The sequence below is a fragment of the Colias croceus genome, chromosome 27 (assembly GCF_905220415.1).
Source record: "Colias croceus chromosome 27, ilColCroc2.1".
In the NCBI taxonomy this organism is placed as follows: Eukaryota; Metazoa; Arthropoda; class Insecta; order Lepidoptera; family Pieridae; genus Colias; species Colias croceus.
The window spans coordinates 2031976-2104064 of NC_059563.1; the positions used below are offsets into that span (position 1 = coordinate 2031976).

Sequence of the window (72089 nt, forward strand, 5' to 3'; positions counted from 1 at the left end):
ATTACGTAAAATGGGGTATTTTACCATTGAGATAACTTACTACGTAACTTACGACGTATGGAGGAGACACCACGCAATCTGTGCGCCATTTTTTTACTCTAACTAAGTTTTAAAAATTATTATCTAGTTAGGTACTTACCGATGAAAGTTATGCCTTTGCACTTTTCCGTATTATTTGTATTATTTGTGCAATATCGTAACACACACGAAGGCATATTTGATGCGTTTCACTTTAAAACAAATAAAAAATGAGCGTGCAGTTACGCCACATGGCGTATGTTGAGTGGAACATAAGTGATGTAGGCGGTGTCGCCTCCATATGTATATCTCAATGTATTTTACCCTTTTAAAATAATGTTTAAAAGTCACTGCCACAGTACGTTTTTTATATTTATTACAAAGGTTAGTTTGAATGGACGCTTTTTAATTTTTTTTTATTGTAATAGTGTGACTGCGAAGGAATTTTGTAAAAATATATATAATTATATGCTTTTAAGTACAAATGAAAGGTTTTCTCATATTCAATGTGTAAGGAAATAAAATAATTGCCTTTTATAAAATGATAAAATTAAAACTTCGATTTCTCTTTTTTTGTAACTACGTAGGTATATGCTTTTAATTCGGACGAAATGATAATATTTTTTAATTTATTTATATCATTCTCTTTTAATTAAAAATAATAGAATGTTTTAAAAGTATTATGTACGTACTAAATACATATATATTACACGGTTTGTGTATTTTTATGTAAATTTATAATAATAATTTATCTTAGTAAATTTTGATTTCACAAAGAATATCTCATGAATGTATGTGATTTGTGTAATAATTATTACTATAGGCGGTAATGTTTAATAATTATTTTTTAACAATCTAGTCCTTTTGTTTACTTTTGTAATGTAAGCGCGTCGAGAATAACATTATTATTGTATTTTTTGTCCTTATTTCGTTTAAGTTAGGTAAGTTTAGTGAATGAGATTTTTAGTCTAATTTTTTTTATTTACGGCCATTTTGTGCTCGCACGGAAAACAAGATGGCGCTAGAGAAGCTTGATTTTTTTGTAATTTTTACTCGTTTATTGAAAACATTATTGTATCCAAAGATCTGTCGTGTAATGATTATGATTATATTGTATGAATAATTAGTGAAATTAGTTTTATATGATTAAAATTGTATTGACAAGAACTGAATTTATGTCCTATGTATTGTGTAGTCTGCATGAAATGAAAGCAAATATGATATTCACACAAATATATACATTCCCGTTTAAAAGCATAATATTAAATCGAAAATTAAATAAAAAACGCGAATAAACCGTTAGTTGAAGTGAAGCAAATCTTTTTACACACGTTAAAATTTTTTTTCAGCACAAAAATTTAAAAATTACGGTTGTAATTTATAAAAGTTAAAACTTGTTGAAGCAACAATAATTGTTAAAAGTTTCATATTCGTAAATAAGGTTGTTCGTAGATCGGCGACGGTTTTTGGACATTTTTTAAATCGGTATTTTTAAAGTTTGCACTAAGATGATATAAAATGTTTATAATATGTATGGACAATATTGTATGTTTTTATTTATTCGTACGAAATGTGTAAACGCGTCGTTACTTTTACATTATAAATTTTGATGAATTTCTAACGAATTTCATGATTTCATTAAAAAAATTATCTGTCATATGTGACATGTGTCAATTTTTTTGGCTTTTTCTATATTATTGAATGAATTTTGTAAAAGTAACGAGGCGGTTTTGAAGGTATTCTATGCTATCAAGTTAGCGTGCTTAACTAATATATAAAGAGATATTAATCACGATCAAGTTTGTGCTTTAACCCATAGAATAGAAATCGTTTGCGGAATAGCGAATCTCCATGTATACTGTATACTGCTCGATAATTTGTATGTAACTAAATTATTGACTATTTAAATTGCAATTATGTGAAATTATCTCAATACTTAATGTAAATACATGAATAAAATATTTGAAAGAATTTGGTGTTTTATTTATCCGCCGTTGTAAATTTATGTGGCATAGATTGAATTGAAACGCCCTCTTGTGGCTACTTTAAGAAATATCTGGGGGCACGGTAGTGCCCCCGCCGTTCGTTACTACAAGAATTACTATTGTATAACACAAAAGTAATGAACAGTGAATTAATTAATTTTTCACCTTACGCCGATGTGAATGTAGCGAAATGGCCAAGCCACATATTTTGACTAAGGTGTAGAGTTTGTGAAGTTAGGCCTTGTAGAGTTAGGGCGTGTAGTGTTAGAAGCTTCGCTCTACATGAGATCTGATAACTTTTTCACAGTGCGAGTCATATGGGCTCGTCTTGGCAACATTTTACATGAAAATGTTTTTGGTGGAATATTTTTATTCAATAGTGTACTCACTATTGGCCGATTATTCAATCCGTGAATAATAAAAATTCTTCGTCGATTAACATAATATCACACAAACATTTCAAATATGTATCGTATAAGCCCGACTTTTGATATTTTACGAGTGAGATTTTATTGTTTGCTCGTGGACATACTTCATTGGACGGATAAGTTTTAAACCAATATTGAAAAATTGTCCCTACATCATATTTAGTAAACTCATTAATTATATGTTTGTGTAAATTGTCTGAAACATGTGATTTTTGAGTAAACCACTGTCACTGCACTGATTCTAACAAAATATTAGATAGTATTTAAAGTATTTTACCAAAAACCTTTACAAGTAGCATTTTGTTTCTGGCCCTATGTAATTGGGCGTCACATAAAGCGAAAAACTCAAAGCACTCTGTACACATAGGTTTACTACTGCTAATAATTTTAATCGTTTTTCGATTGGAAACTACGTTTATCGAGATTCAGAGATGAGATACAATTAAGATACAAGTGCATCGACATACTTAATATAACAAGCTGGGTTTCATAAGTAATCTTCTGAAATCTAAATAATAAACATGAATCGGCAAATGTGCTGGTATCGTAACGGCTGAATCGATTCCGTTAATTCTTTTTTTATAATATTCCTTGAAGTTCGAGGATGGTTTTAAAGAGAGAATACGTAAACATGTACCACGGCCTCAAGTACCTAAGTTAACGGTGTAAGCAACTAGCTCACGATCATTGTCTTTTATAAAAAAATCTAATATCTAATAAAAATAAATAAAATATAATTGACTACCATTTTAAATGACACATAATGTTTGAAAATGGTTGAACTATCAAATAAGCTATCAGGAACAGGCGAAAGTTTGTATGGATGTATGGATGTTTGTTACTCTTTCACGTAAAAACTACTGAACCGATTACAATGAAATTTAGCACACATATAGAGGGTAACTTGGATTAACACATTTTATTTATCCCGGAAATCCCACGGGAACGGGAACTATGCGGCTTTTCCTTTGCAAACGCGGGCGAAGCCGCGGGCGGAAATCTAGTCTTAAATAAATGAGTTCACTTTACAGTATCTTTAGTTTTGTACTTTACATTATGTTTCTTTTAAAAACTGATCGTTTTTCCATTATTTCCAAACCTTTATTTTAAACTAGCTTCCGCCCGCGACTCCGTCCGCGCGGATGTCGGTCTTTGCGTGGATGGTTTATTTCTCCATTTTGAGTAACTCGGACAATGACATCTTATAAATATCTATTGGACCCAAATACGGCTAGGTCTATAATAATACGCAACGTGTGTTCGCGGTACCTATAATTACAGAACAACGTCTATGGATAACTGAAAAATTGAGATTAATTTTTTTTCTACGTATTTTTCCAGGATAAAAAGTATCCTATTTTACGCCCAGGATAATAAGGTATAATTATACCAAGTTTCATCGAAATCGAACCGGTAGTTTTCACGTGATGTCTTCACATACAGACAGACAGACAGACAAAAATTTTTTTAATCACATATTTGGGTTTGGTATCGATCCAGTAACACCCCCTGCTAGTTATTTTTTCAATATTTTCAATGTACAGAATTGACCCTTCTACAGATTTATTATATGTATAGATTTTCAATTCTATTCCATACCTAGTTCTAAATCTTTATCATCAATAAGGAAATTCTTGTTTACTCTGTTTTGTTCAGTAATCGAGTTGATATTGCAGATACGATTACGATAGACGCAGCCCGAAGGTACAATTGTTGTATTTTATTATTGTTAAGATTAATGTCAAAAACAGGAACAGAAACGGTGACTTTTACAGTGACTGCGATATAGGTTGCACTAGCGTATTTTTGAGCAAAGTTAAAGTTATCAGTCTCAAGTCAAATAACATCTCATATTGTATATGATGCTTCTGACAGTTATTGAACGTTAAAAGGGCTGATAGACGTACGAACTTTAAAGTCGCGGTTTTAAAGTTCGCGTACTTACTCGGCTCGCGGCGGTGACAGACTTGTACTTGTACTTAGGCGGTGATAGCTTTAATCGGTGACACACAAGCGGTATAATGTTAAAATTGAATCTTCTTAAGAGCTAGCGCGCAAGAGCAGCTTTTGTCTCCGCAACTATTTTGTCTCTGCCATCTCTATGGACAGTAAGAAAGTGCAGCGCACGTAGCGACGCAACTTTCTATAGAGTTGATGGGAGAGACAAAATAGTTGCGGAGACAAAAGTTGCTTTTGCGCGCTAGCTCTTAGGTGCGTCAAGAGTTTAATTTCAAGGTTGCGTCATGGCAATACCGTCACGAGTAAGGCAACGATTTTGGTATCTTTGAACCTTGTAAAAGTTTCACTTCTGACACGTGTGCTCGACAAACACGCACTTTTCAGTATTCTGTACTAATTCAGGAAGAATAATAAAACAGCACAATACATTTTAATGTTTATTGAAGTAACAATATTTTGTAACATAATGCAATGAAAAATAATACGATTAAAGCATGCGGTACGCGTCCCTAACTTTAATTGTGCTATTAAGACACTTCGTGGTTTAAAGTCCAGCTTTACAAATATAAATCTTCACTGCTTGTAAATGCTTTGAATACTAAATACACAATACAATAATTTAATACAATTTAAATGCTTTTGAATTTACCAACATTGTTTTCACTTTATATCAACTAAATATTTCTCCGGTCGGCGTACTGCGTTATATTAGATTTACTTAAGTTTAAGAATGGTGTTTTTGAGTTTATCCGCGTTGGCGCCAGAGAACTCTTCGAGTTTCTTTGAGTTCTTCACGAAGACGAAGGTAGGCATTGAGTTGATGTTGTACTCTGTTGCGATGTCCTCGCATTCGTCGACGTCAACCTGAAAAGATAATATTAATAATTAATAAAGGTCATTTTAATAATAATGTGATGGTTGTTTTATTTTTGGTTATCTGGGAGTGATCGCTTATAGCGTCTTTTAATTAAACCTTGATCCTGTTTCTTATGTAAATCTATAATTTTATGTACTCCATGAGAATCAACTAAGTTAATTTGTTGAGTCAAGAGATATCTGTACATGGGTTTAAAAGTGTAAGATATTTCAGAAATAAATTATTTATTCATCGAATATCGTATTATACAACCATTTCAAAAATGTGTCACTTGTCCGTTTTTTGGCATTTTACAGGTAACATATGATATTGTGTAATGTTTTATTGGACGGATAAGATTTAACTATGGGTTGAAAAATCAGCCTTAATAAATATTCTGGGTAACCTGTCAGTAACCTTCTATAGTCTATACTATTTAAAATCATGGTTATAATGAATCTATATTAAGCAATAAGCACCTGCAAACTTTTCTACGAAGCTTGGTTCTAGTTCATTAATCGATTGTTTACAAACAATCGATTTAGTAGTTTGCGGGAATAGGTCAAGTGACGGTCAAAAGTTTTATTAGAATGCTATAGCATCAATCAATAATTTTCAAGACCTACATTCACATGGAAAATCTAGTATTTCTATAGCTTTAAAGTGTTATTCTGACTATTCTATAACCTATATTAGGTTCTTAGGTTAAAGTTTCATCCAAAATCATCCAGTAGTTTTTAGGCGAATGAGTAACAAACATAACTCCAGCCATACTTAAAATCTATTTCGTTTATAATATGTATTAGTAGTTCCCAAGTTCTTTTAAAGAAATTTCAACAAATATTTATAGCTAACATAGGTAAGCTAAAATTGATAGAACAGGTTATCTTTGAGATATGAAACATTACAATTAAACTATTTTTGGCAGTGATATTATATTATGAGCAAATATAATAAACTGTCGTCACTCACAGTCACTCACTTATGTATTTATAACTCAAACAGGTAAATAAAAATATTCTTGAAGATAGAAATACATACTATAATTTTTATTGAAATGTGGTACTTTTTATCTATACTAATATTATAAAGCTGAAGTTTATTTGTTTGAACGCGCTAATCTGAGGAACTACTGGTCCGATTTGAAAAATTCTTTCGGGGTCATATAGCCCATTTATATTGTAAGGCATAGGCTATATTATAAGGCCAACAGGAGCGGAGCAATGCGGTTAAATCCGCGGGGCACAGCTAGTCCTACATAATATTTTTTTAAAACCTACTAAAGGCTACTAATACATACAAATCAATATAAGAAACACCATTCCTACCAACATTCTAATACCATTAACACAATATGTTAAGCTAAAACCAATCTTATTCTAACGTAATAAGGTGCAAATTTCTTTATTATTTTCTACAGATCGATAAATGAAATGGGTCGCACAGCTATTAGTGTAATTATTTCACCCACAGATATAAGCGTTCCTATGAATCGCTGCAACGATCAAATCAAAGGAATAATTATGATAATTGTCGAAAAAGTAAAAAAAATGTTAATTTGCACGCGAACGCTCTATTTAGAAGTTATTTTTTGTACCTACTTTTTAATATACGTGGTCTATCCAATAATATTAGAAACGTAAACGTTGAAGAATGGATCGTATCGTATTACATAAATCGATGGAATCGAATGTTTGTAACTATCATGCATAAAGATCTAATGTTGTGTTGGTAACCTATCTACACCTTTTTACTTATAATATCACTAGCTTTCCGCCCAAGGCTTCGCCTGCGTAGTCATAGAGAACCCACATAGTTTCCGTTCCCGTGGGATTGCCGGGATTAAAAACCTATCCTATGTCCTCAGGTCTACAACTATCACAGTACCAAATTTCATTCAAATCAATTCACTGGGTTAGGTACGAAGAAGGGACAGACTGAGTTACTTCCGCATTTATAATTTTAGTTAGTATAGGTTTACAAAAAAATACATACCTTCAACACGACGATGGAATCTGCCATCTCATTGGCCAGCTCGTCCAGTTTGGGCCCGATGACCTTGCAGGGCCCGCACCACGTGGCCATGAAGTCGATCACGACCAGCTTGTCGCCGGCCTCGCCCAGCCTGGTCTTCAGGTCGTCGGAGTCTTTGATGTGGATCGACATTTCGACTGGAGAAGAGCAAAGTGGTCTTTTACTATGTGGTTAAAAGATGGGAGCAAGTGTTGGGTTATGGCCTATGGGTATTATGTTAACATTGTTTCTTGTTCTTAAATTCACGTAAGCATTCTTTCACTACAGCATGGCATAAAAAGGAATGAAAACATTTCACCCATCCATACGATAATTGAGAGATGCTTAAATATTAACTGAAATAGGTAACGTAACGGCACCAGTCTTGTACAGATTAAGGAAAAAATTGAAGTTTTTTGCAATTTTCTCATAGGTTTTTTAACTTTATTGGATATTGTTTAGTTATACTTTTAGTTCAATGTTAGTTTAACGTAACCAATGTTAGAAAAAAGATTATAATGCATATGTCGTGGTCATATCGTAGATTTGATCATTTCATGATATGAGTGGCCATTTCACGAAATGGTTGCATATCGTGAAATGGCCAACATAGTTTGATCAGATCGTTAAATCGTCAACGTTTCACGATTTGGTCATCCACATTTGGCCAGATCGTATAAAATATAAAGAGTCCATAAAATATTAAAACATTTCAGAATAACTATATTCTAAAAACTTGTTTAATGTCATTTAAGTTAGTGCCGCGGCAGCGGCCGGCGAATGCCAGAAGCGAATCGTTTTTGCAATAGAAAACAATTAGGTTAGGTTAGGTTAGACTTTGATAAACAACGCACGAGCCGAGCGAGCAAAGCGAGCGTGCCGCAACAGCGGCTGGCGAGTGCCAGAAGCGGATCGCTTTTTAAAAAACAAACAATTATAATAATATAGTTAGTAGTAGTTTCTTAAATTATTTTATTTAAGTCGCATTTTTTCTTAAATACATATAAGATATCCACATTTTCCATAGTACTCGTACCTCTTCGTCGTAAATTCTTTGCTATGACTTTCTTCATAATATTGTTATTAAACGAATTATGAAGTTTTTAACTGCGAATAATTTAATTTTCGCCAGCGGCCGCCATCTTATCACATAAACACAGAGCTTGCAGCGCCTCTACCAACGATTAATGTAACTATTTTACGATATGATCAAATAATTTTGGTCATTTCATGAAAAAACCGTGCGTTAATTGGCCATATCGTGAAACGATTTCTTATCATTGATCTGCCCAAACCACATCATGATGTGGCCAAACTAAATTGGCCATTTCACGATATGCGACCATTTCGTGAAATGGCCACTCATATCATGAAATGATCAAATCTACGATATGACCACGACACATACATAATGAAGTTATTTATAAATTAAAAAAACACTTTTTGCACCAGTGTTGGACAGTTAAAATCTAATGATGGACACCCAGTTTTGGACAACATCCAGTTATAAACACCCATTTATGGACTGTACCTAATGTTGTTTCTCCAGTTATTTACACTTGGAGAAGACTTATATTTACCAATAGAATCTTGAAAATGATGATTGGAATACAATGAATCTGGGATGTATTTATAAAAAATTATATTTATTAATTATTTTGCATACTTAGAATATTTTAATTTCCATTTTCTAGGCAAAAATTGGATAAATGAATCGTTAAATACGAGTTGTGAACCGTTAAGAAAAAACAATAGTGGTTATTTTCGTCAGGGCTGAGAAATATAACTAAATAAACCGGCCAAGTGCGAGTCGGGCTCGCGCACAAAGGGTTCCGTAGCAGCAAATATAATAAATTACAGTTAAATCAACCTATCTCAAAAACTATAAGAGATACTTTGATCAAACCAAAAATCGTTGAAAGAGTTAATTAGCATGCATCACCTCTATTTTTTTTAGAATTTTATACCCCGTAGTTATAAAAATAGAGGGGGGGGGACATACTTTTTACGACTTTGAGAGCTGATATCTCAAAAACCGTTCACTTTAAGAAAAATGTTTTTTAGAAAACTTTATATCATTTTAAAAGACCTTTCCATTGATACCCCACACGGGTATGTACATCGAAAAAAAAATTTCATCCCTCAGTTACATGTATGGGGGGCCCCACCCCCAATTCTTTTTTTTACTATTTAGTGTCATATTTTTGTAGCGGTTCATACAACACATATTCCCATCAAATTTCATCACTGTAGTACTTATAGTTTCCGAGTAAATCGGCTGTGACAGACGGACAGACGGACAGACGGACAGACGGACATGACGAAACTATAAGGGTTCCGTTTTTGCCATTTTGGCTACGGAACCCTAAAAAAGTACTGCCACACATAATGCCACCATTTTGGGACCTCTCCTTCTTCGTCGTATTACTCTAGACAGAGCGAACGTGGTCAACATGAGGTTTTGGGGGTAGATGTTACCCGCTTCACGATGTTCCGCCATATCTCTCTGTTTCCTGGCATTCTGCTACACTCGTGAAGTGAATCGCCTATCTGAATCTGCCAGCAGCCTTAATCTGATCGGTCCATCGATATGGATAAATGGATTCCAAATTGTAGCACGAGGCAAAAACCTTCTTATAAACTGTTGTCAAGATGGTGTGGATGAAATTTAAGCGTGTGTGCTGTATGGTGGTGGAATTTAGCAGCAGACAGCGATCCAAACAGTTCATCAGAGAACTCTCTATGATAGATGCGTTATAACACGTATAGGTATGCGACTTCTCTACGCAGAGATAGAGAATGAAGCCGAGAACGAGTCGCACAGCACATAATGACCCATTGTTCTAAAATATATTTGTGGAGGACGGAAGGTGGAATTCCTCCATCGAAAAAGGGAGGATTCTCCGTTAAGACCCCTATGAATGATGTTAGAAAGTTGCATATATGCTCTGTAGCGAAAACATTTCGCTTGCGGGATTCAGAGCGAGGTGTCGCTACATATTATTCTTCATGTTTAGATCTAGATATTATGTTGTTGCCCCCATTGAGCAGACCCGAGGACTTTTAACTGATAGTTTATTGTGCAAAATTATTCTTGGCGCTTCACATACTTCAGCGGTTTTTGTTACTTTATCCCCATTATTAAGGGAATTGATTGCAATATTGCATTACAAATTAGCCGGGGAGTGTAATTTTAACAAAAAATATCAATGTCCATTATTGGAACCAAAGCAAATCCAGTCATGGACAATTGTTGTACAATAATGGAACCCTATGTTTGAAATGGTCGTCATAGGTATATTATTAATCAGAGAGAAAAGAAAATACAGAAAAGCGCATGTAATTAATATCTTTAAAAAAAAGTTTATTTTCGACATATGTCCATAAATGGATATATCCATAGAATTAAATCCAGTTATGGACACTGAAGAATTTTATTAAAACAACATAACCTATCTTGATACTATATCATGTAATATTTCGTACACTTAACTACTATAAATAAAAGTAATATCAAATTTTGCCAAGATTTATACAAAAATTCTTATAAACAAAATTGTGTCCCCACTTCCTTAAGGATTTCCTTAGTAAAAACGGATTTCTTAGAAACGAGTCGTAGCAACTAAACATAAAGTTATGCCATCTTCAAACATTTTGGCCGAATAAGATGAAGTTTCGTATTTTGATAGCTTATGAACCAAACTTTTATTCTAAGTATTGCCAAATTACATAACGTTAATTTTGGTCTTATTATTTAAATTTAATATTTATTTTGTCCATTACTGGATGCTTGTCCACCACTGGTGCCGTTACCTTGGGTAATTCGCAGAATAATCGAATTATCTAAATAAATTACTAGTTTTTTGATAGCAAATTACTTGAAATGACCTTGTTTTTGCATACATTTTGATTCTTCTCTGTTAGTATTGTCACGTCTATTTACTACCTTCACCTGTTTTTTTAATATGCAACAACAATGCAACAACCTTCAGATATCAAGTGACATACAAAACAACTCAGTTGCTTTGTATTTGTATAATATAAAAATACAATTTATAAGATAAATGACGCACCTAACAATAAACATTTCATATTTTATATTATGTTGCATCACGCCCACACAAAATATCATTATCATTCGCGAGTTGATGATTTTTAACAAACTGGAAAGGTTTTCAAACTGGAAAACGATTTTAAGCTTCTATCGCGGGCCTTGAGCGCGGGGACCGAATCGAGAAATTCCGTAACGAAAAAACCTCACGCTCCCCACTCCGACGGGCTCGGAGGTGTGGCTTGAAGGCGTGCTATGCATACAGCATAATATAGCTTTACCGCGGCAGTCCCCGAGTGCCACACGTTTTTAAGCTATTGCATAGCTTCTATCGCGGGCCTTGAGCGCGGGGACCGAATCGAGAAATTCCGTAACGAAAAACCTCAGGCTCCCCACTCCGACGGGCGGAGGTGTGGCTTGAAGGTGTGGAGGAAGGAAGGTGGAAGTCCTCCATCGAAAAAGAGAGAATTCACGACTAGTCTACTCGACTGGCCGGCCGTTAAGGCCCCAATGGATGATGTCGGAAAGTTGTATATATATAGCTCTGTAACGAAAAAATTTCGCTTGCGCGATTAATAGCGAGGTGTCGCTACAAAGGCATAACATGCAATAGCTTTACCGCGGCAGTCCCCGAGTGCCACACGTCGTTTTTTTATTCTGTGACAAAATAACCTTGGTACCTTCCAATACCTTTTATATGTCATGAAAGAAGATATCTACATGCTAATTTACTTGTCTAATCTATACGATGCAAGTATGTTTATACCGTAAACAAGACTACATTTTACTACTTCACGAACACGCTACGCAGGTACAATCAAGTATTTAACCTATAACTTAGATCCCAACCTAACCTTCGTTTAGGACAGAACCTTGGACACACTATAGCACCTATACTCTAACAAGTAGACCATAAAGGCCTTAGATTCAAGATCAGAACAAGCATGCAGTATTATTCAGTCACTTGTATCTAGTTACGATAGACCTTTGAGTGACCTTGCAAACCGGAATTTTGGGTACAAACTCATGAATTAAATTGACCGTAAAAATCACACTGTTCAGTGTCTATGACTTGAATGTGGGGGAACCATGACATTGATAGTCTGAAGTAATATAAGAAGTAGGCTTTTAAGGAAATGTATTTAACGCCCAGTTACATATAAATTAACGAACATGTTTCAGGTTGTATGCGACATTTCTATATGTCGCGTCTTAATAAAGATGTTCTATTCTGTCCAAAAGTTTTGTATCAAACTGCTAACAAATAGGTACTTTTCCAACTTACATTTTTAAAACAAAATAACTACCTACCTCGTGCAAAATTCCTGACCGCATTTGACCGAAATTTATGATGCAAATAGATAGTGGCCTGATATTGCATAGGCTACATTTTGCGGTTACGAAGCCAGTTATTATCACCATTACTGATTGCAAATAAATTTTGCCATACAGGAAGTAATTTTTCAACTTGAAGTAAAAAACACAGGTAAATTAAAATTATATTTTTCCGAATAGCGTTATTTTAAACAATCTTCGGTTAGGTATTTACTCATAGTACTCCATATCAAAATTATGTTGTAATTCATAATTATTGATCTGATGACTCATTCGACTATGAATTATTATTATGAGAAAAAAATGACGATGTTTTATATTTCACAAAATTTATGAAATTTTCCAAAACAACACCAATTTGTCACTGAAAGGATATTAAAATAAGTAAAATAGGACCTGTACTTTTATAATTGGTGTCAAAGTGCACTTTTGTCCATTGGGGATTTCCCTCTAATTGACTGAAAATGTATATATTTTCCTTCCTGCACATATTGCTTTTATACGAAATAACCGATACGTTAAACTGAAGTTTAAACCTAGTTTTATTTAGAGCCGAATTATTTCTCACCTTTAATTTACACTGTTAGCAATTACCCGCCAAACTAATTATCTTATCGCGTCATTGTCATTCATTGAACACGTTCTTAGAATTTACATATTATTTATATCTAAATACATACTTCGTAATATTATTTTTCGGATTCAAAAAAATCCCTTAGTTATATATGTAAGTACTCACCTAGATAACAATAGGATAATCTCTAAAAATAAATAATCAGTCTTAGACAATTAAACTTCACACAACACAGAACCTCCAATCACTACAACGGCAGGAGCGCGACTGCACAGTGCACGACGCTTCGGAAACCGGCTTATAGTACGGCAAGTCTACGGCAGGATAAATGTTCACGTGACGTCATCTTTTTTAATAAACATGAACATTGAACTATTGATGAATGTATATGTAATGATTCGAGTGATTTATATCGTAGTATCGACGTGACTCAGCTGAAAACCCATGAAGGAATGTGTGAAGAAACAGGACAAGACTATATAACACTTAATTAGATAAAGGTAGTGCGTCATTTTGTATGATATACCATTTTTTATTTTTATGATGTAATATTTGTATTGTAAATATTTCTTATTGGAAACACACGATCAATTTTTTTTTGTAGGGCAGATAGTAATTTTGAATTTTGTGGATTATTTATGAGCAAATTTTTATCCGTAGTAAGGATAGAGGTAGAAATAATAATTTTTAATAATAATTTTTAATTCGTGAAAAATTATATATTTATGCAAAAAAATGTCAAAAGCTTTTAAACTTTTCGATCTTTCATGTTTACATTGCTCTTGCTTTAAACGATGACGTAAAGATATATACTAGTGATGCAACGAATACTACTTTTACGAATACGAATACGAATACGAATATCAAACCTACTATTCGGCGAATATGAATACGAATACGAATATCTCGCCTTGGTAATAAAAGACTTAACTATTTATTTAATGAATGTTTACTCTTCTAATAATTTAAATTTACAATAGGCAAATTTTTATTTAAAAATCATAAAATTCGTAGATTTTCTGGTTTTAGGCGATTTTTTTTTCAGTCTGGATGTTTCCAGCCGTTAAAAAAAGTCTTTTCGAAGCGACTGTCATGGCTTCAGTGAAAAATATTTTTGGGCGAGTTTTTTCAGCCTTGGAAAATGGACATCATCTCGCCAAAAGGCCAGTGGATCAGCAGTCTCTGCACACGTCATATTTTTACGCGCGATTTTTAAATCTGTAGTAAATAGTTGCGTACAAAAATATTCGTTTTTAAATATTAGTATATTCGCCGAATACGAATATTCGGTAAATGTCTACTATTCGGCGAATACGAATATTCGTATTCGTATTCGTTGCATCACTAATATATACATAATATTCATTAGGGTACACACAAGTAGAAAAAAATTATGTTGACGAAGAAAATAACTTTTTTTATTGATATTTGAAATATCACCATTACAATTTCATAGTTAAAAAAATTAAAACGCGCAAGTAATTTTTAAGATAATGATTGGTGTCAATTTATTATCACCATATGTATTTACAATATGATATGATAAATTATTTCCCATACAAAAAAAAGTCGCACAATTAATTTGTTAACATTTTTTATCAATTTTTGATAACAACATTTTCCGTGTTAAATCTTATATTTTATATGAGTTTGATAAATTTGATAATTTTTAATAGGCATAGTTTAAATGGGTTAGTCAAATGGAATTTTGATTGTCCCAAAGATTATTTCAAATATATAATTTAAGTGTTTTCCAGGCACAATAACTCCTAGTAATAGCAGAACTAGAAATCTTACATACTACTAGCGGTCCGCCCCGGCTTTGCCCGTGGTACATATGAAAAATAGATGTTGGCCGATTCTCAGACTTACCCGATATGCACAGAAAATTTCATGAGAATCGGTCAAGCCGTTTCGGAGGAGTATGCAGACTAACATTGTGACACGAGAATTTTATATATAAGATATTGCTAACATACCATAAGCTAAATACATATTATATTATCTCTATATTTAAACTAATAATGAACAATATCAACATGACACTGCATAAATACTTGTTTTGTTCCAAATGATTGCATAATTTTCCTAACATCTGTAAAGAGATCAGTACTAATAATGAATCATTTTTACATTGAGAAAAAATATGTTATTTTTAACTATTTGGCAATCGGTTAGGCACAAGTGTATTTAATAGTAGCTAATATAGTTTTAAGCATTCAAATGCTTTATAAATATAATTTTTTTTTAAAATAGTAAGAATTCGATTCCCAAGCTAGATGCAAGACCGCGTCTTTCGCCAAACGAATACAAAACTTGGCGAAAGACGCCGTTCAAATGCCGCCCAATGATTGTTTTTTTCTATTATTTAAAAATTAGTATTTTGTTTTATGCATTCATATCAAGGTCTTATTGATACATTTTCAGTGTTTTTGGTAACTTTTGAATATGACATATTATATTTATTACTAGCGACCTGGGTAACTATTGCAAATGTTATTCTGTCAAGACACCTTAATCAGTTATTGATGCAATATACATCACAAACTATTTGAAAAAGATTCATACATTGGTCAAGGTTGCTTTGGACGATTTCCACTACAAACTCTGTGACTCAAGAATTTGTTACATAATATACCTACCTAGATAACAATAACAAAACATATAAATGTAGTTTAATCACTAAATTAGTACAAAACATAGTCACCGCTGTATGTAAAAATAAATAAATAAAAAATTTATTGATAACAAACTAAAAAAAAATATATACTATGTATGTCGCTATGTACCTATGCTTGGTTCTTTAAAACTAATCAATTGATTTGCATGTGTTTTTTAATATACCAGCGGTCCGCCCCGGCTTCGCCTGTTATACATATTTATGTTTTATCTACATAAGAACCATCCTCGTACTTCAAGGAATATAATAATAAAAAAAATTATCGAAATCGGTCCACCAGTTCATGCGTGATGCCGTGACCAAGGAAAACGCCGGCGAAGACGAGGTCCCTTGTTCCGCGTTCCCGCGCCCACCCGGGTGAGCGCCCGTCCGATTAGGGCCCTTCTGGCCTCCTCCACTCAAGCGACAGCTCAAGCCGAAGTTCGTGGTCCCCGTCAAGGGGGGACGCCCTTGTGCATGTCGCTACCAGGGTGAACCTTCAGTTCACCCCCGCGTCCGCGTTAAAATGTAGAAGCCCTTCTGGCTAACATTGAGAAACACCACAAAAAAAAAAAAAAAAAAAAAAAAAAAAAAAAAAAAAAAAAAAGACCAAGGAAAAAGGGTTTCATTTTTATATATATAGTGATTTTATAGTCATTTTTATAGATTAGAGTAATTTACGAGGAAGGTTTGAAGTATATAATATATTATAATTTGTTAAGTTTTGGACAAAGAGAGCCATGGGCTACTAGTCATATATGATTTTATATTGTATTCAGCAGTATTTCCTATAATATAACACCTGGGTAGTTATTCCTATAGATAGGTAGCTTAGGTTTGAATAAGTTAATCTACAATAAGCCCAGTAACTCAAATAGATTAGTGACTTGTCTCGTAATAACTCAGCCCCCGGAATCACAGACACAATAGAAAATCTATTGTGTCGTGGTCAGATCGGGCCGCTCGGGGCTCAATGGGTTAAAGGATGAATAGAAGTAGAAAAATAAATTCATAAAATAACTAATTACCCAGATTCATAAAGAGGAATGACTTTTTTCTTATATTGCTCAGAATAAACAAAAATTATGGGTTTTTAGCTAGATTTTTAAAGTTCGCATTATTTTCGTATCAAGTTAAGGATAACAATGAAAGAGAACAAAATAGAGAATAACAAGCTAAAGCATAGGTACCTACCTACCTATTAGGTATCATAGTCTAATCATGACTCATAGACCAACTACCTACTTATAGATACTTTAGGAATCCAATTAAAATAGTACTAGTTTTCCTACTAAATCTATAACCAGTACTCAATCACAGGTATATTTTAAATATATCTCTAAACTAATTTAATCTTTCACATCGTTTTTATCAAATTCATATTATGATAAACGACTTCTTCCAATAAATTGTTAGACGCAGAAACAAGGTCATTTTTTATCAAGATTAAGGGAATTACTTACTGAATATTTCACACTATTTTGATTTGCCTAGTGTTAGAAAAAGTATAAATAAGCTAAAAATATACATAAAATTCAAAATTACTCACCAAAAGTAGAAGTTTAAGCAGAAATTCGTGAAAACCGGTTCAACACGCGGCGACAAAACCAAACGCAAGACAGAAAATGTCAAAAGAAAAGCTTGCGAGTTTGACGTCACTAATCACTTACGTTATGGCAGATGTCATTATAATAATATAATCTGTGCTGGATACAATTTTAATCAAGAATTTAAAAAACTTTTATTTCTAACCACAGAACAGTTTTGCACTATACACTATAAAATAGGTATATAATAAAGTAAATTACCTGAACTCAAATAAAGTATCTTATATATATTAATATTTTAATAACATTAATTAATTATTGCTAGTTGCTACAAATTTCCCGTATTCAATATTTCTAATACAGGGTGGCCCATTTACAGTGGTCCAAAAATTTTTTTCAGCTTGAGAGCATCATGAGTAGTCATTTAAAACAAACTTTAGTTACGTGAAAACTTATGGTTTAGAAATTATGATTTTTTTTTAAATAATCCGAAGTTTCAATGTTTTTCACACAAAACTACTATGTTATGAAAACTACTGGACCGAATTGAATGAAATTTGGTATAGGTATAGCGCAATAACCTACCTATCACGCTTTAGGCTCATCTTGTGTAAATAATTACACTGCATTTTTTTATTTTAACTTTTTCTGTAGTTTTTTGAATTTCTCGGCAAAATGTCGATTTTTCGAAAAAATCCTGTGAAAAAAAAATGTACCACCAAGGTTTTGCTGGTACTGCTAAAAACTTCCTTAACATAAGGTTATTCTTTACACAAAAAATCATTATCGGATTATATTTTAAAAAAAAAATACATAATTTCTAAACCATAAGTTTTCGCTTAACTAAAGTTTGTTTTAAATGATTACTCATGATGCTCTCAAGCTGAAAAAAATTTTTGGACCACTGTAAACGGGCCACCCTGTATATATTATAAAGGCGAAAGTTTGTATGGATGTATGGATGTTTGTTACTCTTTCACGTAAAAACTACTGAACCGATTACAATGAAATTTAGGACACAATCATATAGAGGGTAACTTGGATTAACCACGGATTAACACATAGGATAGTTTTTATCCCGGAAATCCCACGGGAACGGGAACTATGCGGGTTTTCCTCTGCAAACGCGGCCGAAGCCGCGGGCGGAAATCTAGTTATTTATAAACTGTCTATTTTAATTCATTGATCTTGATTTAATCCAATATATTCTGATGATGATTATTATTGATTTTAGAATATTTTCTGTCTCAATAACTTTCTTATAGCTATATAGACAAAATCTTGCATAAATTAAAATATATAGCTATATAAATAACTAGCTTACTGCCTGCGGCTTCACCCGCATTGTCTAAATTATATACTAAAACCTTCCTCTTGAATCACTCTATCTATTAAAAAAACAATATCAAAATCCGTTGCGTAGTTTTAAAGATTTAAGGATACAAAGGGACATAGGGACAGAGAAAGCGAGTTGCGACTTCGTGTAGCTGTAGTGATTAGTTCACCCACAGTTCACCAAATATATTTTTTTTCTGGCAAATAATAAAAATTAAAATGTCAATTGTCATTTGTCTCACCGTAATTCAAAGTCAAATTAATTCTCAGCCATTCTCAGCCAAGTTTGAAACAGTTTTTTTAGTAAACCGGCGAGCGAAGTTGCGCTGTTTTTTCTATCATAAATAAAGTTGTGTGGTGGAATAATTGCAATTGGTATCATATTTAATTAGACATTATTATTCACGATGTCTTTGGATTTATCTACGATTGCTAATATAAAAGTTAAAAGTATTCCCGGCGAGGAGGTAAGAAAATACAGTACCTACCTAATTTTTTAAAGTTTAAATATCAGATAAAAATAAAAAAAATTAAAACAACAGAATATCTCAGAGTTAATGAGTCTGAATGAAATGAAGAGATATTTGTTGCGAAAAACATTAATAGCTGACCTAAAACTACTGAAGCTTGAATCGAAGTGTAACCGATAACTCTAGAAAAAATGTACAAGGAAATAACGCAATAAAATATCCGGTTTTTCATAGTAGGTAATTATGAAGTCTTGTAGATATTTTTTATTCAACTAGTCTAGGAAGAATAGTGTCTATATTTATAATAAAATATGATTATTGCAACCAATGTGGTGCTTGTATATCCACCAAAATAATATAAAATTTATAATAGGTAAAAGTTTTAAACATTCTGCCAACCTCAGAAATTTTTAAACAATTATCTATATTGTAAATTTAATAATATGAAATAAGTAGTAAAGTAAAGTACTTAGCAGAAGTAAACATACTGCAATACAATATTTTATCATTATATTCTTTAGAGTTCTATCATTAGTGTAGAAGGGTTTTTAAGCTATTGCATAGCTTCTATCGCGGGCCATGAGCGCGGGGACCGATTCGAGAAATTCCGTAATGAAAAGTGCCCGAGTGCCACTCATCATTTTTTTTTTATTATTGTTAGAATTAAAAAAAATTACCAGTGAGAATATTTATTAGTTTTACCGGCCATTAACTGCTAAAAGTGCATTTAAATATTGATATGGTCTAGTGGGGTAAGGGGCAGATGCATTATGCATACCGCATGCATGTATTTTGGACATCTCCTTGGTACAGTGGTTGACGCGTGAGCATAGAACCAAGGGGTCTTAGGTTCGATTTCCGGTGGAGATGAAAAAAAATGTCTCAGTCTGGCAGGACACAGAAAGCTGATCACCTACTTGTCCCTAAAAGAATATCGATCAGTGAAACAGATGCATGCATAATGCATCTTGATGTATTTCATATTATTTCTAATTAATTTAAAAATTTAATCCAGCCAATCTAACAAAACAACAAGCTTATGAAACAATAGGCTAATGACATTGTTAAAATATTTAAGATAATAAAGTAATTAGGTATAATTAATAATTATCTATATATATAAAACTCAAAGGTGACTGATATAGTGATCTATCAACGCACAGCCCAAACCACTGGACGTATCGGGCTGAAATTTGGCATGCAGGTAGATGTCATAACGTAGGCGTCCCCTAAGAAAGGATTTCCCGAAATTCTTGCGGGAACGGGGAAAAACGGGGATGCACGTACAAAGTCGTGGGCGGAAGCTCGTTTAAATAATATAAGCAATAACTCTGTCAATATCCATTTTTATCATGTCATTAATAATATCTATAACTTACTAGATTACCGCCCGCGGCTTCGCCCACTTTGTCTAAAACAATTTGAGATTTATACTATCCTATCTCTCAAGTTGTATTGAACTGCACATGGTGTGCGAATTTTATTATAATCGGTTAAGTGGTTTAGGAGTCCATTGAGGACAAATATTGTGACATGAGATTTATATTGTATTAAGATTTAGATTGTAATGTAAGTAAATATCAAAACAGATATTCCTAAACTAATATTTGCTTACGACTTAACATGACTTGTTTAAAACTTAACTACATAGTAAAAACTTTCTTGACAACCACTCTTATCTTTACCTCTCTATTTTTTTACTATTTGTTGCATGTCACTTGTAAGTAATAATAATACAATGATTAGGTATTTAAAAAGAGGATTATTGCCTCATAGATTGTACATATCTTTTTTATCTTATCAGCCTAATCAATATTTTGAAGAGTAACTAGTATTGTTATAAATATTTCATGTAGCAACTATTTATTTAAAATAGTAATATAATATAAATAATAATACTTTTTTTAAATTTGTACTATTTGTAATAGTTATTAACCTAATTGAAGTTGTTTGAATTCGAAAGACGCTGTTAAATAAAGAGGCTAGAAAATTAATTGAACAGCTGATAAGATAGTTGATCATTTGAAATTCTTTTACGAAAGATATGTATTATAAAAAAAGAAAGGTTTGTATGTATGTATGGTTTTCATGCATAAACTACTGAACTGATTATAATGAAATTTAGCACACATAAAGGGTAACTTGGATTAACACATAGGATAGGTTTTATCCCACGGGAACGAGAACTATGCTTGGTGAAAAGCTAGTCTATAATAATACAATAAATACAAACTAAACCATGTTTTAAAAAGATATCACCAATCCTTGATAAGTACAAAGTTTGAATTAAATCTGTCCAATTAACTAAAATGGGTCTAAATCGAGTCTAAAGGAATTGGTTACATACAAACATACAGGTGAAAGCTAGTAAAAGCATGTTATCACTGCATAGTATAAAGTATAGAACAATGTAGCTGTCTGTATGTCTGTATGGCGTATGCTTAGATCTTTAAAAACAGATTTTGATGCGTTTTTTAATAGATAGTGTGAATCTCGAATATTGGTATAACTATTACTAGCTTTGCCCCGTGGTTTTACACGCATTGCTCCGCTCCTGTTGGTCTGAGCGTAATGTTATATAGCCTATAGCCTTCCTCGATAAATGGGCTATCTAACACCGAAATAATTTTTCATATCGGACCATTAGTTTTTGAGATTAGCACGTTCAAACAAACAGAGTCTTCAGCTTTATAATATTCAATAATTTATTAATAATTATATAGATTAGGTTTTAGACAAACGGACGGAAAGCTAGTTAAAAATAATTAGTCATTTTTTTGTTTATAGACGGTAGAATTGCAGAAGTTTTGGCAGGATCAAAATGTGGTGATTGTTTTCTTTCGCCGATGGGGCTGCATGTTTTGCAGACTGTGGGCTAAAGAAGTAAGTTGTTTTATATGTTTTCTTAATGAAATATATGTAAAGTTTATAATTATAGTTAAAATTGCAGTCAATTTTGTTGTTCCAGTTTCGACATCGACCGGGTTAAAAACAAATAAAAAAAATGGACTTGTGATAGATTTTTTGAAAAATTGTGTTGTGAAAGTTAATCATGAAAAGCTTTTTTTTTTAAATATAAGCATTTTTAACTTACAGATTAGCATTAAACGTGATTTAATGTTTTTTCCATGCATGCTATTTTAATTAAGATTGAGGGTAGAAACATCAAATATAATCGATATATAATATTATTACATGTCTGTATTTTAGAAACGTTTTTTATATTTTTTCTCAGCTGGGCGACATCGCACCTGTCCTAAAGAATAACAACATTCGTTTGGTCGGCGTGGGCGTTGAAGAGACCGGTTCTAAGGAATTCATAGACGGAAAATATTTTGATGGTGGTAAGTACTAATAGTTGTTTTATGGTTACTATATAGCTTTGTTATATTGTAATTTGTAAGGCGGATGATTACTAAATAGTTACTACGCAGAACAAGTTAGTCTCAGAAGGAAAGTTTGAAATGAAAAATATACTCGGATAATCTTAATATATATAAATCTCGTGTCACAATGTTTGTCCTCAATGGACTCCTAAACCACTTAACCGATTATAATAAAATTCGCACACCATGTGCAGTTCGATCCAACTTGAAAGATAGGATAGTTTAAATCTCAAATCGTCTTAGAGAAAGCGGGCAAAGCCGCGGGCGGTAAGCTAGTATATTTATAGGGATAAGCTACTGTATAAAAATAATAATGTAGTTAAGGCAGCGGGGAATCAATCAAAATTTTCACAAAAAATGAGGAAAAATATTGCTTTTGAGACCAGACGAAGTTGTTGTTTTGTTGTTTTCATATTACAATGCTGTTTTGTCGAATTGTCAAATGTATGTTTCATCGGGATAAGTGCAGTAGTAGTAGTAGTAGTTCTAGAAATTTTTATTTTGACATTGATAATGAGATGTTTTTGTCTCTTGCACTGTGTTATCTATACAAATATGTAAATAGAATTTGTGCATATGTTTATAATAGCTTTTTATCAAAGTAACATAAGCAGAGAACAACTTTTATTAAGTCTTTCTGTTTACCTGTCTTTATGTTTTACTGTCTATCTGTTTGTCTGTATTTATTGTTCGTATCGTATGTACGTTTATCCTTATATGATAGGATATTATATTTCAATATCTGTCCGTGCATCTGTATGTCTATTTGCCTGTCGGTCCGTCTGTTGATTTTCTCACTTTTTTTCTGCCATTTTTTGTATTTTTTTTTACATTTTTTGTTATTTTCAGAACTATACTACGTCGAGGACCGTTCGACATACCAAAAGCTCGGCTTCAAGCGGTTCAACTTGGTCACCATTATGACGTCACTTTTGTGGAAGCAGTCGCGAGAAGCGATTGCTAAAGGGAATCGTATGGGTGCGTTTAAGTTGTTATTTATTAAAGTTTGTTAACCGTCTTTACGAGAAGCAGGGTTATGTTTATGGAATTATTAACTAGCTACAATGCTAGTGATAACTGGATAGAAACCAGAGGAAGCCTATGTGCTAAGCTAGTTTAAAATATTATTTCGATACGAATACGACAGCGAAACGGGTAGAAGTTATGGAAATATATTGTGTTAACGTCAGGTATTTCTATAGTTTTGTTGCTATGTTTATAATGTTTTCACTCAAAAACTACTGGACTGATTTCAAAAATTATTTCACCAGCAGTAAGATACATTATTTCTTTGTAACATAGGCTAAATTTTATTTTTTTTATTTAGTAACATAAACACAAAACAACATAAAATAAACAATAACATGTTATTTTATTTCATAAAGATAGCTTAAAAGAACAACATGACATTAAATAGTCCTATACACGTTCCTTGCAAGAGAAATTGCTTTTTCCATTCATTATGAGTTTCATAAGAATAGCAATCATTATGTACAAAGAAAAAATAACAGCCCATTATAATAATGGCTGTCAATAACTATGCAAACACATGATAACCTTTCGCTTTTTTATAATTCAACGACCTGTATTATCGACTTTGATGATGACTAAATGGTATGCCATTATAAAGGTAATTTATTGAATTTTCTATTTGAGTAAATGTGTCAGTTTTACTGTATATTTATCGAATTTTTTTTCAATTACTTTTAGGGATTGGAAAGCCAAGCCACTACATAGTATAAAACAAAGTCGCTTTCTCTGTCCCTATGTCCCTTTGTATACTTAAATCTTGATGCTTTTTTTGATAGATATAGAGTGATTCAAGAGGAAGGTTTTAGTATATAATTTATTAGGTTTTAAAGCGGGCGAAGCCGCGGGCGGTAAGCTAGTTAAAGTATATAGGTTTAACACTTTCAGCTATGGGATGTAATTACATACTGATAACAATATTTCTTTTTTGTTCACTAACCTCCCACTCAAGAGCCTTACGAAAACTCTGAACCTTAGAAAATGTATTTATGAAGTAGATATTTTAGTGTAGTGTATTTCTAGTTTCTAGTGTTAGTTAAAATTTTATTAACATAACATTTTTTTCAACAACTTCAACTAAAATACGATAGTAATAATATATGTATACGTATCTATAATCTATATGATAAGAAAAAACTAGTTTTTAAATTTGTCGCTTACCGGAGTATCCAAATATTCGCAATCCATTAACAAAAAATTTATTATCATCATACACATACTTAATTAAATATCAATGAATTAAAAATTTTATATCAATCTTAGATTACAAAATAAAGTACAGATGGAGCATGACAACCGCCCGTCGCCCTTGTCAAAGAAAATACGAAATCAAAAACAAATACGTCGCTGCACAAGTGCTATAGCGCATATAGTGTCATGCAATACGTCAAAAAGGGTTTGCAATTTTAGTAAAAAAATGCCGTCTTGTGATAATAAAACGCTGAAAAATTTGTTCCCGAAAACAAAAAAAAAGATAAAACATCGTTTCACAGGTTTTCTGTAGATTATTTGGCTGATTTATTTCTTTAATACGAATAATAATTTTACAGATATGAAGGAATACAAAACTTCAACGTATGTTGCCAGTATTTTGAAAATGAATTTGCCATTTTTATTGGTAAAACGGTAAAATGGTTAAAAGATCTTCAGGGTAATGCTGTTGGATTTTTCGATCGTGAATGTGATTATTTGTATAGTGCACTAAAGGTTCATGATAATTATTAGATTATTTTAATAAGCATAATACATTATTTTGTTACTTTTATAAAGCTTAAAAACGTCAGAGTCGTTTTCGCTAGCGATTTAATTTATGTGAACTCCATGATGGATATGATGAAAATAAAATGTCCCGTATTCTCGACTAAAAACTACCGCTATTCGTATTCATATATTATGAAAAATAAAAAATAATATAATTATTATAGTTAATATTGAAACTTTTTTTATGTAATTTATTTAATAAAAAATTGAATACAATTATTTTGTCCATATATAACTTTAGTAGGCAGGTACTTTATGTAATAAAAGAATTTAAATAAAAATTAAAACTTGACTTCTCATTTATGTATATAGCCTACGTCACTACCGCCACTAACTTAATAATTCAGATCATGAGGTTTCATTCAATGAAACCTCACAACTCAAAATCGGTCCAACGGTTTATACTGCAGGGCGTGTCAAAGAAATATTATACATACATACATATAAACTCTAAAAACATAACCCTCTTTTTTCTGTAGTCGGGGAAAAATTTGGGAAATTTTTCAATATCTGGCAACATTACACGCACACAGAAGCACCGTGTACGTACAGTGCAGCGGCGAAATGACAGCACACATAGCTTTATTGAAAATGACGATAAATTATTCGGTTTAGTTCGGCAACGCTCCATCTGTCTTTTATTTTGTAATCTAAGATATCAATAATAAAAACAGGTCTGGAAAACGATTTAATCGGTGACGGTTTACAAAATGGCGGCGTTCTATTATTGAAAAAGGGCGGGAAAATCGTCCTTTATTACGCGCAATACGCGCCAAGCGACCGTTTGAATAATTTGGATATATGCAAGGTCTATTGTGTTTTTTTGTATATTATGTGTATGTTGTTTACATTGGTTTATTACTACAGTAGATTAACTATATACAACGCGTTCAAAATTATAGACAAACAACTTTTTTTGTTTACGATTAATATTCATGGCAGAACCAAAATGACATAACTTTAATTTTGCACGAAATTTTACCTTATTACATTAGGTATTAGGAAATATAGGTTCGTAGGTTAAAATAATTGTGCAATGAGACCATAGAGAGGAAAAATGATAATCTCATGATGCGTTTGAGCAGTTTTTATGTTTTTTAACCGACTTCAAAAAAAGGAGGAGGTTCTCAATTCGACCGTACTTATATATTTTTTGGTATTTTTACTGTAGTAGTAAACCAATGGTTCGTAATTAGGTCTAGGTGGGGATTTAAAAGGTGATTGGGTGCAAACTGGCGGCGCTCTATTGGTGGAAAAGGGCGGGAATATCCTCAACCATTTTAAACAGACGGGTCCGAGCGATCATTTGTCGAATGAGGAGATTTTGAAGGTAGGTGTAGATGTAAAATATATTAAATGTATACAAAAAATTTTTCTACATTTAATATATTTTTAATATTTAAGAGTAGATAGGAAACTTAGAGCTAGCGCGCAAGAGCAACTTTTGTCTGCGCAACTATTTTGTCTCTCCCATCAACTCTATGGGCTAGTAAGAAAGTGCGCGCACGTAGCGACGCAACTCCCCATAGAGTTGATGGGAGAGACTCAATAGTTGCGGAGACAAAAGTTGCTCTTGCGCGCTAGGTCTTAAGGAATATGCAGACAAGTGATTCTTGATTTTTGTTGTTTTTGATTATTCAATGTAAATCCAAAATATCAAGTTTATAAGGTTTTTATGATAATAATAATTTAATCATGGATTTCATAACATTGCTCCTAAAACTGTAAGCTTGTTTATGTGAAAGCCAATAAGATATTTAATGATTTATGGAAATAATAAATTTCTATATAGTTGGTAGGATATTATTTTCTTCTACCCTCAATTTTTAATAGAGTAAAAGTGTTTTAACCCAGTCTTTTTCCTTCCAAATACAACTTGCATGCAAAAATAAATATAATTTATTATATAATTTATTATATAATTCCAGAGTTTCGGCCTGGAGCACGAGTACAACGCGGAAACAATGGCGAACAAGAAACGTGACGACGTCGAATGTTCCGTACGTAATAATATTAATTAGAATTCACTACTTGTTTATATTGTTGAGATAATAATCTATAGATAAAACATATTTTTATATATTCATCGTAAGTAAAATTGAATGAATTTGAATGGTTTCATTTTGAATGGTTTTGTTGTACTTTTATTTTATAAGACTGTTGTACAATAAAGAGTAAATAAATAAATAAATAAAATGTATAATATTCAGATCCCTCTATGTATTGTAACGTAGTGTAGTCATTGAAAAAAAACTCCGTGTGTCACTCGGGGAGTGGGGCGGTTGCGCTATTGCATGCTATGCCTTCAAGCCACACCTGCGCCCGTCCCCGTGGGGAGCGTGAGGTTTTTTCGTTACGGAATTTCTCGATTCGGTCCCCGCGCTCAAGGCCCGCGATAGAAGCTATGCAATAACTTAATAAATGAAATGATAATCCTTAATTGTATAAAAAACACATGAAAGCAAACAATGCATTTAAAAAGAGCAAAAGGGGCCTTATCGCTAGGTCGCAATCTCCACCAGACAACCCTTACTTTGATTTTTATGAAAGTTATTTCATAACAATTATACGTTTATTTATATATTTATTTTTATATTGATAAACATTTTTTTTCTCAGGATGAGGCGAAACCCTAAACAGTAGTAACCAGCATCAACTATTTAGATTTAGCCGTAGTTTTATCACACTTATAAGATTTTCTTTTTATTTTTATATTTGTTACGTTTAAAAAACTTTTAAGAACTTAATAGTTATTCAATAAAAAATTTAATCGTTAAAAGACACTAAAAACCTATATTTCAATCTCTTATTAAATGTAACAAGTATAATATATTATGTTTATTTGAATATTGTAACTTATTTTAATCTCTGGTACTTGTAGCCTTTGTAATTTAGTTTTGCACAAAGTAATCTAAAGAGATATCAGTTAATTTGCATTCATGTAGAAAAACATACGGGACCACTTTTTGTGTAGAATTATTTTGATTGTAGAAACAATATTTAATAAAATCTGTAAACACATTATAAATTACACAGTTCGCTTGTAAAATATGTATACTTAAATGAATATTTTTGTCCTGGTAAAATTAAAAACTGATTTAAGAAATGGAATGTAGAAACGTTGTATAAAAAACTACAATAGGATTAATTAAAATAAACTTGCCCGTTTTAAAATTTATGGCATATATTTAATATTAATTTTTATTTTAAAGACTGCCTAAAAATATTTATGAACAGGTGTTGGTGTAGGTGTATATATTGTACTTGTGTTAAGTTTCATTTCTTTATTTTTTAAGAAAGGTAACATAAAGGTAAAAACTTCAGAACCGGTAAGGTAATAGCATCGAATTCATATGAAAACTAATGTATGATCAATAATATAATATTTTATTAATAAAAAAAATCAACTAGTTTACATAAAATAATATGACGTAACGTAATTTTAATTTAAAAACTACATAAAATTGTAAACCATTAATTCCTTAAACAGAAGCGAAATCCTAAACCCTGGATACAATCCTTGACGGAATGTCCTTTGGCGCCAATTCACACTATATGGACGGAAAGAAGGTGCAAAAACACTAGAGTGTAATAAAATATGTCAAATGAATGCGCGGCCGATACGATTTTTAATCTGTGTTAAAAAGTTCGCCTAGTTTTGGCGCGTTTGTGTGATTTTTTTGTTTGTAAAAGTTGACTTTTTTCGTAGTTACGTCAGCGTAATAATAATTGTCTTGTTTTGTGTTTTTATTATATTTTATGTAAATTGTTATAATTTATATACTTTGTGCTCAAAATTAGCAGAAAATACTGGATTTCTATTTTGTTTGCAATGTTGTTAAATACTACTTCTACGAATAGGTACATGATAAACTGCTGTATAAATAAGGTCGTTTTTGAACTAATAAATTTCAAAATTAAAAAAAAATGGGTGTATAAATAAAATATCACTGCGATTTTTATACTAAATTCTTTATTATTGTTTAGGTTTTAAAGGTACTGATCTAATTATTTTACTGTACAAACCATCTGGAGTGTAATTCGTCCATTATTTGTCATTTGACATGTTAACTGATAGATATGCTATCCAGAACATACAAGAAGCTTATATCTAATACACTGGAGATTGCACTATGACCAATAACTTGTAACAAGAAAATATGATCTAGAATGACGTCAGTCATGTTTTTTGTCTCTTTCTGTTGAGTGACCACGCTGGTTTGTAAATTCAGGATTTTTCAAAATAGAAAAAACTAAAAATCATGGTCTATAAATAATAACGACAAAGGTATATTTTTAACAGTATTTATATTATAATATTATGGTCATACTTTATAGGTACATACAATTTTAATTGGTATAGAATGATAGTTTTAAACAACTTTTGGCTACAAAGCTTGGATATGAACCGATATATAGCATTAACATCCTTTGTAAATAGAGGAAAGTTGTGATTTGCATCAGATGCTGTTTACCAAATTGTAAGCTACTCAGATCTTCTTTTGAAACGCGTTGCGCCACGGTCTGCGTCACGTCACGCCACTGGTCAATTTCAAGCCAAAATCATCAAAGAAAAACTGTTTAGCGGCCTTGCACAAATTTCAGCTAACTTTACAAAGTTTATTTTTCAAAAGGTATTTTTTTCTGGGTCGTAATCCTCAGTAACCTTGATGGGCACATATATTTCTTTTTATTTTACTTTTTGGAAAGCTGAAATACGTAAAACAAAAAAATATAAGGTAAGTTAAAAAAGTATAAATTTCAATGTAAAAACGAACAATCTTATAACTACATGTGAGTGCAATACCGATGTCGTGTGTTGTTTCATTACTAGTAACAATCTTTAAAATGGTGTTCTAAATTTTCATCATAATATTGTTATTACAATATATTCTCCTCGCTATCCATAAAAACTCGTCATCATGGTTACCTTACTTGTTAAATTTGTTTATTGAAAACTTGTTGAAAAATGATAAAGTATTGGGGAAATAACAAATTTAACATGACTGCTTACTAAAATGATGCTAAATTAGACAATTTTTGCCATTGAAATGATTCTAAACAGGTAAATGCAGGAGTATTGAGGAATATTGTAAATAACGTAAATATACACTTGCCTGTGAAATTCTATGCCAGAATTCGGTGTCCAAACGCTTCTGCAATTTTGCACAATACAATGCATTCTTTATATTCGGAAAATATTCATTAAATAAGCAACAATATTAACTTAAATATTCGAAGCGACGCAATTTTTTTGACACACATGCCATATTGACAAAGTGAGAGTTGCTACAATTTTATTATGGTGACTACCCATAATCAGGGAGTATCGCTTTTTAATAATTGGTTCAGATACTTATTTTATTTAGCATAAATAATAATTGTCTCATCCAACAATGCTTCTGAATGACGTTTTTGGCAATTTATCAACAAACTCATGTACAAAAACTAACCTTTTGCACAGAATATTACAGCATACATAGTAGCCTTGGGAAAACTTCGTATTAACAGTGGCAATACCAAGTTAGGTGTGAAAGTGATAAAAAACATGAACTGGGCAATATTTTCTTGTTACACGTCAGTGTTCATACCGAAATCTCCAGTGTATTAGATATAAGCTTCTTGAGAACATATTATACAGAACTTGTGAAACTGGCCGTTAAAAGTTGTAAATGAATAATATTTTGTATGGAATTTTGATGAGACTGATTTATAAAGTGATAAAGGTTGTTGGTTTAGTTAAAAGTTACATTCGAACATGGTTTAAATTTATAATAAAATTTATTTTTACTATTGACTGTTGGTTCCTTCAAAGTATAAACTATTGCTTATTAAAAGTATGTTAATCAATAATATGCTCAAATATTGTATATTGTTGTGAAAAAAAAGGAAAGTGTAAAAATTTATAAAAATTGTAAAAGTATAATCACGGACAATGTATTAATATTAATATTTAAATAAATATATTTATTTTAATACTTTGTTTTATTTTATAGAAGCATATTTTTAAATGGTGTTAACAAAGAGTTATTAAAGCCATAAAATATCACACATCAAGTCATCGTTTTTGCATCAATATACTGTGGATTTCAATTTTCATACAATTATTCTTTATCTTAATTCAATAACTTATAAGGGCTTGTATATTTTTACTTTGACTTACTTTTTACCAAGTATTACTTATCCATATTCATAGTACTTAATATACTTTTTAAGATGTCTTCCATAACCTTTCGTGGTAACTACACATTTATTGGCTGTTGGTGATAAATAATATAATTTCTTATCTGTGCCATCATAATAGATAATATCATTATCACCATCAAAAACTACAATAAAAGCCGAACCTCTGCTGAACGCACCTATTTCTTTCAATATTCTTCTATTATGTATATAATGCATTTTATATACAGCTCTAGTAAATGGCTGTATAAAATACGCATCACTATGTTTATCTGTGGTCAAATAGTATATTTCGTCTTCAAACAACTCGGCAGTTTTCCCGCCTTTTGGCAACAGATAAATAGAAAAATTGTGCATAAAGTAAATGTCACCGCGCTTGTCAACAATAAAGTCATCGACCTGATATTCAGTGCCTGGTATCAATTTAGATTTCTTATCTTCAAACGTGTAAATTCCTTTCTTACGAAATTCTGAATAGTACAACTTGTCTTCATAGTGAAGATGCCATATTGTTTTGTCTTTTAGACCATAGAGTTCAGTGAAGTTTTTTACTGGATTATGCCTGTATAGACCAAGGACTCCTGTCATGTATAAATCCTTTGTGGATTGGTCGACAGCAAGGCCGAAGCTAAAACCACTGTGATTAACATTTTCGAGCCGAACATTATCTAAATCAAAAGCACCCGTAAAGTCTTGAGATCGGTTTTGATAGTGGAAGTATAGAATGTTAGATGATCTGTCTATGGCTAATTGGCCGGAGAATTTGATTCCTTCTACGATTCTCTCTCGTCTGTAGCACACGGAGTGAAGGCAGGCTTGGCAGGAGGCGCGTTTGGCTGTTGTATATCCAAGCAGCGTGAAGAATAAGTATAAGATTTTCATATTATGTCTGAAAAAAAATTGAACGATATAAGCACGATGAAGATGTAAAGTGATAAATGAAAACCTGGAATATCTATTGTCTTGTTATAGACCAGTTGTAAATTATTATATTTCTATTATATCTGTATTTTGACGATTCAAAAACTTGACGGCTTGAAGCGAAGTCTATTTGAATAGATACATGTTTGAGTTTGAGTTAACTTTAGTGAGTTTAGAGGAGTTTTAGGATGTGGAACTAAGGACTTGATCGCTGCAGTTCCAATAACTGTTACAGAATAAATCGCTTCTGGCTCTATGGTTTGTTTTAGTTCCGAGTTCCTTCAAAAGATGGCGTTGAAATATATTCACGCTAAGCGGCGACTCAAACTTTTTCGTGTAATTAATAAAGAAAGTGCTAATGAAAAGTCTAAATTTATCTCGATCGATTATCGAGTCTGCCGTTGGGAATATTGTTCCCGGAAATATTAATAATGTAATGTAATTATTGTATTTTCTTCCGGCTTTTATACTTCCTCTGGGCATTGAATATTAAGAGTTTTCAATCAATATCTTCGTTGCTGTGTTCATATTTTATACTAGCTGCTCTGCGTTGTTTCACCCCCGTGGTCCCACTTCTGTTGGTCGTAGCATGATGATATATAGCCTATAACCTTCCTCGATAAATGGGCTATCTAGCACTGAAATAATTTTTCAAATCGGACCAGTAGCTCCCGAGATTAGCGCGTTCAAATAAACAAACAAACACTTCAGCTTTACAATATTAGTATAGATTGAAATATAATAAAAAAAACGAGATTATCAATCACTTCAAAATTAAATCTTAAATCTAGTTTTAACCATAAGTCATAGATAATATACATACTTAGGTACTTTACTAGTAGTTATATTAGCTCAATCTTTATTTATAGTGCTATAATAAATAATAATGAAGTTTTGCAAAAGCAGATACCTAGTCCACACTCGTAAGCAAATGATATTTTCATTAGATAATTTAATATTAAAACATACCGGTTATTAATATGTCCAATCCTTTAATAATTAGGTAATTCATTTATTTACCCAAATGAATAGGTATAACTTCATACACTTTTTATATTAAGTACAATTTATTTTAATACACGTTATATTAAGAGATATAGGAATCAACTAAGTTTATACAAAATGTTTTTAAGATGTGATTATCTCTCGACCTCTATTGACCATGTTTTTATCGATATAAATAAACAATAATATGAAATTGTCATTTTCCAGACGTCTAAAATCTTCTTCTGATATTGTGTTATTTCCTTGAATTAACAATAACATTGTAAACAATAATACATACTAAGAATACATATTTGTTTTGAACTAGCTGTTTAGTGCGGTTTCGACCGCGGACGCAAAAGCAAGTAATGTGTTATTCTGATACCTACATAAGCTACATCGCTATCTGCTTGTTCAAAATCTAATTAAAAATTAAAAAAAAAACTTTACAATTGGATATGTTTATTATTTATGTATAAATCCTATTATAATAAACCATAATCCATACTATAATATTATAAATGCGAAAGTAACTCTGTCTGTCTGTCTGTTACTCAATCACGCCTAAACTGCTGAACCAATTTGCATGAAATTTGGTATGGAGATATTTTGATACCCGAGAAATGACATAGGCTACCTTTTATTGCGAAATATGTACCACGGGCGAAGCCGGGGCGGACCTCTAGTTAATTATAAATACATAATCCAAGTTAACAATAATTTCAAAAATATTTTACACAAATACAAAACATATTCAAAATACATTTTCTCAATTTACATTGGTCATATATCTCATGATGGATGCAATACATTTTGGTTTTGACCTAGACGAGATAGGAATTATAATCGCGTGCGCTGACCTCGGAAAGTCGGCGTGATGTCATAGCTTGGGGTCAATTTTACCGACTGTGAAAATGTTAAATATTATGTAAGTATTGAAAAGTTTAAATTTAATTTAACCCATGTTTTAGCATTTTACTTGTCTATACTTTGCATTAGATAAATGCGTAAATAATCAAAGAAGATAGTAAACTTTATGAATTGTGATTTTGAATATTAAATAGTTAAATACGTGTGCCACGTGGGACACGGTAGGCACAAGATTTTAAATAAAAAAAGAATCATCAAAATTTGTTCAATGTTGTAGAATGTTGTGAAGTAACAAACACAAAAAAATACAGTCAAATTACCTCCTCTTTCTTGAAGTCGGTTGATTTCTACACCAAAAAGAAAAGAAATCTAAATAAGTATAGGTACTTAAGTATATTAGGTCTTGTCTTGTAAGATCCTCTTGAAGCTAACTAATAAATTACCACATCACTTCATTTCTCCAAAGACAAGATATCCATTATTCTTATTAAACTCGTGGTCACTCGATGGATATGTTTGGTCGATATCCAAGCTCTTGATTTGGGTTTTGGCAAGCGTAACAATGCGTGGATACTTTTATCTAGATAAGGCTGATTATAGGATAGTTTAAGAAGAAAGACATTGTGTATACCTGCACATAATATATTAAATAGGTAGGTATTATAATATGCGAAAGCGTAACTCTGTCTGTCTGTCTGTCTGCTACTCAACCAATTTGCATGAAATTTGGTATAGAGATATTTTGATACCCGAGAAAGGACATAGTTTTATCCCGGAAATCCCACGGGAACGGGAACTAGGTATGCGGGTTTTTCTTTGACTGCGCGGGTGAAGCTAGTATCTATACATACATATAATAAATCTGTAGAAGGGTCAATTCTGTACATTGAAAATATTGAAAAAATAAATAGCAGGGGGTGTTACTGGATCGATACCAAACCCAAATATGTGATTAAAAAAATTTTTGTCTGTCTGTCTGTCTGTCTGTCTGTCTGTCTGTCTGTATGTGAAGACATCACGTGAAAACTACTGGTTCGATTTCGATGAAACTTGGTATAATTATACCTTATTATCCTGGGCGTAAAATAGGATACTTTTTATCCTGGAAAAATACGTAGAAAAAAAATTAATCTCAATTTTTCAGTTATCCATAGACGTTGTTCTGTAGTAGGTACCGCGAACACACGTTGTGTATTATTATAGACCTAGCCGTATTTGGGTCCAATAGATATTTATAAGATGTCATCGTCCGAGTTACTCAAAATGGAGAAATAAACCATCCACGCAAAGACCGACATTCGCGCGGACGGAGTCGCGGGCGGAAGCTAGTATTATATATTATTATCTTCTTTGCAACTATTTTAAGCTAAATAGTTAGAATTTTAAATGAAAATTACGTTCAGAAATAAAATACTTGTAAAAGATCTTAAAAGTTTGTTCATTGTAATTTATTCCGATGTTTTGAACACTTTACAGGCTTACAGCGAGCATTATCACGAGCAAGTGAGATGTTGTAAATTCTGATTATGATGTTTTGTGAGAACTACTTTCTCCTATCAATAATTATTCTTCATTGTAATCACTATCAGCAAATACTGCCAACATTGAGAAAAATATTCAACATAGGTACCTACCAACATAATGCAAATAGATTACAAATATAATATTATTTGTATCATATTTTTCATCATTAATTTCCATATTATTTATCATCTCTTCAACATTGAGTGCTTTACCTTATTTATATTGTACCTATACAAATGTTTTTTTGTTTTTAATTATGCTAATACACCATCCAGTTATTATATTCGAGCGATTTTAATATAAAATTTCTGCCTTGACGTTTTTTATCACAAGCAACTGAGCGTAGATCTCGTCATGTTATAAATGGAGGGAGATTTTTCACAAGCTTACATTATATTTAGGAGATGAATTACTGACTTGAAAAATAACTCAAGGGCTAAGATATTTCTTAATAACTAACAGTAACTGGAGCAGATGCAATGGTGTTCTTTGATGTTTTCTTGTTTTTGGCTTTACGAGTATGACATGTATGTGGAAATTGTGGATTTAAAGAGTTTCAAGCGTGATTTTCTGGATACAATAGTCTTGGTGTTTCGAACACCAGAGCTTGGTTAAGATCCTTTAAAGTCAATTAACTAATTTTTAATTCGGTTCTATATTTAACCAGTTTTTAAGTGACTTTATATCGACAATCATGGGAACGTAAGATAAGTATAGAATTTCAGATAATAAAAATAAAAATTCACTCTCATCGTTTTTCTCCATCGCGCCAAAAGAAGTATAACTTCAAAAATTACTCTACATCTACTACGCTGATATTATATAGAGGGAAAAATGTTTTTTTTTATTGCGTGTAGGATATGGATGTAGTATTCGTGAAGGGAACAGCTTTCCTGTGTCATCGAAGTTCCAGGCGAAGTCGAGGCATGCAGGAGCAAAATGAAAGGTTGTGAAAAGCTAACATTTTATACCTAGTAGGTAAGTGACAAAAGGCTGCGTCTCAGCGGATGCTGTTAAAATCTTGAAAGCATCAGACAATGCTTTTTCTTTTACAATACGTGTGGTATACCTACTCGTAGAGCTAGATAAGGATATTTCACATTGTCATACCTCCGTAAGTGTTTTATGAAGCGGAAAATTATGTCATTACCAAAAAAGCAGGAAGACACGGGTAAATTATACTTAGTGATAAGGAAAAACAAGATGAATGTACACAATGCATATTATTAGTATGAATATTATGTTAAACGGCATCCAAATCGAATGTAAAAATAGTCGTTAATATTAGGTTTACTTACTTAAAAGTACCTATCTTTGTATAGATAGCTAGAGATCCTTCAAATTGGATCATCCACACTCCACAGTCAAAAGACATGTACACAGAAAATCTTCAGAAAATAAGTGAATTTACACAGAGTAGCTGGCCCGCATAAGCTTTATAAGTTTATAAGCATATTATTATTGATTTATGTTTTCTTTTAGTTTATATGTAAATGTAACAACAAACATGCTACGAAAAAGTCATCTCACTATATTGACGGGGTTGCTATGAACAACATCAGTTATGCGGATGACATGGTCTTGCTGAGCCCATCAATCAGTGCATTAAGACGTTTGCTGAAGGTCTGTGAGAGCTATGCGTTGACTCAGGGGCTTAGGTATAATGTCACTAAGAGTGAATTACTTGTTTTCAACGGTGGTGGCAGAAGATACTTAAATGTGCCTTGCATCTCATTAGCAGGTACACCCTTGAAGCAAGTCACAAAGTTCAAATATCTGGGCCACTGGGTCACTGAGGATCTGTGTGACGATTTAGATGTAGAGAGGGAGCGCAGGGCGCTGTCTGTTCGAAGTAATATGTTGGCCCGTAGGTTTGCACGGTGTTCTTACGACGTCAAAATGACGCTTTTTCGAGCCTACTGTCAGACTTTTTACACCTGCAGCCTTTGGGTCAAGTATACACAGAAGGCATACAGCGCCCTGCGTGTGCAATATAACAATGCCTTCAGGATGCTTGTTGGGCTGCCGCGTTATTGTAGCGCTTCTGGTATGTTTGCCGATGCTAGAGTGGACGATTTTTATGCCATAATTCGCAAACGATGCGCTTCTCTCCGGCACAGAACAGATACCAGCACCCACGGCATGTTGAGGGCACTTAGTGACCGGTGGGACTGCCCGATGCTTGGTCGATGGGTGAGACTGCACACACAGGTCGGCTCTAGATAGGTAGTTATTAATGCGTGCTTTGTTTCTGCGGCTGTCTGACTGAAATGATTTTTATTAACTGTTATTTAATTAATTAGAAATAAATGTTTATTATATTTTAATTTATTGATTTTAAAATAGTAATTTTTTCGATTTATAATATGTATCTAAATTTAATGTTTTTGGACATGATTTATCAATGATTAATTAACTAGAAATGAAGTATATTATATTTTAATTTTTGTATTATAATTTTTGACATTGTTATTAATATGCATGTTTGTTAGATGATAATTTTTGATTCATATGTACCTAAATTTATTCACTATGGACTTCATGTGTCTGCAAATAAATGATTATTTATTATTATTATTTATTATTATACATATTTCATTTCTTTATTCTATACTAGCTGCGCTCCGCGGTTTCGCCTGCGTGGCACCGCTTCTGTTGGTCTTAACGTGACGATATGCCTAAAGCCTTCCTCGATAAATGAGCTATCTAACACCGAAAGAATTTTTCAAATCGGACCAGTAGTTCCCGAGATAAGCGCGTTCAAACAAACAAACAAACTCTTCAGCTTTATAATATTAGTATAGAAGTATAGATTCCATTTCGCCCATATTAAAAAAGGCGCGCAAAATTTATGTACAGCGTAAAGTTATTGGCACATACGTCACATGATAAGATCGTGACGTCATCAAATGACGTCGTAAGAATTTTCAGGCAGTAGGCAGTAAAGATAATACGCTCTTTCTCTAACACTCGTCACGGAATTCCGTTGTTCCGAGTTAGTCGCCTGAAAAGGAAAGCCTATTACGATATTCTATGAAAGAAGACATATTTTGTGAGCGGCTTGGCGATGTTGGATATGTTTGTGAATGAGCTTTAGTATGGATTTATATTGAGATAAATGTTTTTTTTATAGAATGTGGGCGAGGTAAGAAACCTACCTGTTTATGTGTAGAAATAATATTAAGATCTGAATAAATCTGTGTATCTAATTAAGAGACAATTAAATGCTTATGAAAGTTAAGACGTAGGTACTTCACGAATCACGTATTACAAACAAAAATTCTACCTATTTTTTAATTGACTGTCCGTATGCTATGAATAAACAGATACCTATATGTAGTATGTATATTAATTAATAAGGTGTGATAAGGATATTAATTAATAAGGAATCAAGTCAACTAGGCACTCGTTCAAGCTCAAAATATAAAAGGTATACCTATTACCTACCTAGCTTTTTGTAAAAAAAGGCACTGGATTTCAAATTGGTTCATTCACCATGTTTGAAATCCAGTGCCTTAAAACTTTATTCACTACCACGAATAATGTAAAAAGATAATAAAATTAGTATGAAGAAATATTTCCAAACGCATTTATAGCGCAGAAAGATAAACATTTTGTTAAATACTTCGCGAAATCGGATTTCTCCCTCGTCGGAAATACGATAGAGTTTTAAAAACATTTCAAGTTGTTTGCGCAAAACTTATGTTTAACTTGCAAGTAAGTGCGAGTCACAAAGTTTTCCCTTAAATCACTTATAAACTATTGTGGTTACGGCGACTAATAGGGAAGAAAAATAAGTTATTGTCCCATTTACTTGACAGATATAGTTTATTGCTTGAATGGATAGTTTTCAAGAGATGCTGGTTAGAGAAGAACTTATTTGATAGTCTGTACAACACATTAGATGTTTTTAAGCATTAAGATTTATTCTTAATTGTAAATTTCCTTAAAGAATCAGGGACAGTTTTGATACTTAAAAGAGGAAGGTTCTCCCTTTGTTAAAATAACTACTTAAATGTTGCTAAGTAATATCTATAAAAAATAACTGGCTGATCTAGCATGGGTTATTTTGCCGTCACAGTCATCCCTAAGCAAAAAAGTATAAAAAAATATCCTGTTTTAAATAACAGTTAGGTGGTACGATATACCTTCAGAATATGCCCGAAATAGTCACAAAATCATTCAAGCCGTTAAGAGTTTGTTTACGTACACTGTCGGCGAAAATGTTATAAAAATATTCATGTAAGTAAGCCTTTTATTTTGTAAGTTAGTTAGCTTAGTTACTTAGCAGTAAACCTACAATAACAAGCATTCACGTACACTTTCCAATAAACATCAACGTGTTTCAATTGCCTTTTTCAGCAGTGTAAAAGTAGTTTTCCTAACAAATTCCAACACAAAGTAATCAATAGTTCAATGTAAGAAGAGAGGTTTCATTCACAATCAACTGCTCAAATATAGTTGAAGTTTGGAATTCGTTCTCTTGAAAATACCATAGTATAAGGAGAAGAAGTAAGTTATCTTCGAACAAAGGTACATCGCGCCGTTTGTACGTACGCGACGCAAGCATGACGCACGCACACAACGCCGCTCGGTTCCTTCTCATGGACCGTTCTCGATAGGGGCGCGCCATTGCTGTGAGCATTGCGGTCGGTGTTTGTTTATACAATTATTTAAAATATCTACGTGACTAGTAATAACTCTGCGCTTCGCGAGTTTACTACTTCGGGAGACGGCCTACTTGTTCTCTTTATACTTTATACTATGGTTGAAGTTTGGAAATCGCTCTATTGAAAATACGCTCAGAATTGGGGGTAACCCCTCATTGAATATTTGACTCGTAGACTTGAAGTCTAGTTAAAGTATGCCAATTTTCATATTTTTAATGCTTTATGTGGTTGGAATTTATGTTTGAAAACGACTTTGTGCTTTACACTAGTGGATTGCTTCTGGTTGAACAGTAAAGATTAAAGCTTTCTTCGGGTAAAATAGTTTTAAAAATCGGTTCAGTAGGTACCGTTGTTACGTACATTAAGTATTCGATGGATAAAAACAGACAAACAAGCAAACAAGCAAAACAGGCTGAATATTTTTCGTACATGATAGATGTATACATTTTAAATGTAAGCTGAGAAAAGATATATTCTAAAGATGGCTCTAGAGATACTATAAAACTTCCATATGATTTATGTAAATAATAATTCCGAATTTATGTTACTGCATTACTAAAGACTCTTTTAAAGGCCTAGTTAGTAGGCTAATTCCTGTTACGTTATTTATTTATTTATTTATTTTATTTATTTATTTTTTTTTTTTTTTTTTTATGATATAATGTACATTGATGCAATCATAAACTCATTCGAGTTTTTCTGTGCACCATAAGCCCACAAACCGCTACATAATATGTTTTAATACTTATTGTTAGTTCTTAATCCTAATGAGGGTACTTAGAAATTTTTTTAGTGACGAGCGACATCGGTAATCTTGCTGGCCGTGTAAACATACAGTATGCTCCTTTCGTGAATCTATAATTTTGTATTATTTGTATTTATATTTAGATAAAATTAGTAATAAGTTCTTAATATTTTAGAGTTATTAGAAGGTTTTTTTTTTATAATAGTTTATTTATATTTACTAAAAAGTATTGCTTTAGTTTGAATTTTAGATTTTTGTGAGTTATTGAATCTCTTAAAGATATAGGTAGTTTGTTGATGAGACAGGGTACCATATAATTTAACGTTCTCTTCCCGTGAAGGTTTGTAAAAGATGGAAGTTTTAGCGTAGCGTTTGTGACGTTACGAGTTATTATATTATTATGAGGCGTTTTTTTAATTTTATTTATGTCAATATTAAAGAATTCCTCTTTTAAAAGTGTTAGATTAATTTTTTCATGTATCGGTATGATTTTACACAGTTCAAATAATTTACGATAGTCATTTTTATATTTAGCCTTAATGTTATATGGAACGATCGTTTTAAGTAGTCTTAATTGGAGTGTGTATATTTTGTCAAGATTGGTCTTACAAGTCCGTCCGTAGCTAGATAATCCATATGAGATAATTGATTCGGCTAGTGATTTGTAAAGCAATAATAAAGTTTTGTAGGGAATTTTGTGTTTAATTATCGAAAATTTAGCCAGGATACACCTCAATCTATCACACACTCCGTTAATATGTTCTTGCCAGTTCAGTCTGCTATCAATAGTAACACCCAAGTATGTTTGATAATCTACAATATCTATAGCGTTACAGTTACAATGTGGTGAGTTATTAAAATTCTGATTTCCGTGCAAGCATTGGTGTTCGTGAGCTATTAGTCTGGGTATATGGGAGCTTCTGTTCTGACTAGAGCTTATGTACATTAATTTTGTCTTATTCTCGTTAACAACTAGACCTGCGTCATGTGACCATCGTAGCAATGAGTTAAAATCCTCTTGCAACTTCTCGAGTGCTTCGCTTACGTTGTTACCAGCAGCAACAAGACAGGTGTCGTCGGCAAATTGATAAGTCTCACTGTGTTTAATGACATTTGTAAGGCTATTTACGTACGTGAGATAGTGCAATGGACCGATGACCGAGCCCTGCGCAGTGCCCTCCGTAGCAATAACTATGTCACTAGTCGCATTACAGACTCTAACAGTGTATCTTCTATCGTTGAGGTAGTCCGAACACCAGTCCAATAGGTTGCCTCTAATACCGCTGTCATGCAGGCACTCTAATAGTCTCTCGTGACAAAGCGTATCAAACGCCTTACTATAGTCTATAAATACTGCTAGTACATGTTTTTTGTTATTTAAATGTGAATGGACGCTATCGGTAAACGCTGACAGAAGTTGTGTTGTGTTCTTGTTTGGCCTAAATCCATATTGATGGTTGGTTAAAATTTTATTATTTTCATAGAATTCATATATATGTTTGGCAATATATTTTTCAATAATCTTATCAATAGTAGGTAATATTGTTATCGGTCTATAGTTGGTATAATCTGTTTTTGATCCCTTTTTATAAATCGGTCGGACGATGCCGGTTTTAAGCACTGATGGGTAGGTACAGGTTTTTATACATAAATTAATTAAATTTGTGATGACTGTTTGAATTCTTGTACATATTTTTTTTAAGTCACAGGCTCTAATACAATCTACTCCTGGGGCTTTATTATTGTCTAAGCTCATGATTATATTTTTGACTGCATCAGGCTTCGCGGGTTTTAGTCGCATAGTGACCTGGGCCGAAGTTTTGTATTGTGATTTATTAAGTAATGGCATTGAGCAGTTAGGGGTAATATTTTTTGTGCTATTTTTAAAAAATTGTGCAAAGTTGTTTGCGATCTGTTTATAAGACACGTTAGTTTTTTGAAATGCATTATTAATAGTATCATCAATCGACCTCTTAATTCTACCAGTGATTCGATTTAATATTTGCCATAATTGTCTACTATTATTCCCGTTTGCAATTATTTCTGATTTGTAATAATTATTTTTAGTTCTATTAATTAATTTATTAGCGTAATTTCTCGATTTGTTATAATTTTGCTTTAATATTAGGTTATTAGGATCTTTTATCCATTTTATAAATAATGTATCTCTATTCTTGCAAGCATTCGTAATTTTCTTGTTTATCCAATTATTATTGCGATGTGTTGATCGGTTTTTTATTTTAATTGTGTATTCAGATTTTTTATAACACTCCCGAAATTTTGAATTAATAAAGTTATATAATGTTTCTGGACAGTTAGTATCATACGATTCCTCCCATTGAATTTGCTCGAGATAGTTAAGAAGTTTTGTATTATTAATACAAATCTTTTCTTTGGGAACATCCTGTGTTCGTGTACCAATGCAAGCGAGTATCACCGCGCGATGATCGGCCAGTGTAGTACCGAGTGCCGCCGTGAATAGGTCTTGTGAGCGGGATCGTGCAAATATATGATCTATACAAGATTTACTTAGTTTGCCATTATTTAGTTCTAGTCTAGTGTGTACAGTGATCCCGCATACAAGGCCCATTTCATATAACATGTTGTTGTATTTATGCTTTACAGGATTTTCACTCTTAAGGTCTATGTTAGTATCGCCTAGTAGATATAATTCAGTGGTGTTAGGGAATTTTTTAAGTGTAAATTTCAATTCATCAATAAATAAAATTTTACTTAAGTTAGGCGGGCGGTATACCGCGCAAATGTTGGCAGTGTAGTTAGTGTTTGTGGTTATAGAACAAAAGATGCTTTCAAAGTATTTTGTTTTTGCGTTTATAATATTACACTTAAGATTGTTATTGACAAATAATATTATACCACCGCCTTTTCTATAGTTACGAAGAGCTTTATACATTCGGTAACCGCTTATTTCATATAATACACTATTATTTTCTGATACATTAGCCTCTGTTAGAATTACAATATCAATGCATTTGTTTGATTTACTTAAAATTTGTTCAAGTGCGGTGAAGTTTTTTATAATCGATCGTATATTAATATGTATACATAATAAGTTGAGGTGACTGTGAGGAATACAATTTAAAAAGTTATTGACATTACTACAATCATTGATTTCGATTATATCATTACACAAATTAGCCATTTTTATAGACAAAGTTAATAATATAAGAGCAGACATGAAGTTTAAAACAAGTATTGATGTACCTAAGTACTTAAGTACCTACAATAGGAACTGAAACAATGTTATATATATATTTTTTTTCCCATATTTGATACTTTCTGTCATTAGCTACCCATAGGTACAGGCGAGGCCATTTAGGTTACAAGGTGCTGTCAATATGTTTTAAATATTTTTCCGCTAATTAAACCTTCAGCACCCTTTTCCTAACTATCCTTGTACCAAAAATACAAACTTTGTAACCCCGTGCAGCTCGTACATTCGCATACAAAAGCCAAATTGTGAATCACAAATTTTGGAGCAAACGTTTCGCGCTGTCAAATAGCATTTGCACTCTTAATGTGTGAAAATAAAGGTGAAATTAGAATGCAAATGATTTTTGGATCACGTTTCGTACAAATGTTTGTAGAGGTCGATTATGCGCGCGCGCCGAATGATAATTTTTTAACGTATGTCTATAAAAGCGGCGCGCGCGCAGGACTAGAGGCGAAAGTCATCGAAAATGAAGGTGATTACACGTTTTTATTGTTTTGTGGTGTTATCGTGATGTGTGTGATTGAATTTATGTGAATTAATTGACGTTATCTAAATCGAATCTGATTTAGTATTGAAAGCTTCATTTTTTATAAACATTTCTTTACTAACTTCTATGTTTGTTTGTGGATGCCCACTTTCACGACATGTTGTCGGTACATTAAATACTCCGTCTCGTATCCCACGAGAATAAAAGTATTTAGAATCCCCTTAATTAAATCGTTATTATCATGTTATTGTAAATGTTATGTCATAAAGTGTAAGAAAAGTATATAGTACTATTCGTTCAACCTTCTTCGCCTTTTGTTCTGTTCTTGATTCCTTGGTGCATGAACTGTTGAAATTGAATCTGGTGCTATATTTATTGTTTGTTCGTCTGTAGATATTTGATGTGTCTCTAATCGATTATCTGGTTCGTCTGTTTGTGATGTGTGTTGTATGTTCATTGGTTGAGATGTATGTGTTGATAGTCCTATACTTTGTGTGTTATGATTTACTGCTGCGTTTATAAATACGTTATCGCCAAGTACTTTACTTAATATGATTGATGAATGTATGGCTGCTTGTTTTTGAAGAATGCTGATGTCAATAAACGTATCTAATTTATCTATATATTTTATAATGTTTTTAGCTACTACCCCTGTGGCTCCTATGACAATCGGAATGACCGTTGTTTGAGTTTTCCACAAACGGCTTACTTCAGTCTTGAGTAGTTGATATTTACTTAACTTTTCTATCTCTTTCGGTCCTATGTTGTAGTCTATAGGTACTGTTATATCTATCAAATATGTTTTGTTGTTAATTTTATCTACATATATTAAGTCTGGTCTATTGTGTGTGATTGTGACATCAGTTTGGAAATGTATATATTATTAATTATTATTATTATATATTATTATATTATGTATACATATATTATTTAATAATTTGTAGATTAAAAAAATACAAACAATCGCGTAAATAAAAAAAAAAATATAATTGTGTATTCAAAAAATTGACAATACAAAATGTATTTTCTGCCGCACTGTATTTTGTCAACTCAACAACTTTTCAAAATATGACATTTTTCTTTTTCATTAATCAAAATCTATTTATAAAGAAAATATATTTTCTTAGAAGCAGTTAAACGGGTTCAATTAAAACAAAAGTATTCTTTGAAATGGTATATTTAATGAATTAATGAACGCATTTTAGATTATTGTGCGAAAACAACAACAACAACAGAGGGCGTTAATTTTTCATATACATAAATTTGTGGACGTGGTCGTGGTCGTGTCGATAGTTATTAATTTGTCACAGATTTTTTTTCTAATAATAATAATATGGTCCACGAAATTTATAATCATAATATGAGCTGTTACGTAAATTTTCAAATTCTAAAAAATTCGGCTATTTAACACCAACAAAAACCGAGGGCGTTAATTTTTGATAGACATAAATTTGAACCCCAATGTAATAATAGTTAGGTTTATGTGAGGGTTTAAATAAATGTAAAAGCAATATCAATAAATACCAAACAATATTTCAAGAATTTCTATTCAATTTTAATTCATAAAGGTTGATGATGATTTAAAAACAATTGAACACGAGATATCGCTCATAATTTTATGAAGAAAAATGATTCCGAATTGAATTGCTCCCTGAAACCAAAGGACAACAAAATGTTATACGGTAGTTCAGTCATATTTTATAGGTAAAATGTCCCGTAAAGATAAATTGAGAATAACGTCGGTTTCAAAAGTGTCTGGCAGTTATTGTAAAAGTTTGTTTTTGTTTTATTACAGCAATAATTTATAACTGGGGAAGTACTAAAAATTATATTATTGTGGGTAGAAATTATGTAATTTATTAAGGTATTAATTACCTTTTTGTGATAAATTTTAAGGTAGTTTTTAATTTGTTCGTAAGACAATTATTTTTAGGCGTGTTTCAGTTGAGGATATAATTTAATTAAATACTGAAAATTTTTCATTTTAAATTAAATAATACGTCGAAGGGAAAAACATCACTTTTTCTAATATAAAATACGTTTAGTTCATAGAATACAATAAAAACACTTATTTCACAATTCATTTTAACGTCAGCTGTGCTAAATTAGATTTTTAATAACAGGCAGGCAAAAAACTGTTAATAATAATCACTGTTTCTTATAATATTAATATTTATTATACTTCGGTAGTTCGGTATAAATTCTTGCATGGAAAAGAAAAAAACTGTGTACTTAATCAGATTTTCATTGATTTTTTTCAGATATTATTGGTCGTAGTATCCTTGGTGTTAAGTGGGGTGGTCTGTGAGGCCCCCGCCCCATACCCTCCTAGTGGGTGGAGGCCCAGTGGACCCTCTTTTGAATTACCACAGGTATGTAAAGTATCCTCTTTTAGTATACACTATACTTTAGAAATGATAAAATCGTTTCTTAGTAATAGGTATCTACATTCTACACTATATTAGGTACCTACTAGTTTGTTAACTAAACTCTTCCAAATGGCTTGATTATGCATTTGGTACATAGATCCTTATAAATTGATGAAGGAAAAGTGTTTGTTGGTTTGTCTATTCTTTACTCTGCAACGGACGAATAGACTGCGGAGTGGTAAACGAGGCACTTCACGCTAAAATAAAGCAGAAGTGTCTGTTGGTTTGACTGTTCTTCACTTCGCAACGGAGCAACAAATTCGGACAGTGATAGAGTACTTTTGTAAAATGAATAAATTAAATTGAAATTATTAAATATCAAATGCAAAATAATAGGTTTATTTAATAAATACCTACTACTTTATTTTTTCGATGGTTGAAAATTTCACCGCGCTCAATTTCAATAAGACTTTGCGACTTTGACCTTTAAAAATATTAAATGTTATTCCCTCAGGAATTTGTGATTTGGTACATAATTCGGGAAAATACGTTCGTTAATTAATTTTTACCGCACGCTCTTAAAAAAGTTTTTAACCGCACTTCTCAAGCCTCGAGTATTCGCGAAGACTAACAAAATTTTGTTCAGGAAATTGTGAAAATGTTTTCTTTACTTTATGTGTATGCGTAAATATATTTAAAGTTAATGTTTAAATTATGTGGATACGTTTAAATTTAGCGTGAAATAAAAATTAAACTCAAACTCAACACACATATCCACAGCTTCAAAAACAATATTTTACAATAATATTGTATTTTGTATAAAAATTTGAGCGCAATTGACGCATGATTTTCAGTTTTTCACGCTCATATCTTACCGTTTTAACATAGGTACCTATTTTATAAACTAGCAGCTCGCTTCGGCTTCGCCCGTTGTATGGCCCATATAACTCAGGGATCACGTATATCCAACGATGAAAAAAAACTTGAAATTGGTTAAATAGTTCCTGAGATAAGCGCCTTCAAACAAACTAAATTATTATTATAGTAGTATAGATTTCCGTGTTAAGAAGCTTTTAACAAAGACGCGAATATTATGTATCATTTAACAACTAATAAATATTCAAATACAGTTAGGGAGATAGAAGCAGTAGGTATTACTGCGTTGAATATGTAGGTATGCTAACGTTCTGCAAGTCTAGACTACAAGCACTATCTGTGGATTTAACTACATAAATGCATTGAAATGTAATTTTATAAGCTTATACTAGCTACTCCGCGCGGTTTCACCCCCGTTGGCCCCATTGCTGTTGGTCGTAGCGTGAAGCCTTCCTCGATAAATGGGATATCTAACACCGAAAGAAATTTTCAAATCGTACCAGTAGTTCCCGAGATTAGCGCGTTCAAACAAACAAACAAACTCTACAGCTTTATAATATTAGTATAGATTAGCGCGTTCAAACAAACAAACAAACTCTACAGCTTTATAATATAGATAGATTAGTTTTAGAAGGGTTATAGGTTCGATTTGTCGAATTCGTGTGCCTTTCAATATCAACGTAAGAATTAGAATTAGAAATGTCTAAGGTACTAGTTTTTAGTCTTTTAATGTATTCTAATTTTTCACCATGAATGACTTATTTTCGAAGAAATAAGATGAACCTTGTGCAGTATTTGAGGTAAAAATTTAACGGTTACTTTAAAAAATAAATTAAAAAGTAGAACATAGGTAACTATTTAATTCTAAACTAATTAAAGAAATGAATTAATTAAACAGCGTCGAAAGTTATTACTAAATAAATTTGTCTCACAATAAAAAAAATTATAGCGACCAATCAAACAAGAATACCTGCCAGTTGACCCGCGCAGACCAGCAAAGAACCCCAACTTCGATGACGGAGTAGATGTCTCAGTCCAAGGCTTGCCTACACAGGAGCAACAACAATTATTCCAGTTATCACCCATCAATGGACAGCAATACACCGGCCCAAGCATAAACTCCGACATTAAAAACCTAGAACCCAGCTTTCAACAGATTCAAGTAAGAATAATACACTTAGGTATACGCTTTACTCTGTTACACAAATATTCCCGAGCCAGTGAATTTCTAGTGCAATTAAAACTTTATGTGTTTAATTTTACACATTAGGCACTGTTTTCATTTAGTTGAACTGCAAACTTGCGATTCGAATTTGTTTTGCTCGCACTCAAATTATTTAACTGGTAACAATAGTCTGCAGCAAAGTTTAGCTATAATATTGTTGAAACAAAAAGTTTAGCAAATGAATTTTACAGTGTTATAAATACGAATGTCAGAAACATAAAATTATATTCACTTTCAGTATCAGCAACAATTGCAGAAAGCGCAACAGTTTGCGAGACAAAGAGAATTCGATGCTAGAGTAAAGACACCATCAAACGGTCTTCCAAACCAAAAATCTCCAAGACAATTCGCTGCAGAACCCACAACAACTTCAGAAAGACCGAACTTCAAAAGCAACGCAGAACCTACAACAGAATCGTTTGAATTGAATGAAGGAGAACAATTAGACAATCCTAAAGATAAGAAAGAAAAAGTATCTGTAGAAGTAACAAAACAGAATGTACAAGAATATCCGCCAGAGCTATTCTTAAGTCCTTTAACACAATTCAATGTGCAACCCCAATATGTTTCTTTGCAACAATTTGGTCAATTGAGAGCTCCTCTTTACTACCAGCCAATTCAAGCTGCTCCAGAAAGCCAAGGATTTGACGGTCGAACGCATTTAGCTGCTCTTCCTTCAGTACTAGCACAAAGACAGTTGCTCGAACAGAAAGCTGTACAAAATCCTTCCTTTTCACAAAGTCCAATCATCGTTCAGCAAGATCCCGCTTTAGTGCAAGAGCCAGTGAACCAATATCAGCCTATTGTTAGTCAATACCAACCCCAAGTGCAATCTTACCCGCAGTTTCCTGCACAGCCTGTTGTGTTACAACCACAGGGAGTGAATCAGATTCAACCGAACCAATTTGTACAACCAGGTCAATATCAACCACAATTCCAAGCCAACCCACAAGTCCCTCAACAAGAAGCAGATGCGGAAACAATTCAAACTGACCAGCCACAAACACAAGTGCAAGCGTATCCTCAATATCAACCAGCTCTGCAACCGATGAATCAAGTACAACCTAACTTCATCCAACCCAATCAATTTGTTCAAAGTCAATATGCTCCAGCTAATGTGTACGCACAGCCAGATCCTTTCGCACAAAATGCTTACGTTCAACCTCAGCAAAATGCATTCGTTCAACCTCAGCAAAATGCGTTTGTTCAACCACAACAAAACGCTTTCGTTCAACCACAAAATTCCTTTCCTCAAGCGCAATTCGGGGCTCAACAATTTGTGCCCGCACAGGCGAACCAACCGGAACAAGACGCTGAGAACATCCCAGCTCAACAACCGCAAATAGTGTACCAAAACTATCAGCCACAGGTTTATCAGCCGCAGGTTTATCAGCCAAACCAAGATCCGCAAGCCAATGGTGTGCAATACTTCTTCCAGTCTCCAAACCAAGGACAGGTTGCGTTACAATCTGGACTCAATGATCAGCAGGATAATGGTTTGGAAAATGAAGAAGATGATGAAGGTACGAAGGCGACAGCTGTAGCCACGGCTTTTGGAGCAAGGTCAGTATAATATATTCGTATTGGTTTGCGACTTGAATATTTAATGGTTATTGTGTCATATTATCATTGTCAATACGTGATAGTTTTATGATTGTCGGCTAATTTGTTTCATGGCTTTTTCAACTATGCGTTTTAAGTATTATTGTAACTAGCTTGTGCACGCGGTTTTGTTTATGTGGACTGTAAGTTATGCAAATTATTGTATAGGATTTTAATCAATATTATATCAATTTAGGGTAATGTAGCTCAGAATATTTCAGAGTAAAAGTACCAATATTTTGAATTAACATGATAAATAAATGAAATAAAATCTACTTATTTGCATGTTTCGAATACACAAACCAATATTCTTTCGTTTTCACAGTCATAAATAGAAATATTTTTATAATAAGCTATTATTTATTCCGAAGTCACTGCTATGTAACTAACCATATTGTTTTCCACTTAACTATGACTTATTTTCTATATATTTCAGAACTCAACCACGAGTATTTGCCGGCTACGGTGCTCCCGTTCCTAACTACCAAACTACCACCGAGGCTGCTCAAGAAGAGGTTAGTACAAATACCGAGTCTATTTCTTTTTAAAAATCGATAAATAACGACTCTACATCATGATTATTTTTTAAATTATATATAATCTTATATCTATTGAAAATATATTTCTTGTTGCATTAATTCTACGCTGAAACTGTAACTTAGTAATGATGTAGTTTAAATGCATGGAAGTTTGATAAATACCTACATGTAAATATGTTATTTTAAACATTTGATGTGATTGGTCTTTACCAAGGCAGTTGCAATTTTGAATTTTATCTAATAAAGCTTCTTTAAAACTGTTATTTCTAAACATGTGCAACAATAGCATATCTTTTAAAATCTATACTCACTAACGTTTCTAGTAAAATGTACAACATCTGTTTATGACGTCACTGTATTTGCAGAATGCAACTGAAGACGGGCCAGCAATCGCACAGGCGACCGCAGTAGCGACTGGCAGAAGGAAGAGCGCTAAGTTGAGGTAAAGTTAACTCTATATTTATGGAATTAAGGTTCAATTTTGTTTGACGTTGTATGTCGGTTAGGTCGTTTTTATAGTTGGTAATAGGGGTTTGTTATATGCTTTATATAGCTTAGATTTTGAGACAAAGTGTTATTTTGGACATATTTTTAATCTTAAACATGGCAAATTTGTATTAGAATTAAAATACTTGATGAGATTTACAACATAATATGATAGAATTGATGAAATTCTGATTATTAGGTATGCGGTTCCAAATAATTAATTAGTCACACTAATCTGCATAATGAATAATGTTTCTTCCCTTTTCCTGGATTTAAATAAACTAAATAAATGTAAAATTTGTCCGTTTGTATGTTTGTACACGCATCAGGCAAAAACGACTGCATTGAGTACAGTTGTAAGAGCAATGTGTACAGTGAATATTACCTAAAAATACAAGCCATTTCGCACTTATAGGACCACGTCGAATTTTCGTAAATATTTATGCTGTAGAAACATAAATCCTTATTCCTTGTACATCCAATATACAAAGATTTATGTTACCATTGCCATTATATACAACCCTTTTTATAACGGTGACTATAAAACTAATAAATTCAAAAAGCCACATCTCTATTAACCTTTTTCCAAATATCGGTAGGTATACGGAAACAATGTGTCTAAATTCTGAAAATAGTTTAGTAAGGACAAGCATTAAATACCTAAGGCAATTTTTGTTAATTGATAGTTGACCAAACTTTTTAAGTTTGTCATACTTACCTACCGTACAAAACACCCTGTACATGATTTTTACTGCACCAATCTTCCCTTTTAGTTTGTCGTTCTTAAAACATCCTGTATAAGCCCTAACATAAAGCAAATTCTAATTTAATTCTAGAAACATTCCTAATTACATTAAACGAACAACTTTTCATAACCGGAGTTTATTCAGTATCGTAAACTACGTTGAGCTTTTACAAAATTCATTTTCCCTACCGGCGTACAATTTATACTTCCTAACTATGTAAAATGTCTGGTTTTAGTTGGCAACCCGCATCCTTGGCACACTCAAAATCTGAAAATAAGCTGTTTCTTTATTTTTTACATTTTATTCGACTCTTTCATTTATTTGTAAACGTTTTGCGGGAACGTTTTTGATGTTTAGAAATGGTTAAATGAGTGGTTTAGGTAGTTAAATGCTTTTTAACTATTTACTGAGAGATAATGATGTAAATGTTTTCTGTAGATCTTTAGCTTTTCTGTAGAATTTTCGCGTTGCAATTTATCTCGCGGAAATGTCTAGTATCATGTATGTAAATAAAGCCTTTGTTACTGTGATTACGCAGCTTTTTTGTTTTTTAAAATGCCAATGCCAATGCCATGCCAATATAATAGAACAAATATTAAGTATTGAAATAATTAATCGTCTTTTTGTTTTCAGGAGCCGTCGCGTTCGCCCCGTCTTCACTTTAGATAAAACCGGACATCTTGTGTTAGCTGAAAACCAGTAAAAACCTAGATTTTGCCAACATAAATACATTTTCCAAAAATTTAAACAAATTAATTCATAAATAATGGAATTAATAATGTATTGAATATTATGTCATTCTATTATTTATTTATTTATAACTAATTACTAATTATTATTCCATTATTTATTTATTATTTAAATAAACCATAACAAAATAAAACTGTCCAATTCAATCATTATTAATTTTCAATAGTAGGCGAGTAGGTAGTTTAAAATATTTTAATTATTTCTAACAGTGAATTCGAAACTAATTTAAATAAGCTATAGGTATTTATGTATTTTTATATTTTAATTATTTATGTAGGTAATAATTATTCAGACTATTAATTCTATGTACATACATCACAATATATTCCAGGCAATTTTTTTACTTATTTATTTATTGAATGGCTTCAATGAACAACTGACGTACCTACGTACCTACTTTCATACTAAAATATGTGTAAATTTAATATTGCATTATTATATAAGTACTAGTGGTCCGCCCCGGCTTCGCCCGTGGTACCTACATGTTTAAACTATCCTATCTCTCAAGTTGGATCGAACTGCACATGGTGTGCGAATTTTATTATAATCGGTTGAGTGGTTTAGGAGTCCATTGAGGACAAACATTGTGACACGAGATTTATATACATTAGAAAGATTTAATATATATTATATATTTATCTATGTATTTACTTTGAGGCATTTACATGAATGTGTATGTACTTTTATGTATCTATATTTTGCAATATTTTTATATAAATCTAAACCTATTACTTATTCTACATGTACACTAATATCAATATACATATTATCGTCATATACCTTTATATTTAAATATTGTGTTCCTATATTCTTCATAGTATATTTATAAGTCAATATGTTTTTTTTGGTTGCTTGGAAGAAATAAAGCCGCCATTTTCTTTTTATAATATCCTGGTTTGTCTAACTTTGCGTGTACAATAAAGAATATATATAAATAAATAAATGAATATATATAAATGGTTGTATTGGACAGTATTCGGACTTTATTACCATACAACTGAAAACAAAATAAAATAAATATTGTTGGCTTAAAATAAAGTGTTGGGATCGGCTTCAAAACCATAAATTGTTGAACGCTAAATAGCGGTTCAGAATAAACTTTAGAAAAAATGCAATTGTTTTATTTACGCTCTTTTGGTTTTAAATTGTTACATGTAGGCACTGTGGTACAAACTAAATAATATGTCGCTGAAAAAGTGGACCCATTTTTATGCGATTAAAGTTTTTACAGCGTGTTGGAAATACGTTGGAAACACTTTTATAGTAGGTACCTCTACACACTATTATAAAAAATATTTTGGGATGATAACGGTATCTACATTTAGCAGAAAAATAAATATATTGAATTCTCATAATATCATAAAAGAGATGATATACAACTTGAATTGTTTTCTTTAACGTTACTAATAATAATAAATTAAAATATCATTCACTTAAGAATAAGTAAATCTTACATATTTCCAACATTTTAATAAGCCGTTTCAACTCGTACGATAAACCAAAATCGTCATAACTTCCCGCCGAAACTAACCTAAAAATTTCAGCGCTATTCTGAATTTTAACCAAAATTCTGAAACGTATTGAAAAGGCCGGAGTAACGACATCCAATTTCAACATGAGCTTACGGACCTACAATTTTATGCAAACATATTCCAACCGCTTTTGCCCGCCAAATTTTATTTTATTTATGTTTTGAGAATTCGTGCACAGAAGTAATTAGCTATTTGAAAAGCTTAAATTGTGGATATTACGGCTTTCAAAATTACGCCGAGCACGGGTTGAATTATTTTACGTTTTCTTTCTTTCTGACAAAGCTGGAATCCCGCGCGAATTATTTGCATATTGTAGGATATTGTGATGAAAATCTTCTGTTAAAGTTTTCATTGTACCGAAGATAGTACGACGTTTTCAATTATAATTTTTTTAACATTCATTGAAAATGACAGCTCGGTTTTATTTTGGATTTCAGCTTGGATAAAATTCTGTTTAACTACTACCTACAACTGCTACAACTTTAATATCTCCGGATTTAATTTTATTTTGAACAATTATTTTTATATTAAAAATATTTCTGTAGTGACATTTATACAAGATATTCATGATATTTCGTTTTGTATTACAAAGCAGATAAGCTTGATTTTGATCTCTGGGCAACCATAGCCTGTAAAAATTATCCCATAGTAATTTACGTTAAATTTGTGACAAAAAATTAGCACACGAATTTGTGATTTTTTCTTAATGTTATCCATTACTTTTCGTTAATTATTATAACATATTTAAAACAAATAATATCTATTATATATTTTGGACGGATTTCATGTCGGCTCCAGTAATTTGAACGATAACTACCGAGCGAGGCTAGCTAGACTGGAAAATCCTATTACGATACATTTACAGTAACTACGTGTGTTTATGTGACAGCGTATGTATTTAATTTAGTCTGTTTTTTAACCATGGCCGCTACGTCACGTAGCAATATAAAATTAGTTGTGTAACGCTACGTAGGTACTACGTATTTTTATCTACATAAATTCTAGTAAAGGTATCGTCGAACTTGTTTTAATTTAATCAGTCAGTATAAATAGACAAAAATAGAAAGAATAGATTTTCTAAGGATATAAATTATATTTCATACAAGGGGAGATGCTCAGCTGAAAAAAAAGAGATACATAAGAGTTAGCGGAATAGGCAATAGTCACCAAATAATCAGACAATAATCAGGCAATAATCAGGCAATAATCAGACGTCACCATTTTTCGCTTATTATAATTGTTAACATTTTAATATTAAAAATTGTGATTATTCTATGAAAGTATTTTCTTTAAAATAAATAGCCGTCTAAAAGGCTAATTTAAGATAATAATAACTTAAGCTCGTAGCACCTTAGTTACGTAATCATAATATTATTTAGAATCACATACACCTCTACACACTGTTAATTTTTGCATTATGTAACTTCATATCTATTTCATTTATTAATTATATTGTATAGATAAGCAATGAAAGGCTAATATTATCTATCCCTTTTGATTATTTAAAAAAATGCTGTCCATAGAGTTTGACAGTTAGCAGAAAACCAATAGATTTTTCAACACAGATAACAAATTCCCGCGCAAATTTGTAAAAAAACGTAACGAGATAAAGTCATTTGACTGAAATCAATTGCAGCATGCAGACGTGTGCAATATCCCTCGAATCTGGGTTAATCCAATCTGTTTCGGTTAAAATGTAAACAAAATACAATAGTTTTATTCCTGAGGGCGAGCGTTCAATGTATTTCGACGTTTTAAAACGAAATAATCATGTAACATTCGTGATAAAATTGCTACGTGAACGAGCCATTAGTAAAAATATGCTATTAAAGTAGGTCTATTAAATCTTATTTCGAAATACTATCGACTAAGCAGTAAGCATATTATGTATTTAGGTATACGTATAGGTCTTGCTGCTTGCATCGTTTGTGTGCGTGCATGAATGCGTGTGCGTGTGTAAACTATAAAATTATTTTCAACTAGCTTTCGCCCGCGACTCCGTCCGCGCGGAAAAATTAAGATTAATTTTTTTTCTACGTATTTTTCCGGGATAAAAAGTATCCTATTTTATGCCCAGGATAATAAGGTATAATTATACCAAGTTTCATCGAAATCGAACCGTTAGTTTTCACGTGATGCCTTCACATACAGACAGACAGACAGACAGACAGACAGACAGACAGACGGACAGACAGACAGACAGACAAAAAAATTTTTAATCAAATATTTGGGTTTGGTATCGATGCAGGAACACCCCCTGCTATTTATTTTTTCAATATTTTCAATGTACAGAATTGACCCTTCTACAGATTTATTATATGTACTAGCTGTGCCCGCGACTTCGTCCGCGTGGAATAGCGACTGCATAGTAGTTACTACTTTACATACAATTATTTAGTAAACACGTACTACCATAAACAATGATATCCGGAAAATGCCTGTAAAATATCTGGGAAATCCCCCGGAAAATGTGTGAAAATGTCCGGGAAATACCCGGAAAATATCCGGAAAATATCCGGAAAATGCGTGAAAATGTTCGGGAAAAGCGTGGAAAATGCCTGAAAAATCTCCGGAAAATGCCAGGGAAATGTCTGGAAAATATCCGGAAAAAGCGTGGAAAATGCCTGGAAAATCCCCGGAAAATGCCTGAGAGATGCCCAGAAAATGTCCGGAAAATATTCAAAAAATGCGTGAAAATGTCCGGAAAAGGCGTGGAAAATGCCTGGAAAATTCCCGGAAAATGTCAGGTAAATGTCTGGAAAATGACTGGGAAATGCCTGAGAAATATATGCAAAATATCCGGAAAATGCATGAAAATGTCCGGAAAATATCCGGAAAATGCGTAAAAATGTTCGGGAAAAGCGTGGAAAGTGCCTGGAAAATCTTCGGAAAATGTCTGGGAAATGTCTGGAAAATATCCGGAAAAAGCGTGTAAAATGCCTGGAAAATCCCCGGAAAATGCGTGAAAACATCCGGAAAATGCGTGAAATGGTCCGGAAAAGGCGTGGAAATGCCACTTCATATTTGCGAAGTAATTAAAGCAGACAACCAAAAAAAGAAAAAGAAAGCTAAAATCTTTCATATTAAATGTATATGGGATATTCATATTTCATAATTATGTACTTAATGTAAGGGTTTAAAGATATTTTTTTTGATATTTCTCGATTTATTTAAAAAAAATGATTACGGCCATTATTAGGTTAAGTACTTTCGATATCAGTTTAAAGTTTTTTGTTATCTGTAATACTTACAAAAAAAAATCGCCTGTGCACACTGAACGATTACACCTTGTACATGAATGCCTTAGCAAATGTTCGCCGTGATTATTTAAATGATCATAATTTTTTTATTAATGAACCAATTGACATGAATTAAACACTAAATGACAAAAAAATTAACTACAGTTTTGGGTTCGGGATCAATTTAATAATTACACCTGCTAATATTTTTTTACATATTTTCATTGTATAAAATCGTAACATAACTTCCTTTATGCAGTGACGGATTAAGACTACTAGATGCCCTAAGCAATCCATGCCTGTGGGCCCCCCTATCCGTATGTCAACTAGAATCGGTCTTTAAACCTTTACTGCCTAAAAACATTAGTTTTAAGGTTTTTTGTAAAATAAGATGATGAGATGTAACGTACTTTAGAAGTGGAGTAGGTGCGACAATAATAAAAAGCTCTTTTCGCCTACCGCCGTGCGCGTTGTACGTAACAGCTCCGTATAAAACAATAAAATTAATTACAAAAAGTGAATAATTCCCAAATATGTTGTGCTAAATATGATAAGTAAGGCCTAATAGCAGTGTGTGAATGTTTGCAAGTTGCTGTGTCATCCCGTAGGAAAGTTAACTTAGTTTTGAATATCGATGTGAATTGGAACAAAGTATAGTCTTAAATTATCCCATTAGTCCATATTTATACTGATAACGAAGTGAAGTGCTAAAGTAATCAAAAGACGGTGTGAATTCTATGTTTTTGCGAATTCGTTGTTCCCGAACGTTAAATTTAACCTTGAAATAGTCCTTCATTTGTACAATTGTTAAGAACAAGAAAAATACATAGCATTTATTCGACACAAACGTCAGTGATCTCTTAGCATATTCAGCTAACCATTGGGCTTAAATCGACGTCTCGAGAGTTGCAAGTTCAAATCCCAGCGTATCGAAAAATTTTTTTTTTCTTTTTTAAATTTTTTTTTCTCATTCATAAATTTTGCAAGAGAAGTGTAAGGGAGGAGGAAGCGAGAGAGAGAGAAGAAAAAAAAAATATGGCACCATCAAATTCATGTGCTGGCTGTCGTAAGGAGTTACCGAAAAAAGATTATTTGTGTTGCCATGTCTGCAAACTAAAATATGACCTTGACTGTGCTAATATACCTCGCAAGCGGTTTGTAGAAATGGCCACAAGGCAAAGGGCCTCTTTTAAATGTCTAACTTGCTCAGGTAAACAGCCGATAATTGTTGGTAACACGAAAGCTTCAAGTATGGATTCCGAAAGCAGCTGCCGCGATTTAAGCTCCCATGAGACTAGCCCCGAAAATCTATGTTCATCGATGGTGTGACACAGCGCATGAAGCCCACCTACCAACCCCCACAACCTAATAAACAGGATTCCTTTGTCACCGAAGAAAGGTTACGAGACATTCTGCAACAAGAATTATCATCTGCTCTTACTGTAACAATAAAAAGACTGGTCACGTCAGAGCTAAACAACCTTCTTGAAAAGATTACTGGATTTCAGGACACGATCACCTTTCTAAACCAGCAGTTCGAAGTTTTGAAATCCTCTCTAGAAGAAAAAACATCTGTCATTGAAAATCTGAAGAAGGACAACGACATATTAAAGTCCACTATTACTAACTTGTCGAATAGACTCGGATCCGTTGAACTGCACATGAGGGAGAACAACATTCTGATTAGCGGAATCCCTGAGCACCGGTCTGAGAACTTATTTGAAACTGTCCTTCAAATAGCTAAAGTGATAGATACTCCCCTAACTCAAGAAGATATACAGCACGTGACCAGGGTTGCAAAGGTATCTAATGATAGTAATAGACCGCGTGCTGTGGTTGCTAAGCTTCGAAGTCCGCGATTACGCGACGTTGTTCTGGCTGCTGTGAGTAAGTTTAACAAAAATAATTCCAATGATAAATTAAACTCACACCACATTGGTATAGGGGGAACAAAAAAACCAATATTTGTTGCTGAACATCTGACTCCAGAAAATAATACCCTATACGCAGCTGCCCGTGCCAAAGTAAAAGAAGCTCATTATAAGTTTGTCTGGATTCGTAATGGGCGCATTTTCGTAAGAAAAAATGAAAACTGCCAAGCCTTGCTTATCAGAAATAAAGACACTTTAAATAAGCTAATCTAAGCTACATACTTAGTTTTTAATTTTATATTAAGGTTTTATTCTTTTTTCCAAAAATCTGTGGGTACTTTGAGTTATTATGATTGACTTGTATTACCAAAATGTGCAGGGCCTACGAACTAAAACTGTTAATTTCCAAAAGAACTTGTCCACGTCTGACTATAAGGTGGTCGCTCTTACTGAAATTGGTTGAACTCTGGTATATCAAATAACGAACTATTTGACAGCAGATACGCCGTATATCGTAGGGACCGTGCCAGCTCTAGTAATACTAAATTGGATGGCGGTGGGGTGCTGTTGGCTGTATCTCATGAATTTTCATCGTATCGAATTCAGTCTTGGGAATCAGATGTTGAGGATTTATGGGTCACTATACACTTCAATGTTGGTCAGATAGTAAAAAAGCTTTCTATCTGTGTTGTTTATATGCCTCCTCCAGTCAAAACTGAGACACTTAAAAGTTTCTTAGACAATATTGATAGAGCGGCAAATCTGAGTGACGACTTAATAATTCTTGGCGATTTTAATCTAGGATTTATTGATTGGAGGTTGCTCAGTAACGACACCTTTATGACACCCTTTAATTACAATAATAATTTAGGTCATGCCTTGATTGATTTCATGTCTATTAATAACTTAAAACAATATAACTGTGTCAGTAATAGCGATAACCGTTTCTTGGATATAATTTTAAGTAATTTATCTCATATCAATGTAATGGCTGCTCCCGAATCATTAAGCAAAAGTTACCCTAACCATCCTAATTTATTATTAAATATTCAGTTTCCCAATTTGTCCTTTTTACGAACGAGAGGTGCCCCCAAATTGAATTTTTACAAAGCCGACTACACTGCCATATTGAAAGAGCTTCGGAGTATAGATTGGGCCCAAAAGCTTTGTGTCTTTGAAAATGTTAATAGTATGGTATCTGAGTTCTATGATATCCTGAACATTATAATAAGCAGATTTGTACCTAAAACGTCCTACACTAAATCAAAATACCCGATATGGTTCAGTTCAATTCTCATAAAATCACTTCGCGAAAAGGATAAGATTCACAGACGATATCGTATATATAGAAATCCACGTGATGAGATAGAGTACAAACTTATTAGGAAGCGATGTCATAAACAGTACGATGATTGTTATACTAATTACAAAAAGAACATTGAATCAAATATTAATGAAAACCCTAAACGTTTTTGGAGTTTTATTAAACACAAAAGAGGTGGCCATTCGCAGCTTCCTTCTTGTATGAAATTGGATGACTACGCGGTGCATTCTGAACCTGAAATCGCTAATCTATTCTCGAGACACTTCTCTTCTATTTACTCATGCCAACAATCCCTTGATATGAATAAAATATCGCTTCAAGAAGGTAGTGATCAATTTGTGACATCTATAAAATTATCTGAGCTTGATATATCGAAAAAAATACAGAAGCTGGACATAAATAAGGGAGCTGGGCCTGACTCCATTCCTCCACTTTTTATAAAGCGATTTAGATCTGGAATAACATTACCTCTCACTATTATTTTCAATAAATCGCTCAAAGATGGAGTTTTCCCCGAAGAATGGAAAAAGTCTCGTGTAATACCCGTTTATAAAAAAGGGGATATTATGGATGTAAAGAACTACCGCCCGATATGTATCTTATCTTGTTTTTCAAAGCTCTTCGAATCCGTTATATATCCCATGATCTCCAAAAATATTGACAATTTTATTTCAGATAGTCAGCATGGCTTCCGGAGGGGTCACTCAACTCAAACTAATCTAATTCCTTTTGTAACTGAGATTTGTCTGGAATTGGACCAGGGACGTGAGGTCGATGCAATATATACCGACTTTAGCAACGCCTTCGATAAAGTCAACCACACTCTACTTCTTCAGAAACTCGTGAATTACGGGATTGGAGAACCCTTACTGAAATGGCTAGAATCATATCTTCATAATCGTCCACAGTCGGTAGCTGTCGGTAACTCTTCCTCTGCATCTTACGTTGCGCAAACCGGTGTACCTCAGGGCTCTCACCTAGGACCCCTGCTTTTTCTCATATTCGTGAACGATATAAATAACCATATAAAATACTGTAATGTGTCCATGTTTGCTGATGATTTAAAAATCTACAAAACTGTAAACTCACCTTCTGACACCATTCTTGTTCAAAACGATCTCAATAAAATTAAAGAGTGGTGTCTTGTAAATGGTATGACTCTCAATGCATCTAAGTGTTTCCATATAAGGTATACCAGGAAGAAAAAACCACTTGCTGCCATGTACGAGCTTGACGGCGCACCATTAAAAGAAGTTAGCGAAATTCGCGATCTCGGTTTGACCATCGATAAAAAGTTAACATTTATTTCTCAAATTAACAAATCAGTCACTAAAGCTGCCCAGATGTTAGGATTTCTCAAGCGAAACACGGGTTGCTTTGGTGTAAAAACTAAAACAATTTTGTATAACGCCTTAGTGCGCAGTCATCTCGAATATGGTAGCCTTATATGGAATCCATTTTATACAGTTCACTCACAACGCGTTGAGAGTATTCAAAGAACCTTTACAAGGCACCTAGCGTTTATAAGTAGTGGTTTCTCTCATAGACAACCATACGAACAGCGTCTTAACAAATTCAACATGATATCTTTACATAATCGAAGATGTTTTACTGATGTCTTGTTCCTGCATAAGCTATTAAATGGACATATTCAATGCAAAGATATTTTGAAACTTATTAGTATTCAGGTACCTCGTTCATATCCAAGGACGCGAATAAACAGAATCTTCCATATTCCTCTTGTCAAAACTAATTTGGGTGCACAGGCTCCTCTCATTCGAATTCTTAAGGAATACAACAAACTTAACAGTACCATCACAGGTCTTGATGTATTCGGTAGCCGGCTATCCCAATTTAAAAGAATTGTTTTCAATTATTTTCGTACCCACAGTATTAAGAAATAGTGTCTTATTTTATATATATATATATTTTTTTGTCTTACTATTATTTTTAATCTGCTTCAACATTTTAAAACAACGCACCATGTTTCATGTGACTTTTTCTTTTTTAAACCATGTTTTAGAGTATGTTATTTTATAAGTTATGTCATAGCTGAATTTATGTACACCGTTAATGTCATATATTTTAGATAATATGTTCAATATGTATTTTTATAAAACTTTATAATATGATGTATGATGTGGTGTTACTTAAATAAATAAATAAATAAATAAAGCATAATTTATTTATTTATTGAAATGCGCCTTGCGGCTTTTCCGAGCATTGAATTCACGCAAGATAGTATTAACGTCTAACGTTTTTAACATATCGGACTCTATGTACAATATCGATAAATTATCGAGCCTTTCTTTTATCATCTTTGTCCTTTTTCATTTTTTAATATTTTTAATTTTGAAAAAGAACGTTCCGCTGAGCAATTTGTAATCTTAAGCGATAAAAATATACGCATAGCCCGGTCAATTTAAACCAAAAAATGAGGGTGAAGTTACATAACGTCCCAACAAGCTGAATTTCTGTGAAGTTGTTCAAAACATAATTATAAACAATGTCTAAAAGTTCCCCATCATTCCCCTGTAAGGAAAAAAAATTATTCAAGGTTAAAGGTCATAAAAATGAGTTTTTCGCGATTTTCAGCAAAACGGTAATGTTGTGAACGGTACCGGTAATAGGTAGTTGTTATCGTCATAATATGCACGTTTCCACGCCACCTATGTGGTGTGTGTGTGTGTGTGTGGTGTGTACGTAGTGTACTTAACGCGTTTTTTTAACGATGTTTTTTTAACAACTTTTATAACTTTTTGAATCGTTAAATATCTCAGAAACGGTGGCTCGTAAGAAAAAAAGTATTAATACATTTTTTATAGATAATTTTATGATCTATAATTTTTGTCTGAGGTACTTTTCTGATAAAACTTACCGTTTTGCTGAAAATCGCGAAAAACTCATTTTATTTCCTTTGACCTTGAATAATTTTTTTTCCTTACAGGGGAATGATGGGGAACTTTTAGACATTGTTTATAATTATGTTTTCAACAACTTCACAGAAATTCAGCCTGTTGGGACATTACACATAATAAAACTTCGAATGTTTAAATTGCCCGGACTACGCAGGGCTGTTTCCACATTAGGGAAAGCTGATTCAATCTTATCATCATGTATTATTTTATATACAATGTGCGTGAGTTTGATGTAAACTTGTGCGAGCCGAATCACTGGGTCTGAAACTTATTTTACTTATGACATATGTATGAAACTGTTGAATTTCTGTTATTAATTCGGTGTTAAGGTCTTCTGGATATGTGTTTACTAGATTTGTACTGTGCTGACTGTATTCTGCAGTTTGATTGGGACACATAATTTTATCGGCATCGGGTATACAAAAATCAAGAATGAGAAGTTGTCTGCTGTTTCTTTGTATATTTTTACTCAAAAAACACAATTACTCAAAAAACAAAACATTTGATTGAAACAGATTTGCGGAGGCGCCAGGCTTGGGGCCCGCGGGGAGGGAGTGGTTTGTGATTGGCTGAATGCAATTCCGGGGCATTCGAATTGTCGAATGCACTAGCGAGCAGCGAGTGGGCAAACGGGAGTGGGGTTATGACTCTAGGTCGGACTCTATGTCAACTTAAAACGCGCGAATTTTCAAATTAGTCCTAGAAACTTTTTTTTGGTGTGGTTTTTGATGACGTGAGAGTGAGACGTGATGCCCTAAGGACGGATTTTTTTTGTGCTTCTTCTGGTGCCCCCTCAGACGTGATGCCCTAAGCAATTGCTTAATTTGATTAAGGGTTAATCCGTCACTGCCTTTATGTATTGTTCTTATAACACATAGATAATATCTTCCCAAGGTACTAAATTTTAATAAAAAAGTTGTTTTTGTTATTTATATCTAAAAAAGAGTAGTTATATTAGACAGAAATAAACATAAAATTTTTATAAGTTTTATGGAAGCTGAATGTAATGCAAATGGGCAAATATAAAAGTAAAATTAGGTATTTAAAATAAATAAATGAAACAACTACCAATTACAGAAAAACTTCTTTATCTCTTACCTTGGGCAGTCTGGAAGAGATCGCTAGTAAGCGATAAGACCGCCTTATGTACATACCGTGTTAATCCATTTGGTATGATTGTAAATATTTTACTCGGTGTGGTACGTATATTAAATTGATAAATAATATGTACTCTGATCCCAGTACTATCTGTACCGCGAAAGCCATAACGATAATAAAACAATCAGATAACAGTAAAGTACGAATAAAAATCATACTTGTACAGTAGTTGTGAGTGCACTATTTACGTTTCAAAATAACATTTTTTTGGTACTAAAACGTAGGTAGATTCTCACGCACGCACGCTGATACGTGGTTGGCTGCCCCTTTTCTCATTCCCGAAAAATATCCTCTAAAATTACCCAAGATTCTTCCAATGATTGTACCATACGTTGGAAATTAACTTTAGTCAACAATTGACCACGCGCCAGGATACTTATTTCTAACTACATCCTCACGCAAATCGTTATTTTTTTATGAACATTGAATCTGTAAATAAAAAAAATGAAAAGATTACTTTACCTTATTTTATTAAAAAGCTACTAACAAATAAAATTCTATCAAGAACTTAAGTGACCTTCTTTGGGCGTGTAATATAATCTTGTAAAAGTTATACATAAAAATAAAATTTCATCATTTTCTTATTTTGTCGTAACTTCAATTCTAATTAAAAACATGAGTCTAACTATATAATTAATTATGTATAAAGAATAAATATAAAAGCTACAACTTACCTTTTGTGGGAACGCAAGAAGTATTTTTTAAAATGTCACAATTAACTGTTAATGGTGTCTTGTTTGACATCAAATAATAAACATCTACCCTCACTTGTAAAATTTTATTTAGTATATTCACATAAAATATAAGCACCTGAAGTGGACTCTGGGAAGACATGGGTTAAAAAGTTAAATAAATAAGTACAATTAAAAACCCCACCAACATCATATTATTTAATTTTTAATTATAAATTTGCAAGAAGCGTTAAATATGTAAATTGATTTGATTTTAATGAAGTCTCATAGATGGCGCTGTTTCAAATTTGTCTTTATTCTACTAAGATTCATTAAACTGTTTCTCTGCCAAAATTACGTAAATGACGTAGTTTTTTATAGTGTAAAGCTAGATAATAGCGTGGCTTACCCAAAAACAACATTTAAACATGAGTCTTTAGATTGTACGCTGTGTAATACACGGAATACGTTAGAAAAATAAAGGTTCACAGCTCCTCCCCCGGAGGTGATAGCATGATAATGTGTATATAAAAGCCTCACCCGACCTGTTAGTAATATTCATGCAAAATTTGAAGTCAATCTATGCGGTACTTTTCGAGATTAGCTCGGACAAATATACAGACAAACAGACAAACAGACAAACCGACAAACAGACAAACAGACAAAAATTCTAAAAACTATGTTTTTGGCTTCTATATCGATTATAGATCATGGATTATGTATTCTTTTAAAAAAATATTCAATGTACAGTTTTGACTTTCCTACGATTTTATTATATGTATAGATATAGATATAGATGTATAGATTATTATCAATCAAAATATGTGTAGATTGATTTAAGCGGAGTTATTTTTATGGAGTTTCATTTTAATATCGAAATATAAAAGGACAAGAAACAGCATGTTGTCTATTTCTATAATTCTATTAATCTTTTATCATGTTCTGAATGAAGAATGAGCGACTAAAGACACGGGTAACAACGAGTATGTGTAATAGCTTAATACATGATAGTTTCCGAATTTATCGTGATACTTAAACACTCGAGATACGGCTTAAAATCGTTTTTCATTATACATCATCAATAAAATCATAATTTATATCGTCACAGATATAGAAAACAATCTGAAACACAATACAGTGCGTAACATGTGAGTTATAATACCGCATAACAAATTAGGTGCCTTTGTTACCAAAAACCAACTTAAGGCCGTGTACGCGGTCCGTGCGCTGTTTGGCTCAAATATGTGATTTTTCAAACCAGATTGTCCATCAACCACTTATCTTACAAACATATGAATTACTAATAATGTTAGGAAATTTTATTGTCTATGTAGTTAGTTAAGAGTTTTTTTCAATTAATACAGTATTTGTGAATACCATCAAGATAACTGAGCCGATGATTACTTGATTTCACTTTTAGTGTCAATTTCGAAGCTAAAAATATCTGAAATTGCTGACAGATCTAACACACAATTTTTTTAACTAACTGCAAAAATCCTTATTAAAATAGTTAGTTAAAAGATTTTTTTATTTTGGACTCCTAACTTACGAAATTAAAATCCACAACAATGTGAATTTTTTTAGAAATTATAGTCGACAAAATGATTATTTTCACCAAGATATTTGACTTAATTGAATATAATTTATACATATTGCAATAAAAGAATGTCTTACTTATAAGATAAAATTTAAAAAATCAACTAAGGTACCTCTATTATTTTTCTACAATTTTTTTAAAAGTACTATAAAACACTGCGCGCGACCCGATTCAAATCAGTCGGCAGCGAGCCTTTCCAGAGAGAGGACATGTTGCTCGGCGCTCTCCTGTGGACCTATGCTGTTCATAGTAAAAGGATAGCGCAAGCCGCGATCTATCGTAATAGATCGCGGAGATTTTGACTTGCGTTAAATTGAATAAGCGCTCTTAAAAACTTTTAATTGGTTCCTAAACAAATACGATGTCTAAAATAACGTGGGTTTATAAATAAAAACTTTGGTTAATACGGTTTGCTGTATATTTGTTTTCGATCTAAGTAATTAATTAATTTAAATAATTAGTTGTCCACATATTGTACTGAAAACGTTTATACTAGCAATTTGCGCTAGTCTTACCTAGGTATGTCGATTCAAAATTCTTATAATACAAATTTTTGACGTGACAACGTCTTAAATTAGGTTGCGGCTGGGAGTCACTTATGAAAAAGAGTGTAACGCTCGGTAACGTTACGATGAGTCACCGAAAGAGGCACGCGGGCATGGTTAGCCCGCCTAAGAGCGAGAGAGACAGACATAAAAAGTCGTTGTCACGTAAAACTTTCGCCCGTATACCGACTTTACAGGCAACCAATTTTTATCATTAAGTTAAACCGTTCATGAGTAATATAATATTTAAAAACACATTAACACATTTGAACGACTCAAGAATGCAAATATGTTCTTATAAAGTTACTCGTATGCAGTAAGTAATAGGTACTATGGAAGAGAACTGGGGCAATTTTAATTTTTAAACTCTCATACTATAAGCAATGTTACTAATGACGTTGCCTCACTTCGGTTTAAGTCTAAAGAAATACTCTAAAGTAAGGCACAAAAACTTGAAAAATCCATACTTAATATTATAAATGCGAAAGTAACTCTGTCTGTCTGTCTGTTACTCAATCACGCCTAAACTACTGAACCAATTTGCATGATATTTGGTATGGAGATATTTTGATACCCGAGAAAGTACATAGGCTAATTTTAATCCCGTGAAAATGACGCAATCCCGGAAATCGCACGGGAACGGGAACTATGCGAGTTTTTGATTGACTGGGCGGGTGAAGCCGCGGGCGGAAAAAATCCTCATTATCAGTTTGCAACTATATTTTGAATTTATTCAGTGCAAATATTTCTTACCGTTCCATAATAGCAGAGATAAATTTAAAAGCACTAAAGATAATTTCACCAAAGCTTTATTAACAGCACAATGAAACCGTAAATTAGAAAAACACAAAAGAAAAACGCTGGGACACTACTTAAAACAAAGTAATTTTCTTTGAGAAATCTAAGAGGGCCACGGAATAATATTCTAGCTTGAGTAGTTGTTAGTGATACGCCTTCAGTTGATATTTTAACGGAATCTCCGTCACCTAATTGCTTAGAAACAACAGGTTCAATGTAGGCTTTCAAAATTTCGAAGTTATCTTTAAAAGTCTTGGGATATTTTATTTTATTTAAAACTTTGGTTTTGCTACTTCTTTCTGACTTCTGGTCATCTATACTAAGTTTGTTTTGTATCAAATTGTCTATAACGTGACTTTGAATTATGTCACATTGCATACCTTCTTCATTATTTACTTCCAAATTGCCTATTTCTACTTTATGGAGATTAGGTGGATTCGACGGTTTCTGAAGTTTTGTCTCTTGTTTCGATATTAAGTGCGCATAATGTTCAAATTTCTGTAAGGTCGTCTGTAATTCTCCTAAAATCTTTTTACTTAGAGATTCCTCCAGCTTTTTTATAGCTAAATCAAGAGTTACAGTTAGTTTATCCCAAAGGTCTGGGAATGGTTGAAAATGCCTCGATTCTTCGGAACATGATATTTTCTGTGAATTGTCTCTTTCTGTTATTATCTCTTTAATTATTTCTTCATTTGGGAGTTTAATGTTTTTATAAATTGCAGCATTCTCTGTATCTAATGACTTCTTTAATACATTTTTGGAGAATTTATCAAGTGATATATTGTCGCCTTTGTTTTTTAATGGATATAATTTTTGCAAGCCTTCAGCTATAATAACATTTGTATTGGTCTTATTTTGTTCGACTTTACTAACCGATGGTTCGACGTTATCTAGATTATTGTTGTGGTCTTTTGAAACATATACTGAAGTTTTTTCTGTTATTTCTGTGTTAGAACTGGAACAATATTCAGAACAAGAAGTGATCGTGTAATTAGATTCATCTGTTTTGTTCAAACAGGAGCCTGTACAAGCCAAGAAAAACTTTTCATTTTTACTTGACATTTCAGAGATAATCGAGCCAACTAGTGTTGCATCGCTGTTTTCGCGAAAGTTATCTTCATTAAATATTTGAGTAACTAAATCTTTTGTTTCCATAGTATCTGCTGCCTTTAGCTCAATATTTTCATTTACTAATGTTTCAGTACTAATCATATTTTCTTTTAATAACGTCTCTGGACTTGTAAGCCTATCTTTCATAATACTTTGGCTACCAAGCTGTGCCAATGCTATATTTATAATATCTGTTTTATAAGGTTTTGGTTCTTCTCCGACTGATACAAAATGATTTGTCTTTACATCGTTTTTGAAATCATCACACTGTATACTTTCGCTTTCTAATTTATTAACATCAGGACATAATATTATATTAGGTTGACTTTCGATAGGCTCTTGCGTTTTTATATTATTTTCGATGTTAACTTCATTTATTTGACAAAAATTTTTAATCGAAGAATTTCTAGTTGATTGTAAAGTCACTGAACTTGAAGCGTTATTATTAAGATCATTGCTACTGGACTCCACAATGCCGCTATTCTTCAGCGTTATATTTGAAACTTTCTCTTCCAATGAGTTATTTTTATTGTAACTACATTTGATTGTATCAGTACTTTCATTAGATGGCATAATATATTCATTTGCCGGCAGCTCTGCTTTGTTTACTATAATTCTGATCTCTTGTAGATCTGACGGTTCATTATTAAGTTTACTATCATTATCGATTTCACAAACTTTCTCAAATATATCGTTTATAATTTCTTTAACTTCAGATATATTAGTATGACTTTCTATAGTAGGTATAAGGATTTTTTACGGTCGAATTCATATCCTGCATGTTTCTAAATTGATTTTATCTGTAACAAAATATGAATTAATTATAATTTATTTGTATTTAGATACTTCACTACGTTTACATTTATAGTTATTTGATATTCAGTTGCAACTTATATGATCAAGTACTTATGTAATTATTAAACATTATTTTACTATCTATTTGAATGAATCTACACTTTTGAATAGTTATCAGCCAGTTCAAGAGAATGACATTGCCTTTCTATAATATGTTGGTGATACATATCCTTAATTCTTTAAATTAAAGACATTAATTTTAAATCATGTCAATTTATTAAAAAATACTCTCCAAATAGGTATAGTATACCTACATTTAAAAACCTAAATCAACAAGTGATATTGGAAAAGGAGTCGATGACGTCGTTACCGAAGAGAAACGAGCCGTCTTTTGTTTAGACGCAATAAAATCTTTTAAAGTGTAGACATAGAAAAACCACGATATTATTAAAACCGGAATCCAAAGTACAGTGCAGTACACGCAGCCTTCCGTAAAACTAACACTTCTCTTGCGGACGATAAATTTTTTATCACAAGGATTATCCTCTATTTCTATACATACTGTTGAACATGAGTTTATATCATCACAATCATTATCACAATCCGATTCAGTGCGTTGCATATTCTTACAGTTTTTATTACTGCACTGAATTAATAGAGGGCTATTTAATTCATCATCCAAACATTCTCTGCTGCAATATTTTACAGTAGACATATGTCCCGGGTGCGGGCAAAATGAACACATTTGTGACGTAAATGGAATATTGTGTGTACCGGCTTCGTACATACACTTTGTAGGCTTAAAACATTCGTCACAATAAAACGCAACTAAATTCTGATTGTTCGCCCCCGTTGATATTTCGAACAATGATTTAGATTTCGGTAATGAACATGTCAATGCTTTATCTGTAAA

General features: G+C 32.6%; 6 protein-coding genes across 7 annotated transcripts in view; 2 read left to right on the top strand and 4 right to left on the bottom strand.

The window, feature by feature from the left end:
• Positions 1-4814: 4814 nt before the first annotated feature.
• LOC123703900 (thioredoxin-2) lies at positions 4815-17560 on the bottom strand. 2 transcript variants are annotated; one of them, XM_045652095.1, is made up of 3 exons: positions 17428-17560; positions 7242-7417; positions 4815-5254 (listed from the first exon to the last, which is right to left on the bottom strand). In XM_045652095.1, exons 2-3 carry the CDS (start codon positions 7410-7412, stop codon positions 5105-5107), a joined length of 321 nt encoding a protein of 106 aa, XP_045508051.1. In that variant the 5' UTR covers positions 7413-7417; positions 17428-17560; the 3' UTR covers positions 4815-5104. The 2 variants fall into 2 exon arrangements, with proteins under 2 accessions (XP_045508051.1, XP_045508052.1); XM_045652096.1 differs by lacking the exon at positions 17428-17560 and adding an exon at positions 13385-13511.
• A 1500-nt stretch (positions 17561-19060) lies between these two features.
• LOC123703832 (prostamide/prostaglandin F synthase-like) lies at positions 19061-29497 on the top strand. The gene is made up of 7 exons (XM_045651994.1): positions 19061-19227; positions 22018-22113; positions 22466-22574; positions 23466-23594; positions 26603-26736; positions 27335-27406; positions 28025-29497. Exons 1-7 carry the CDS (start codon positions 19168-19170, stop codon positions 28040-28042), a joined length of 618 nt encoding a protein of 205 aa, XP_045507950.1. The 5' UTR covers positions 19061-19167; the 3' UTR covers positions 28043-29497.
• Positions 29498-31399: 1902 nt separating this feature from the next.
• Positions 31400-33666, bottom strand: LOC123703781. Its single transcript, XM_045651932.1, has 2 exons — positions 33480-33666; positions 31400-32478 (listed from the first exon to the last, which is right to left on the bottom strand). Exon 2 carries the CDS (start codon positions 32469-32471, stop codon positions 31587-31589), a length of 885 nt encoding a protein of 294 aa, XP_045507888.1. The 5' UTR covers positions 32472-32478; positions 33480-33666; the 3' UTR covers positions 31400-31586.
• Positions 33667-37436: 3770 nt separating this feature from the next.
• On the top strand, positions 37437-53691 carry LOC123703662 (RNA polymerase II degradation factor 1-like). The gene is made up of 7 exons (XM_045651739.1): positions 37437-38081; positions 47266-47397; positions 49220-49432; positions 49728-51058; positions 51534-51612; positions 52002-52078; positions 53502-53691. The coding sequence occupies exons 1-7, from the start codon at positions 37437-37439 to the stop codon at positions 53569-53571; spliced, it is 2547 nt and encodes an 848-aa protein (XP_045507695.1). The 3' UTR covers positions 53572-53691.
• Positions 53692-69271: 15580 nt separating this feature from the next.
• On the bottom strand, positions 69272-70954 carry LOC123703663. Its single transcript, XM_045651740.1, has one exon. It carries the CDS (start codon positions 70952-70954, stop codon positions 69272-69274), a length of 1683 nt encoding a protein of 560 aa, XP_045507696.1.
• Positions 70955-71492: 538 nt separating this feature from the next.
• LOC123703664 overlaps positions 71493-72089 on the bottom strand; it is a 2751-nt gene continuing 2154 nt past the window's right edge. The window contains exon 1 of the mRNA XM_045651741.1: positions 71493-72089. This exon is cut by the window's right edge and continues 2154 nt beyond it. Within this exon, the coding sequence (XP_045507697.1) occupies positions 71493-72089 (597 nt within the window).

Excerpts from the sequence above, each read along its gene's own strand:
- LOC123703900 (XM_045652095.1), bottom strand. The coding sequence starts at position 7,412 with ATGTCGATCCACATCAAAGACTCCGACGACCTGAAGACCAGGCTGGGC. Across the intron at positions 5,255-7,241 it reads ATTCCATCGTCGTGTTGAAG|GTTGACGTCGACGAATGCGA; the intron begins GTATGTATTTTT and ends TTATCTTTTCAG.
- LOC123703832 (XM_045651994.1), top strand. The coding sequence starts at position 19,168 with ATGTCTTTGGATTTATCTACGATTGCTAATATAAAAGTTAAAAGTATT. Across the intron at positions 22,114-22,465 it reads GCAGACTGTGGGCTAAAGAA|CTGGGCGACATCGCACCTGT; the intron begins GTAAGTTGTTTT and ends ATTTTTTCTCAG. Across the intron at positions 26,737-27,334 it reads CGAATGAGGAGATTTTGAAG|AGTTTCGGCCTGGAGCACGA; the intron begins GTAGGTGTAGAT and ends ATATAATTCCAG.
- LOC123703781 (XM_045651932.1), bottom strand. The coding sequence starts at position 32,471 with ATGAAAATCTTATACTTATTCTTCACGCTGCTTGGATATACAACAGCC.
- LOC123703662 (XM_045651739.1), top strand. The coding sequence starts at position 37,437 with ATGAACAACATCAGTTATGCGGATGACATGGTCTTGCTGAGCCCATCA. Across the intron at positions 49,433-49,727 it reads CCAGCTTTCAACAGATTCAA|TTTCAGTATCAGCAACAATT; the intron begins GTAAGAATAATA and ends AATTATATTCAC. Across the intron at positions 51,059-51,533 it reads GCCACGGCTTTTGGAGCAAG|AACTCAACCACGAGTATTTG; the intron begins GTCAGTATAATA and ends TATATATTTCAG.
- LOC123703663 (XM_045651740.1), bottom strand. The coding sequence starts at position 70,954 with ATGCCATCTAATGAAAGTACTGATACAATCAAATGTAGTTACAATAAA.